Source organism: Pleurodeles waltl, chromosome 4_2 (genome assembly GCF_031143425.1).
Source record: "Pleurodeles waltl isolate 20211129_DDA chromosome 4_2, aPleWal1.hap1.20221129, whole genome shotgun sequence".
Classification (NCBI taxonomy): domain Eukaryota; kingdom Metazoa; phylum Chordata; class Amphibia; order Caudata; family Salamandridae; genus Pleurodeles; species Pleurodeles waltl.
In genome coordinates this window covers 7277245-7349333 of record NC_090443.1, presented here as the reverse complement: position 1 = coordinate 7349333, position 72089 = coordinate 7277245, and the positions used below count along the sequence as shown (strand labels likewise).

The following is a 72089-nucleotide window of genomic DNA, read 5'->3' as shown; positions in this document are numbered from 1 at the left end:
CACTATGCCTCTCTACTCTACTCTGCACTACTCTACACCATGCCAATGCACTTTATGCCTCTCTACACAACTGCGCTCTGTACCTCTGCATTCTATACCACTCCAGTCTAGGCAACACCAATCGAGTCCACACAATTCCACTCTATGCCACTCTGCAACACTGCACTGTACACCTCTGCACTCTATGCTAATACACTCAATGCTAGTGCACTTAACTCTGTAACACTCAACTCCATGCTCCTGCACTCTACATCAATTTCGCTGTACGTCACTCTAATCTACTCAGTACCACTGCACTCTATGCCACGGCACTCTACACCACTTTACTCTATGCCATCACACTCTATGCCACTTTATGGAACTCTACTCTACCCTGCCCCTCTCCATTCTACGCCACTTCACTCTACTGTGAAACAATCAACTTTACGCCACTGCACTCTGCGCCACTGCATTCTATTCCACTGCACTCTGCCTTGCACCTCTGCACTCTATGCCACTGTACTCTACTCTGAAGCAATCTATTCTACGTCACTGCACTCTACTCCACTCTGCCCCACTGCACTCTACTTCAGTGCACTCTATGCCAATGCATTCTAAACAACTGCACTATGCACCACTGCACTCTGACCTCTACTCTGCAACACTGCACTGGTATAAACTATACTCTACACCACTCTACTCTGTACTACTGCATTCTGCACCAACACACTATATTCCATTGCACTCTATACCACTCTATTCTGCATAACTCCACTCGACGCCACTGCACTTTTCAGCTTTTTACATTTTTTATAACGGTCCATTAAAATCACACACTCCGCAGCTCACCTTGGAACAGCAGTAAAGTACCTCTCTAAAAGAAAAATATATTTGTCCTCAGAAAGCTTCAAGCATCTCCTTTGATTATAGTCAATGCAGGTTTCCAAGCCACTTTCCATTTGCAGATTTACCAATTGCACATATTTGCATTTAGGGAAGGAGACACCCTGGCAAGAAGGCCTGTTTCTTATCTGTCTGTCCCTCCCTCCCTCAGATCACAGGAGACTCCCTACCTTTCAATCCAGCTGGGGAAACTGATCTGTCCTAATTACATTTTGCACCTTAGCTGAAATGCTAAAATTACGGACAAAGGCTGTTCATTAAGCCTTTCATCATGGACAATGGATAACTGGGTGAAATTACTGGAAGTCCATGAAAAGTAGGGACGGGTGAGGGCCCTAGTTGCCATTCTTGTTTTGAGGGTATTTACTTGCACCCGAGCCCCTGGCAGCAAAAATACATTGTTATTCACCTGAGCTAGAAAGCAGACTTGGCAAGTGAATGTAACTTGACAATAGCTGTGTTTAACGTAAAGGGCCATTGTTAAAGGGTGAGTGCATCTACGAAGGGGGGACAGGGAGGCATTGATTGGGCGAGGGTCATGGTCTTTTGTGCCAGCTATATTGTACAAATTGTGCCTCTGTCCCCTGTAGAATATCCCGAGAGAGAGATTGGGACTCCAGTACACTTCGCATTGCCCTGGTGTGAAAACAAACATGAACGTTTTGTCTACTCTCCTCTTCACATCCATCTCTTCCCCAACTTCCCCAACTCCCTTTCCACTTGGGGGAAATAGCCAATGCTTGTTGCCGATCAGGTGTTGAGGGTTGTCCTTGGGCGGTTTGGTCAAATCATCTTCACTCCTGCAGATCCTGGACTTCAGGCAAGTGGAGCCTTGATATCATCTTCTCAGAAAAACTTTCAGTGCCTTCAGAACATCCGATGTGGCAGCGGGTTCACTAAAGTCATGGAAATCTCCACAAGAGATGTCTAAATATGGAGGGTGGTGGTCCAGTCAGAGTAGCAGTAGTAATGGTCTCTACTACCTGAGGCCCTTAGTTGCGGTTAAGTATACCTATGACTTTTAGCTGCCAGACAGACCCTCCAGTTCATTCTGGGCCATGGTATGAGAAAGGGTGGCTGATAGTGGTCACCACGGTGGCCCCTGTAACCAGGGAATCAGCAAATTAGAGTCTGTCAATTCTTCTAGGTCTATTGACATTAGGTTTGTGAATCTGCTCTCGCCCGTCCCATTTGTCCAGGGGTTGGGCTTCCATGTGGGCTCAAGGGTACACCTTTTTGAGATGCAAGTATCAGTGATGACATAAACTTTCAAAAATTATGGAAAAATAAATCTAACCCAGTGTACCAGCTCAGCTTTAAATACTAGCAGTGACTGTGTGCCTGTGCTATAGTCACTCCCCATTAAAACTAATATTTATGTTTTGATTACTCATATGAGTCAAAGAACTTAAGTTCCTGCAAGAGTGGTCTAAGTCCTTTACTACAAGGGATTTTACACATCCACACATAACACTTATGACAATGATAAGAACTGAAATTGTCCTTTATCCCTTTCTTATCCTGATTTTCAGTCACCTAGCCACATAGTTATATTGCATCCTGATTTGCCACGGCTTCAAACATTTCCAAAATGTCCATGTAATTCAACTGATAATGGGTTCTCCTTTTTTCTTACGAATATATTTATAGTACATGGAAACCTGCAGTAACTGCATCGAAGCCCATTTCTAATTGCCTAAATACAGTTTAGTTAACTACTTACACGGAGTAAGTAAGAATTTATATCACTGCTCTAGAATCATAAGATATTACAGCCCAAGTGTGGCATGACAAATTCTGATGCAGGCAGTGGTAGGCTTTGCGAAAAGCAGGCCACAGTATAGAATTACATACAGGGCTTAATCCAACAAGCTTTCTTCCGGCCATTTTTCCCCGAAGATTCCCATGGATTAGCTGATAATGCTACTTTTATGGCAGTATGCTACTTTTTACTGTCTGAGTTCATTACAAGAATGCAGGAATGTATATACACATTACATGTTCTCAGTCACATTCGTGACAGTGGCATACAATAAACTGCTTAATGTATAGGCCCACAACAAACTACATGCTGCGTTTCGGATTATTTTCACAGTACATATTTCACATTTATTCTATATATCTGGGCCCAGACGATATATTTCATATGAAGGAGCTACACCAAGAGGTTAAAAGAGGGCTGTGGGAGGGTGATTTTGGGTCTGACAAATCATATGGTAAAATATATTGCAAATCATCTTGGAGTTCACTGTCTTTCAAAAAAACTCAAGCTAGTCAGTCACTCATTCTTCTAAATGGGCTCTATAAATCGCTTGAAATTTCCTTATTTTGCTTCCATTAATTTAATTCGACGGACACACATGAAGTCAATGAATTGTAGGTGAAAAGTTCAGGATTGGATACAGTGTCTGCAGTGGCCGGCAGTAAGGTGACAAACTATACCATGCACCTCTTACTCCATGCACTTTGTTGACAGTTCTTGCAGCCAATAGCGTAATAGGAAAAAAGTTTTAAAGGCACTCCTGGGCTGGGCTTCTAGGCCCCTGGCCCCTCACCATTGCACTCTCCACCACTGCACTCCACACCGATCTACTCTGTACCAATGCATTCAACGCCGCTGCATTCGATGCCACTCGACATTTGGTGGTTACCCAGGTTCACAGCACTGGTGCGGGTTCCTCGCAGTTGCTCGCAGGTTTTTCTCCTTTCTGTGTGTCTTACTTAAGCAAATGATGCAAACTGTGCAGTTTGTACTGCCTCTGTGGCATGTGAGGCCATACCACAAAGAAAATGTTTAAAGTTCAAGCTTAACAATGTGTAAATAATTAGTTCTCTACGTTGTAATGCAACACATTGGCCGTCATTACGACTTCGGCGGTCTTGTAAAAAGACCGCCGAAGCCGTGGGAGCCAATATACCACCAGTGTTGGCGGTATGCTTAGCCCTGTATTATGAAATTTCTGCTGGGTCAGCGGACGGAAACAGCGTTTCCATCCGCTGGCCCAGCGGAAAAGTCACATCAACATTGCAGCCGACTCGTAATCGAGTCGGCGGCAATGTTGATGTGCAGCAGGTGCAGCCGCACATGTCGCGCAGTTCACTGCCCGTAATTCGGGCAGTGAACTGTGCGATGGGGCTGTGCCTGGGGGCCCCTGCACTGCCCATACCAAGTGCATGGGCAGTGCAGGGGCCACCAGGGGCACCCCGAGTCCCCCTTACCACCAGCCTTTCGCCATGTACAGGCTGGCAGTTGAGGACTCATAATCCCCAGGGCAGCGCTGCCCTGGGGATTATGACCGCCCAGCTGAATATACTGGAGGGACCGGCGGTATGACTGTGGCGAATGCGCCACGGTCATAATACGCTGGTGGAACCCCGCCAGCCTGTCGGAACACCGCCAGCCTGTCGGTGTTACCGCCAGTGTTCTGCCGACCACCGGGGTCGTAATGAGGGCCATAATGTATGCTTTCTATAAAGTAGAGCATAACAGATGAGGCACAGAATAGCAGCCACATCTCTAGGTGGCGCCACTTGCTGTTACAACTGCCAAAAGTCGAATCAAGGCCCATACGTATGAGCACATTCTCTTATAGACACATAATGGGTAAAACTCTATAATACATTGGGCCCAAAATGTTGTCCTCCGCCGAACCTTTTACCCTTCTGTGAACAAGGAGGCCATACTAAATAGAAGCAGCACTCAAGGGACCACAGGGATTGCAGAGTCTAGAGACCTGGAATTGGGATAATACCATGAACATCAATTCACCAAAATGCCAGGAGTAGCGGCAGTGACATCACAGACATTCAGTTTCACATACACACATGCGTTTACACATAAACACATTCTCTCTCTCTCTCTCTCTCTCTCTCTCTATATATATATATATATATATATATATATATATATATATATCTCATGTAAACATACACTCACACCGAAGCAAGCAAGCACACAGCAGATATTTAAAACCCTATTTTTTGCTTACCTTGCTGCAACGGAAGGATATATTCCAGCTAATCGTACTCTATTTTTAAATTTCACAAATAATGAAAAATGAAACATTCACCATTGATGTAATAAAAAATGGGCGTCGGTTATGGCTCCACTCTCGTTGTTTTCTCTCATTTTTTTAAATTCACTGAAAGTGAATAAATAAACATTATTCACTGTTAGCGTAAAGTCTAACCGAGGGACGAGCAGTCACTGTGCTGCTGGCACTGATTTTGCTACCTCTAAGGCCAGGGGTCGCAAAGACAGTTCGGGGATCGCAAGGGGCAAATCCCTTAGGATCGGCGCTGGGGGTCACCTTCCTGTGACTGGAATGTTCTAGAAGCGCAGCAGTCACTCAGGCATAAGCTTCTCCTCTCATGATGCTTGCCTCATCTCCACCACAGCTGACGTCGGAGCCGGTACAGTCAACCCTATCAAGGTCTAGGGGTGATGTGCTGCTCCAGTCCCGGGTTTTGCTTTGAATTGCGGAACTGGTAGTCTTGTTTAGTCCATTGTAAAACAGGACTACAAGTCCCAGAATTCAAAGAAAAACACCTGGATTGAGCAGCACATAATACATGGACCTGGAAAATTTGGCAGCTCTGCACAGCCAGCCTCCTAACGTCTCAACCACCGTTTAATGAGTGAACATTCGTGAGAGAAGAAACCAGTACGAGGGAATGAAGGGAAATAGACTGTGTTTGTGTGTGCATGTGACAGTCTCACAACTGCCCGTGCAACACTTGTTTTGCATCTGAAGATGGTTGCTCCTGTTCTGCCTGTGATGTGCTTACTGTGTATACGGCTGTCACCGGGACTGCATGTGCCGTTCTGCTGCTGTCTTTGCTGTGTGCTTGGTAGATGCTCGCGCCAGTTCTGTCCGTGCACCAGATTCACTGTTGTTGTGAACTTGTGATGCTGTACCTGCTCAATCTGTTACGACTTCCCTCCTGTTTCCCTTATGTACCTCCTTTGTGTATGCTAGTGAAGCTTACACTGTTGTTGTCTGTGCTGCGTTCGATTTATGTCTGAGAAGCTTGCAGTGCTTTTGTAATTGCTAAACTGTATTTCCAATTGCCTGTTAGGTTTATGTTGAGCAACGCCAGTCACTCAATCCCTCAAAAGCCTTCGTAGTGCTCGTTCATAGTACTGTATAACGTTGTCGTGTGTGCTGCTTTAATCACTGTAAAATGACCAAAATACCTGAACATGCGCTTCCTTCAAAGATCGACCCCAAAGGGTCTTTAAATGAAAACTAGAACGAGGTCCCGCTCGCTGTCTGTGGCCTGGGCCAAACAGAAGCCCATTTCCTTGCTCTTCTCTCTTGACGATGGGGGTCTCCCATCTCCCCCTACTATATTTCAATATTTGCTTTGGCGCTGGAAGTAGGGGTGCGTGGTGCTCCACCACACACAACACAACCTAACACAAAATAACCATTGTGGCGTTCTGAAGGTGAATGGGCATTAACGATGACTTTGGTTATTTTTTTAATTTCGTCACATATCCTGTGCATGAAAAATCACAGGTCACATGTCAGTCTGGACTGCTGACAAAGTGCTTCCTATTTTAAAATGGTGTGAAGATTTCGCGAAGTGGACTATGTGACAATCTTGCTGGCGTGAAAAAAAAAGCTGTTGGATGTCGTTTTCTTTTAAGAACAAAATGTAAATACATATAAAGGAACTGTACAAATGTTTAAAAATATATAGATAGGAAACCACAGATGTAGTGTTGTTTATTTCTAATTCTGAAGTGTAATGGAAACAAAGATTTTGATAGGATCAAAATAAATAGATATTTTGGTGATGTGCAAATGACACATATTATTGTTTGTATAACTGAGGGACAGATTTACAAGGCCCTGGTATCTCCTTGTGCCACAGTAGTGTCAGTTTTCTTATGCAAATGTGGCTCAAGGAGGCAATTTTTGCCACACCATATTTACAAAGTGGCGCAATGCATGCGTTGCGCCACTTTGCGACCCCTTGCGCCACATTATGCCTGTGTTAGGCATAATGTATGCAAGGGGCGGCGTTCTGGGGTTAGGAGGCCTGCAAAAATGGCGCAGTGAAATATACACGATTTCACTGTGCCATTTTTTGCGTAATTTTTAACGCCTGCTCAAAGCAGGCATTAAAGTGACATTTTAATCAGTGGGCCTCCTTGCACTTTGATGCACTAGCGTCAACATTTTTGATGCTAGTGCATCAAAGTGCCACAATAGCATTAACAATTTTTATGCTATTGACCTAACGTGTGACATGGTGCGCCATATTGTAAATATGGCGCACCCATGGTGTTGTGAGGTGGGGCAGGGGCAATGCAAGAAAACTGGCGCATCAGTATTGACGAGCCAGTTTCTTGCACATATGCCCCTGAGTGTCTACGCAAATTTAGTGTTGTTTCAATAGAAAATGTGCTGTCTGTAAATAAGTGTACTACACCACCAGTCTTTAATAATACATTTGTCACAGTGTGCCCCTAAATGCAACACCAACTACATACTTACCATCACCCTGCTCATTGGGCAAGGCTCATTTGTGACACTTGTTCTTTGTGTGATGCTTGGTTTTTTCAGCAACCCTCAGTGTTCAGTTATGTAAAGTTGATAGCAGCACCCCCGTCTGAAAATTTTTCCAGCACTCCTGAGTACTTGATGTATTTAAATATCTCTGTTGTCTCCGTTTTATTCGCTACAATATTTACTGTATTATGACCCTGGTGTTTTAAAATGTCTCTCTCAACTCCCATCTATTCCTTCACTTCTGTATTTATTCCACTGATGTATTCTATTGCCTCTCCCATAATACTGTAATCACTTTTATTTGCTATCTCTCTTGTGTCTCCCTCTCTCCCTGCTGTATTTGTAACTCTATTGCCTATCTCATACTGCATCACTCCCTCCTCTACACTAGATATCCACAGAGTTATTTAACGTGTCTTCCATCTCATGTCCTGGGCAACATTTAAATTATGCTGAAATAATTTGGGTAATTTCACACAATTCAGACTACAAATTTACCAGAAACACACAGGTACAACTAAAGGTGAGGGACTGTTCTTCATGGTGCTTTTTTATCTTTTAGTGTGAAGTGCAGGCGCACACAAATTGACACAACATTTCACGCTAAAATATAGCCCCAAATGACAGTTTACATTTTGCATAATTTTGCTAAATCTGCATAACCACGTGAAAGCAAAGTACGCACACCCCTAGAGGAAATGCTTCTTCGTTGATTTACATTTGTGTGTTTAAATTGGGAAATTGGTGCGTATCTGAATGAGTACACAAGAGAAGTGATTAATTGCTTGAAAAATAAATAGGTGATTCCAGGGACGGATGGTTGAATCAAGGAGAATAGGGAATTTGGCTAGATGCATGAGTAAGTGTATGGTTGAATGCTGACACCAATCAGAGGACAAGGCCTTAGCAAAAGTGATAATACTATGAAAATTCTAACAATTAATATTTGTATGCCAGTGCAAGCATAACACCATGTCTAGACACTATTGTGTCAACAGTGCTCACAATATATAAAGATCTGTTACTATTATACCAATACCAGCACTATGCAGAAGTGAGCAGCATCGTGCTATAGTCACCAAAAGTATGTCCAGAATTGCTACCATTATGTCATGGCAAGCATTGTTTTAAGGTGGGCATGAACATGTCATGGATAGCCACATTTGGTCAAGAATTTATATCATTATGACTAGAATTACCCTCATAATGTCAAGGGCAGCGGTAAGCCTGAAAATTGATAATATCATGGTTAATATAATGGGTAATGTCATAGGTCTCCACAATACACACAGAACAGCCACAGTTGTGGCAGGGCTTAATTTAATCTCTGGATTACCATCGTCATACAACAGATGACCACACAAAACCTCAAATGATTAGCTCATTCTACGTTTACCCGCCAAATGCAACTGCACATACATGCAAATAATTATTGGTAGCTCATCAAAAACACACACTGATCACAATTTTGACGCCTCGTCAGGGGTAGTAAGCACCATATAAGTACTAATACTAATACAATTCACTATAATATTTACTTTCTACAGCAAATACATGCGTATATATTTCTAATTCTCTTCCTTCCTGAACACCCGCAAATAGTTGCAAATTCATGGTAGTTCTTTACAAAAATAAAGGGCTCCATTTATCATGACTTTTTAAAATGTCTAAGAACTGCCAGCAAACGCAACAACTCAATAACTCGCTAACAAAATACAACACAGCAACCCAAAGGAGCCTCAATATATCATCACATCACATCAAAACTATCATACAACCACACCATAATAAAAATAAAAGTCAACATACCACAAAACACAAACCAATTGAACACAACAGGAGCACAAAACACAAATGCATGTTGTTTGTTGGCATGCTGGGACGCTGTTATGGTGCTGTGTTGTATTAGTGTTATTGTGTTGTGTTGCTGTGTTGCTGTGTTGTTGTGGTGCTATTGTGTTGTGTGGCTTGTGTTATTGTTAGATTGTGATTGTGATGTTCTTTTTAATACTTATTGTATTGTGTTTCATTGTTTGTTGACATCTTTGTAGTGTTTTGTTTTAATGTGGTTGTGTTGTTGTTGCCTTGTGATGTGTTGTGTTATGTGATTTAATGTTATTGTATTATCCATTTGTGTAGTTCTTGAGTTGCTATTTGTGTGATTAATGTTTACGTATTGTTCTGGTCTGTGTGTAGTTATGTTGTGTGTGTTGTTTTGTTTTGTGGTGCTGTTTTTCTGCTTGTGTATGTGCTTTGCCTTGTGTGATTGTGTGTTGGTTTATCTTTGCTGTTTTGAGTGTTGCTGTTCTATTTTGGTTGTTGTATTTGTGTTATTGTATTTTATTGTGCTATTATTGTGGTGTTATTTTATGTTGTCTGTTTTATGTGTAGTTTTGTTTTGTACTGTTTATGCAGTTGTGCTGCACCGGGTATTGCATTTTGTTATATGCTGTTGTGTTATTTTGATTATGCAACATGATGGTGCTGTGTTTTGTCGTTGCTGTAGCTCAAACTCTTTCTACATGAAGGGGGTATAGTACAGTTTAGTGTTTATGGCAGGGTTTAAGGCATAGTAGAGCAGTTTTTGGATGATTTGGTGCTATGGCTTGGTAAATGAATGGTAAAGTATGGCAGTGTGGTGAGTGCAGTTTGTTGAACGTATTTGATAATGTTGTGCTGTTAGGTGATAGTTTTTTGATAGGAGTGGTAGTGTTGTGGTGAAAGATAGTAACATAGTTGCAATATTTGACAGCACGATGATAGTAGGTGGTACAGTGGTTCGCTTGGGTGGTAGTACAACGATGGAGTCCGGTGCCGTGATGGATTCAGATACTATGGAGGCAATTTGAATGGTAAGTGTGTGCTTCTGTGGGTTGTGTGGTGCTGTAGATTGGAGGGGTACCTGGGACAGTGGTTTTGTTTGGATGTTGTATGGTGCTGTGAGTAGTACTAACATTGTATGTTTGCTAGTTTGGTTGTGTACAGTGGTTGTTCGGTGATGTGAGGTGATAGTTCACTGCTGTGAGGAGGATGTGGTGCTGGGTGGATGCTGATACTATGAGGAGTTTTGTGGTTGCTGGGGTGTGGTAGTTTGATGGTTGTGGGTGGTAGTGAGATAATTGTAGGTGGTAGTGTAAGCATTGATGTAGTGGTAGTGTCTGCTGTGAGTATTTTTTTAGTGGATTGGAGATATAGCTGTGCTGCGTGGAGGAGAAGCACACCACGACCACTATATGTATATTGTAGAAGACTACTGACAACAGTTATGCCAGACAGCTGCACTGACAAGTTAGATCTAAAAAACAAGCTTGTTATTTTTATAAGCCCTCTCTTCACCATCTACCCTCATATATTTGGTGAATTTAAATGGATCTCACCTTCCCCCCTTCCCTAAATCGACAGTAGTTTTGCCTTTAATTTTATCTCTCCTTCATAGTCCCCTCTTCTGCTTTCGACTGTGTTTAGAAACCTAGCTATTCAACCATCTCATTCACTTCTCTGTCCTCCTTTTTATTCATGCTCTTCATTTATTTCCAAACTTTCTCAAATGCTTGCTCCTCTCGATGAATTTATAACCCTGGCGTGTTAGAACGTATCGTTTTATGCGCGATCTCCATCTTTTACTGTGGAAGTGAAAAGCTTCTTCCATGTAGGAACTCTCTAGTGTATTTACACTGAAGGATGTTACACATTTCTCGTGGTTCCCCTATCTTTCCATGACTGTTTTCATACTTTTGCTATATTAAAATATGTGACCACAAGCACCGTCTGCATATTATACTGTTTTTATCCCTTGGTGCATTTAACTGCCTCACTGCTGATTACTATTTCACTTCTTTATTATATTTATATATTTACATGTATCAATCATTTCCCTCATACGTTTTTATCCTGCTTTATTTTCTCACGCGCATCTCTTCTCTAATCCATTTTGTATATTTACTTAGCACAAAATAAGCCAACTCACTCGAACATAACAGCAGAGCACAGCATGTCACATCACAACACAACTACACATAGCATAGCATGGCAACATAACACAACCTAACATAATGTAGCATGGTACAGCGTGCAAAATATAAGACAAAACACCACAACATAACAGAGCAAACCACAGCAAAGCACAACATGACAACACTTAATAAAATAACACAGAATGCCACTGCATGACACACATTATAGCCAGCATGGTGCAACATAACACACTCTAACATAGTAGAACACAAATCACATGCTCTTAGGTAAAACAGTATAGAAGAGTAAGATAGACCATAACACAAAACACCATAACACATACAACATAGCACAACGCCCCATTGCACAGCATGATATAACATAACACATCCAAATATAGCACACCATAGTGCTCCACAACAGAATATTACACAACCCATCATAATACAGCACTGCAAAGCAGAACACTCCACACTAATAACATCACATAGCATGGAACAACATAACACACTCTTACATAACATAGCATGCCAGAGCATGACACAGTTTAACACAACACACCACAACATAACAAAGCATAGCCCAGCTTTGAAACACACCATAAAACAACATAGTATGAAACAACAATACACCGTACCATAGCACAACATAACACACCCGGACGTAGTACACCATGACACAAAATAACACACCCTAACATAAAAAGTATAGCAGACTATGCAAGACCATAATGCAACGCATCATAGTATCATACATCATAGTGCAGCATAACAAAATATAACACACCACAATATAACATACACAGCATAGCACAGTTTGCCACACCATTACACGGTCTAAAATAACTCAGTATGATGCATGGCACAACATAACACATTACAGTGTGACAGCATTGCCCAGCACAACAAATTATAATACACCCTAATATACATAGCATTCCACAACAATATATATAGTACGAAATACCATAACATAGTATAGCACTACACAACAAAATGCAACATACGCTGATATTGCACACCAAAGCACAGAACAACGTAATAAGCTCTAACACCACAACATAGCGCAGCATGATACAACATAACGAAGCACAGCATGACAAAACATGGCACACCCTAACATAACAAATCATAGCACAACATGACACGGTATAAACTAGTACACCATACAAACACAGCATAGCACAGCATGACACAACACAACATGCACTAACATTGTAAAATATTAACTCTAAGTAACACACATTAACCTAACACAGTATGGATGAGCATAGCAAAATATAACCCAATAACATAACAAAAGCATAGTGCTACACAATCAAATAAAACACTTCACACCATAACATAAACAGCACACCACGACCTCAGCAAAGCATTGTCATAACACAGCATAGTCCAGCATGGCACAACATAACACAGTGCACGCGGCAACAAGGGACATCATGACATAATGTAATACACCCTAACATAATGCAGCATTGAATACCACAACAATATATACTACAAAACACCATAACCTAACATATCATGGCACAACAAAGCACAAAATTCTCTACCATTGACACCAAAGGACGGTATATCACAACATAACACACCCTAACATAATACAGCACAGCATAGCATGAAACAGCATAAAACAATATGCTACACAAACACGGCCTCATAAAACATAACACAACATAAAAGAAAGAAAACATAACAGTGCATGACACAGCCAGTCATAACATAACACAGCATAGCTGAACATAGCACACAAAAGACATCGTAACATAAGCATAGCAATACATGACACACGATAGTACACCTTGATATGCACAACTTGACACGACGCAACACAACTCTAACACAACACAGCACGCACAGCATGACAGAATATAACAGAATACACAATAGGATGCCTTAGCAAAGTGCTCTATGACAAAACGTAAAACGCTGGACATAATAGTTAGCCATAAATGCTGAAAATCCAGCATCATCTATTCCCGAAATACAGGTTCTGTCTTTATGCTAATTCCAATATATTGTATACTATATAAAACTATGAAACAATATTTGTATCTTTCACCAACTTTATATTCGGTTCGAACATTTAGTACAAGCAGTATTAATCACAAGCCAGGCCTACTGAGTTTGACAAGGCGTGTTATATCTTGCGTTCACAAGGACAAAGATACAACAGTGGAACAAACACATTCTTTATTAAAAATACTGAAAGCAGGTAAGCATTCCCCGCCCCCCAAAAACCAGAGAGTTCCAATGCTGGGTGAGCCCACCGCAGGAGGAGAGGCCACAAAGAAATGTAGAGAGCGATAGCAATGGGTTCTCCAATGACAGATTGCAAGAGAGGAAGGCGCTGGTGCACCCCGAATGTGCTCTGCCTACAGAGGCATGAAACGTCCACCAATCTTCTTTAACTCTGAGGGAAAGACAAAAAGGGAACATAGTTAGGGGCAACTTCTTTTAGAAAGTTCGAACGAGTACCTTCATTGCTCTCTGAATTATTGTCTCCATGAAAACCTGAACTCTGATGTCACTGGTCTCATATAGATAGGTACAGTTAGGGAAAATTATAGACAAAGAAGGCTGAGGGGTTATTGCACTGTAGCAGCAGTAAAAAGCCATTCTCATAATTAAATCCTTTAATAACAAAGATTTTCTGGGCCCAGTGCCTTCCCCACAACATAATGCCAATTTAATCCAGGGACCATGCAATGACATTACCTTTAGCTTCTAGAGTTTACAGACAGAGCCACTGGAATTATGCAGTAAAGGAGGAGCAAATTATGCAGCAGGGCTGATTGAACTATGTGGCAAGACAAGGGAAATTATGTGGTGTAAGACGTCACATTTTGTAAAAGTATTACTTCAATATTTTGTCATTTTTACACGAGACCAGAGTCTGGGCACAGATTTCACCTCATTAGTATCAATTTTGCAACCAAATACAGAAATGAGAAACTGAAACATGACTAGCCCTTGCTAAGGGCTTCTCACTGCACTGAGATACTTGTTGCTGCGTTTTTACTAACGTTTCAAATCTTTGAGTTAGAAGCAAAATGTTACTGTTTAAATCTGTAAATTATGCAGTAGGTGATGGATTATTTGACAAATACGGCAAATCCATAATTATAAAGAAAATGCTGGATCCCCAGAATCGCATTATTCCAGTGTCTCCGGTTACGGGCCTTGCAGACTTACTTATATAATAGATAAAAACAACAAACTAAGCACATCTTTGCAAGGTGAGCTTTCATAACTAAAAGTTTGCCCTTCTAAATTTATGATGTGACCATCAATTGGTTTTGACAATATCCAGCAGAGGAAGCCCCCTTGGAGCAAAATCAGCCTTTCATCGGCCCAAGTATTTTACATGAGTGGCATTCATAATACCCGTTGTTAAGAACCCAAAGGCAATCTAGTTTTTGACTACTATAAAAGAGGCCAATTTCAACATTATTATTAGCAGTATAATGCATAGGATTCTGCAATCCCAGCATAAAAGCCCTTATCTATTTTCTTTATAATAGGCAACTTGTGATGCACCCAGTCGCCTATTATAAAAAAATGAGGTCGATACTCATCTGTAATACGTTATTATATTGAGTTCTCACATCACAATGCCTTGTGCCAGAACCAGCTGCTGGGGAGAAGGGCGGGTCAGGTCATGGATCATAAACCTGGCTTTTAGTCCGCTGTGTTTTTTCACGTGTACAGTGACAAAGAGAAATATAGGGCAACATGTTTATTTTTTCAACTTGTTAGATAATTGTATAAAAGTATAATTTTTCTGCATGTTTGTACCAATGTTCCCTCTAATTCTTTTCCACCTATTGCGGCAGTGTGCGGTCTCTGTGCACTGCAGCCAAGGATACGTGCGCCAAGAAATTGACCATTCACGCGCGCGCAGCGCATAACTAGCCAAGATCTTTGGCATTAGCCTCTCCATACCACTAAAGCAAAAAAGGGATATCATTGCTCCATGCAATAGGGCATCAAGGCAGTTTTGTGACCTGGTTGCACACCCCAAGGACATGACCTGTTAGGTGAGCACATATATTGCTCTAAAAGGCTTATTTAGTCTTAGAAAGTGATAACGCATATAAACTACCACAAAGTATAGGAATGGTGGAACATTTGATAACAGCACATTTTCTACTGTTCTGAAGCATTTCCTAGCTCATGAACCATTGATTTTCAAGACAAATATCACTTGCCCGCTTGTATACTAAAGCACGCCAAATGATGTTTAAAACACTCCCCGTGGTATTTAAAAGCTGTTTTCATTGACTTTAATCCAGATTCAAATATGAGCATTATCTGCCTTAGGGGAGCACGTATATCGCTCTTAAAGGCTTATTTAAGCTTAGAAAGTGATAACGCATATAAACTACCACAAAGTATAGGAATGGTGGAACATTTGATAACAGCACATTTTCTACTGTTCTGAAGCATTTCCTAGCTCATTAACCATAAATTTCCAAGACAAATATCACTTGCTCGCTTGTATGCTAAAGTACGCCAAATGATGTTTAAAACACTCCCTGTGGCTTTTAAACGCTGTTTTCATTGACTTCCATCCAGATTCAAATATGAGCATTATCTGTCTTAGGGGAGCATGTATATCGCTCTAAAAGGCTTATTTAGGCTTAGAAAGTGATAACGCATATAAACTACCACAAAGTATAGGAATGGTGGAACATTTGATAACAGCACATTTTCTACTGTTCTGAAGCATTTCCTAGCTCATTAACCATTAATTTCCAAGACAAATATCACTTGCTCGCTTGTATGCTAAAGTACGCCAAATGATGTTTAAAACACTCCCGCGGTATTTAAAAACTGTTTTCATTTACTTTAATCCAGATTCGAATATGAGCATTATCTGCCTTAGGGGAGCACGTATATCGCTCTAAAAGGCTTATTTAGGCATAGAAAGTGATAACGCATATAAACTACCACAAAGTATAGGAATGGTGGAATATTTGATAACAGCACATTTTCTACTGTTCTGAAGCATTTCCTAGCTCATTAACCATTAATTTCCAAGACAAATATCACTTGCTCGCTTGTATGCTAAAGTACGCCAAATGATGTTTAAAACACTCCCCGCGGCATTTAAACGTTGTTTTCATTGACTTCAATCCAGATTCAAATATGAGCATTATCTGCCTTAGGGGAGCACGTATATCGCTCTAAAAGGCTTATTTAGGCTTAGAAAGTGATAACGCATAAACTACCACAAAGTATAGGAATGGTGGAACATTTGATAACAGCACAACGTGCGCGCTTGCCAAAGGGGCCTGCGCGATGGGGGAAGGAAAGGTGCGCGCAGGCCCCTTTGTACACATTCTGAGCTACTGCACCTGTTTTTTTTAAAGAAGTGACTTGTATTAAACGGATTCGAATATCATTTTGTAACAAATATCTAACAGGTTTTTTGATCGGTTAAATCTTGCACTAAAGATTATATTTATATTCTTCATGTTTGCAAGCATGCGCTCTCTTTTTTATGGCAGAGCTACATGCTAAGGGTTTAAGAGGTTTGTGGGAGAGGTGATGGTCTGACCCTGCATTATAAGGAATAAACTCCTCCCTGCTGTACATATTATAGATATTTCAAGCCACCTGGGAGTTCCATAACCTAATAAAGGAACTCTGCCTTTGGCCTCATTCCTATATATAGTGATCGAACTCCTCAGTGACTTGCAATATCTTTATAATGTACGGCTGTAGGAATTTATTCTATATATTATTGTTCTTATGAATAACTATAAATACTGGTACATCCTATAGATACACCTTTACTGTTACGGCTGGTGCTACTACTACTAATAATAATGATATGTATATAAACAAGGTAATGAGGGTTAACTTAATCCTAAAACTCTCCGTTTTTAAGTTTGAAATGCATCATCCTGCATGCAGAAATAGTATAAAATGCAGACACATCCTTTCAATAGAATCTGGCCTGCCCCACCAGGAGAGGAATAAAGAAGAACAATTTAGACAAATCAATTTTCCTCCTAGTAAAATCCAAATTAAGTTTTACGCTTTCCTTAATATAACAAGTAAACCATAGACCTAAATATTTGTCTTTTTCCCCGTTCTAAATAAAACCTTCAACCTCTCCTTCGAGTGACTGGAGCGTCTGAATTCGGTGTTTATTTCTTCTTGGTAATCCTTGTTGAAGGAACACTGACTGATTTTTAAAGAGAGCGTCCAGTCACTGTATCGTGACACGTGCGCCATGCACTGACTGGGTTACCTGCAGATGTCCTGTGTTCAAAGTCCACACCACACTTTGTTCTTCTTTTAAGAGAAGGAACGCGTGTAGAGAAGAGGAAGCCCTGCACAGCTTGTTGTCACCTGCCAGAGAGAGCCTACATGAACCCTCAGAGTCACTGTTGTCTAGTCCCATACTCACCAGTAAGTCCTGGTCTGTGATATCTGTAAGAAAAAGGCATACAAATTAAATCTAAAAACCATCGTATTGTGACACATTCACAGATTCACAGCTGGGATAGCCTAGTTACATGTGCCAAGAAATGCAATACATTTTTTTCAAATCCATTGTGTTATTGTTATCACTGGAATTGCATGCAAAACAAGCAAATCTGTAAATGTATGATGTACCAACACATGTGCCCCTCAGTGCTGTGACATTTCCCTTTCTAAAATGCCAGTGCTACAGGTAGAGGTAATTTCGGGGATGCATGAATGTTACGGTATTCTGAGTTGGTCCTAACAAGCCCCTAAGAAATGTGGGAACTGGAGTTACTGCACCAGAGTTTCACAATGTGAATAAATCAGTTTATTACATGGTGTGGTTGTGCAGCCTCACCATGTAACATACTCACAAACCTGACTTGGGTCCGTACAGGGTCATTTCAAAAACCTTAGCCCAACCCTGGGTAGCTGTGGCTTCAAACAGTCAGGCTTTGTCAAAGGAGCAAGTGCAAATGATTTAGGAGGACCAAAACAGTTGAACCAGAAAACAACATGACAGAAAGAAAAACCACCATCAATTTATAAAAACACCTATTACTTTATGGATTCCTAGGCATCAAAATAAAAGATCTACTAGAGGTTTCCGGAAATGTAAAGTATGAAGCAGATAATAAATCAGTGCTTTTCATTCCAATCACAAACAAGCGTTGGCAACTACAGCAGTTAGCAGTTACTTGGAAAACGTTTGAACACTTTTGTGAAGTTGTTTATGACTACTCTGGTCCACTCTGGGTGACCATCTCCAGCAAGGAGTGAGTCACAGGGGCCAATGAGGCTTTGCAGGACAGTTACCATGAATCAAAGCAGTCTCCAGTCCATGTCCAAGCTCCATGGGTGGACCGCCATAGACATTAATGAAGCAGTCCTGATGCAAGGGATGAAGAATGCTGAAGATGCTGATCTTGTTATGAGGGGCTTCCTGGGGCCACCACTCAGTTCACAAACACGGTGGAATGACTTTGGCCATAAGGCTCGATGACCCTCTAAGTCCATTTAAAGTTCAGGCAAAAAAGTTACCACTGGGGTTTTGTACTCTGGTTACAATGAAACCAGCGGTTCCCTTTAACAGAGACGAGTGTCCGGCTTGGGCAATCAAACTACACCCACATGAGTCTTTCGTGTCAAACAGAATTAGGTGCAACTTTTGAGTGTCAGGTCTCGATCTCCCAGGCTGCACTTTGGCTGTCAATGGCAGACAGACAATCTTAGCTATCAGCTCGCCAAGACAGGTTTCTTCAGCTTTTGTGGCCTTGTATCTGCAACAGGAAGTCAGCCAAATGACTGTAGGAGTAACTACTTCTGTCTGGGGCTCAGGGACGTTGTTTCCTCAAGCAGTGCCCCATAGGCACAGTTCTCTCTTTTCTAGCTCATGGATAAGCCAGAGAAATTGAGTATTTGTTGCAGCCTCTCTTTGACGGGTCCAGGGAGTGAGCGCAGTCTTTCTTCGGTCCTCTCTCCTGTGAAGACATGACCTGAAATCTTGATGCCAGAGGTACCAATTTTATGCCCAGAAGTTGCCATCAGGGGGTGCAGTCAATGCTAGCCAATGAGCTATCAGGTCTCTTCCTACCTGATGACAACTTCCTGTCGTGTGGGGTGCAAGCCTGCCTTCCTCCAAGGTCGACCCTATTGCCCCGTAGCCCAGGAGTGCTGGAGCTCCCCTCTGGAGGCTGGCAAAAAAGAGAGAAGGCACGGTCCATTCATGTGGACCTGCCAAATATGGTAAGCAAGTAGTATAGCGGCCCTGTTCATGTGAAGCCCAAGTTTTGTTTAAGCCCTCCCCTGCCACTGAGGATGCAAGGCTGCCCACCCTTCCTCCCTCCCGACGCTTGCTGCTGCCAGCTGACCAACTTACAGACTGCACTGCCTTGATGGGGATCAAGGGGGGCCAGACTCTTTGCTGACACTGTTCTGCTGTAGTCCTGCTGCCACCACCCACTGCCTGTTGGTCAGATCCCTACATTTTTTACCATCATTGTCAACGGGCAGCAGGGGGCGTGGGCTGCTGAGCGAGTGGCCTGACTCAGCACGGTTGACGTTAGGGCTGAAGTATCCAGGGTGTGTGGCAGAAGCGGCCGCATTCGGTTGCAGTGCGGCTTGCTGCCTTGCTTCTCCTGGCTGAGGCCATGCCCCCTTTCTTGCCCGAGGCACCAGTTTCAGTGATCCCACAACACCATTTCAGCAGCACCACCACTGTCCCTCAGGTATCTGCATAACCACAACTTTAAGTCAGCGCATCCCAGTGTGTGGCAACACTTGCCAGGGAAGCTGTGACCCCGGGGAGCATAAGCGCCCCAAGGGCGCCAGAGCATCAGGGGTATTATGAGCACCAGGCCCTGCATTTTTATGCTGCAAGAAGCAGCATTACACAGTGCAGCCAATTCAGGCACCTCCAGCTACAGGGTGAAATCTAAGCCGTGAAGAGTAAATGTTCATCTGTGCTCCTCTCACAGCGGAGTCAATTTTCATCTAACAGAGGAAGTGTGGTTGAAGTACTTAAAGGATCACTTCAATAGTAACTCAGAGGCAACTGCAGGAGAAGAAACAAAGGCGCTCCTCACCTTGAACCGCACTCGGACTTTCAAGCAAACCTACTCACAGGGACCGTGGATCTAGTCAAGTCTCAGATAACTAAGGGCAAGTGGGAGGAAGCAACTGGGCCCAATGGTATTCCCCTTGCTCTTTTCAAGATGGATCCTTCCTTCTGGGCTGACAGTTTGGCTCCAGTCTTTCAACCTATTGTAAATGAGGGGGAAATCCCGGCATCTTGGAGGGCAATTATGGCAATAAGAACAACCCCAAAAAAATGCAGTCTTCTGGATCTTATCAATAATGAAGCCAAGTACTTTGCATGGACTGTTTTAGGGGAGCTTACCCGATGGGAAAACCATAACGCCGTGATCCCTTTAAACTAGACTGGTTTCTGCAAGCTGACAGGTACTTCCACTAATATCCTTGCCCTCTCCTTATTGATGGATGCCACAAAGTGGACAAAGACAGCGCTGTTCCTCTGTTTTATAGATCACATAGCAGCCTTTGACCACATAGAGGCAAATTGTGGAAGAAATGGCATAAATGGAAGATCCCACAGACCCTCTTGAAACTATTGATTCAGTTACACACCAACACCTGGGCGCAAGTTAAGCTGGGGTCTGGGACTAAAGCAAAGCTGTGTTTTAGCCCCCACTATATGAAATCTATTAATGGCTGAGCTAACGTTGATACTCAACTCCTACAACTCCCACGCACCACAACTGGGTGGTATGGTTCTCTCAAACTTATTACATGAAGATGACTTGGTTACCATAAGTCGGACTCCAGGTGGCCTACAACATCTACTAGACACCACTCAACTATACTCAGATGAAAATGGCATAACCATTAATCTGGACAAATCGAAGATCATGGTTGTGAACTCAAATCAGCGCAGGAGGCCACATAGCTGGTTTCTAGTCAAACAGCGGCTGGAGAGAGTCAACAAGTATAAATACTTGGGAGTGAAACTAAACAGCAAAGGCTCTTTCATACAACAAAAGGAGGCACTGAGAAGGAGAAGGACCACATTAGCATTAATGTTTAAAAACTTAAATAACACAATAGCCAGCTCCAATTTCACCCCACTTCGTCAGGTTATTCAGGGTAACCTGGTTCCAACAGTCTCCTACAGGAGCGAATCAATGAGAGGCAGAGATGCATCCACCCTAAATAGCATTGTAGTGGGAGTTTAAAGAATGATTTTCAGCCTCCCCATGTTCACATCACCTGCACAAATTAGACTGGAGTTTGGTCTACAGAAGCAGGAACTGGCGAGAAGAGCAACATATTCCAAGTACTGGCATAAGGTAAAAGGAGTTCAGCTGGGTTCTTTGAATGCCGAATTATGGGCTGAACTAAACACCAAGAAAGCCTGCCCCACAATAAATTAGCTTCCGGCTTTATTCAAGATCTTGGGCGCTGAAACCTGTAGGATGTTGCGCTTCCCATCAATGCTACAAACGGCTAATTAATAAAATGATGAAAAAATGCCTCCTAAATAGCAGATAAGGCAACACTTGCAAACAGATCTCACGGCTGGTTTCTAATCCATAGCTACACTAGGGCAGTACCACAATCCAACTTGCAGACAGGATTCATCAAGTCGCTGAAAGAAAAATACCTACGCTATTGTCTGGGCGTACTACTTTTGCTCTTACATCTTCCAACCTGGAAATGAAGCCCAGTCCCAACAACATGCAGGCTGTGCGGCCAAGGCAGAGAAGACCTGCTGCATTTGATCTGCATGTGCAAAGCACTCCTGTCTGAACGTAAGATCATTCTCTGCCCCCCCTTCAATGTGAGAGACATTTGTAGCTGCAGATGGGTGGTCAAGGCATGTTTTTCTGCAGAGTGTGAATCACCAGGTTGCCAACACATTGGCACAACATGGCCTCTCAGTGACTTGTACTAAATCAACATTATTGTTTAGACCAGTATCTACACTAAGATTTGCACACTCAAATACAGACTGACCCATCCTTGGATGCAATTTTGCACAACTAAAGAACTTGTATTAAAGCAACAACGTTGTCCATATTAAGTTCTACATCAAGGCCTGCCTAGCCTAATACAGACTGTCCTACTTTAGGATGACAATCTGCATATATAACGCACTTCTGCCATGTCAGTTGATTGTTTTTAGTGCATTCCATGGAATACGATACTTACACTTTTTATATTTTATAAGACAACAAGGCTTGCACAAAGCCACTGGCTCGCTTTGGGTCTTACATAACATCGACAATAATTTGCATCACCTTCTGCATGTTTTAACATGGTCACTTAATTCCTATGATGCATTTTTATATTGAGCTATACTTTAAACTTTGTTGGTTTTATTGTATGATGTTGCTCCTTGCAACAGTTTTAATTAACCAAGCAAGAAACTAATAAACTAAACTAAACTAAAAATAAGTATGGCACAGTCACTGTGGGTGTCGCGGTAAGGTGGTGGAGCAGGGGGCTGGGAGGTTTTCAAAACTAAAACACACAAAACACGACAAAAAAAAACAAAAAAAAAACACCTGCTTGCACGCCACATCACCGTTCTTCTGGCTCCACTGCAGGCACAGGCTCCCAGACTACCTTGCGACCAATTCTAATGCTGGCAGGATGAGAGCAGCATCAGGATTGGCCTGACCCCCCTCGATTTGCGCTCCCAGACAGACTAGGAGCCTCTGTCTACTTAGCCCAACCCAGTATCCCAACTCGGGTTGGAGACAGCTCAGTGCGCATGTCGGTTTGGCCGTACTGAGACGGCTGGTCAAACCCACGTGGGCACTGACAACAGTGCACACCACTCCCCCCGTGCCTGTCATCTCCCATGACCCCGCCGCCTAGAAAATTAAAATGATAATAAGCATAGTTTATTATCGTTTTATTTTTCAAGTTTTGCAGCTGCTGCTGGTGGGGGGTGACTCTCCTCTGCCATAGCAGTGTTGCTGCCGCCGGTGTGGCATCTAGGTGTCACAGAATGCAATAGTCTGACCATCCTCAACATGGTAGAAGCCTTCTCTTGGTGTGTGGAGCTCCCTAGCTCATCCCAGAGATTTGGCTACTTAGGGGCTTCACTACCCTTGAAAAAACGGGTTGGGATAGCATCCTTTCCAGCCCAGGTACTCATACACCTCAAATGGAGCTATGCCTTACATGTCTTTATTCCTCTGCATGTAACTGCAAACTCAATATTCTAAACTTGAAATCTATTCACCACACCTGAACACTTACGTCACAGTTCTACTGAGTCCACCAGGAACCTAAAGGGTTCTGTCATTGCTAACTCACAAGACACAACATCTCCCCGCTTGTTCAATAAAAAAGATTAAAAAAATTATTTTGACATGTACACATTATAAGGCCTCTCTGGGTCTTCGTGGAGCTTTAATTAAACACCCAGATCGTGTCTTTTGAGGCTGTGGGGACCTAAGAGTAGCGTCAATGACTGACCTTGTTGATGTGGGGGCAGAAACAGTCAAAGGGCTTTCTATAGTTTCACTTAAACTAGCCTCATCTTTGATGACAGGAACTAGTGATTTACAAGGCAGGCCCTTGGAAAGGCAAGCACCTAGCATAATGGACTTTCCAGGACGGTAGGCAGTCACCATATTTTATTACTATGAATATCCCTTAGGTGATAGAACCCTTAGATATTATATGGACAAGGTCCTGTTTTCATTTTTTTTTCTTTATCATTGTCATATTCTAGAATAAGTAATCGACTGACTCGCAGTCCTCTTATTCTAGGGACTGCACAAGGTGACTACAACTCCCGGCATCCCTTGTAGAAAGCACTTGCAACAATAGTATCTACAACAGCGTAGCTTGGTCAGTAAGACTGAAGGGGTGTGAGCTTCAAATTTGCAGACAATCACGCTGGCATATCTTGTTAACCATTATATGGGAAGCAGCGCACAAGGGGGGCTTAAGGGCCAGTGGAATGGGAAAGGAGTGTGGATTTTGAAGGGTACTTAAAACACAGTATAATGTAAAATAACCATGTTTTAAGACCTTCAAAACAAAGATGAGTGTGTATGTGTGTATGTTTTGTCTGAGTGAGTACTTTAAAAACCCAGGTGAAATCCTCCAGGCACCGTACCATACCCAACTGAAAGCTCCTGTACCTAACTATTTATCAAATATGACATTTATTAGGGGATGTAACACCCCACACAGCCCCCTGGAGCTACGCCCCTGAGGATATGTGGACCACCCCTTCTCTATATAGCAGTATTCCTTGCTTGAGGCAGCAGCCAAGCTACCAAGCACAGACCTCCCTGTCTCATTATACCTGCTCTCTCTGCCCTGCTGGGCAGTTGTGCTCAAACACATCTCATCACCCTTTAACCCAGTATCCAAGTGTTGTAGGCATGCAGCAAGGCATTCACACTATACAAGAAGGGCTACAATCTCCAGTATCCCCACATTGGCAAAACGGCCGCACCAGAGTACGTGGGCCACTACTTCTCCTTAAAGCAGTGTTTCTGATGCACAGCAGCTGAGTATCCATAATACAGCACTATTATGGCACAGGTCTTGTGTATAAGTAACATGTATTGGGTTTAACCTTTATCACATGGGATTACAGCTTTCGGCCCCACATGACTGCAGGTCCTGGCATTCCTCAGTGTGCGACGGTCCCACTTGCGTAGGCGTGCCACCACTATATTTTAAACGGAAGCTACCACTGAACACGGCAGCACTGGTAGGAGATCCCAAATAGGTGGGCCTACGGGGGAGACCTTTGACGAAGGAAGTGATACCGCTGCAACTACCTGACCGGATCAAAAGTAGAGGGTCCCTGAGGCCTCTTTACTCATCTGCCCGGTTTTTATTGCAGTGTGTGACTACAAGGCTCCTCTCCCTCTGCTCCTCCATATGGTATTAAGGTCCCAAAGTTAGGGTGAGAGCTAGTCAGATAAAGTTGAGAGATGTGTGTGCATTTTCCACCTCTGCACTGCGTTTTTCACCTGATGCATGCTTTTGGAATGGGGGCACTCACATGCATGATAAAAGCGATGTATCTTGCTGTGACATCAGAAATTGGGCATAGCTTGATTTCACAGAGCTGGCACTAGCTGGCCCACCAATGATTACCAGTTTAGTATTCCAGCCACCAACTACAATGTTTATATCCTTATACTCTTTTGCTTTTAATTTGAGTTATTTTCAGTAATGTCTGTATGTATATGTAAATATATTTTTTCTTTGTTTTTTAGGACCTTGCCAAATAAGAGAAAATAATAGTTGTGGAGCAACCAGAAATGAGTGTCTAGTACCGAATGTATGCGTGTGCACCAAGTGTGAGTGTATGTACATTGGACTAGGGATTGAAATCAGGATTAATAGGGTTCAGGTCCTGAGGAAAGCCACAGACCCCGAATGTGGCGTTTCAGGGCTAAAACATGACAACCATGGATATGAGCTGCCTAATATAGCCTTGTATATATATCCCTTGCATTCTTTTTTATCCATCCCTTCACCGCCATTCCAATAAAGACCAATCTTACAGTTTAGGGAGGTGGTCGGGATTTTTAACTGGATCCCTCACCCTTTCGGTTTTTCCTTGATAAGTCACTCACACTTATGGTGGAGGCCGTTTGCCAATAGAGGAGGCTTTGGCAAACGTGGGATGGCTTGTAATGAAGCATGACACCCAGGGGGTGGGTGAGGACATCCCATTCTTTTTAGGTAAATGCCCTCGAGGTCCTATTTCCAGTGGCTGGTCAGTTGAGGAGTCGCTCTACGTTATAGGTGATCGTCTCTCGAGTAGGAGAAAAAATGTGGGTACGTTTGTTTTTCTGTAGATGATTTATGATTGGGAGAGCGCAAACACATATACCACCTGAATAACTCTCTCCTTCCGCTGGCCCTCTAGTTTTTGAGGGCTTTTGTGTTGTAACGTCCCTTTCTCATCACAATTTCATACGGTTCTGCATCAAAACGAGTATCAGAGTTCCATTTCATCTATTGTCGTAATAATACTCAATCTCCTTTGTTGAACACAATATTTTTGGCTTGTTGACGCTTGTCAGCATATATCTTCATCTATAGTTTGCGGCACAAAACTTTTTAATGAATTTCATTAGAGATTGCCCGTAGGTCAGCTGGGGTATCTTCGTCACCATGGCTCTCCCGAATATCAAGGTGGCAGAACTTTCACCTGTTGTTGAATGAGATGTCGATCAGCAAACTTGAAGAGAACTGATTGTAGGCTGAGTTTCTCCAACTTAGCACGCTGGACAGTGTTTTTGAGTGTGTTCATAAAACGTTTGACAAAGCTATTTGCTTGTGGCCAAAGAGGTGTGCTCTTCTGAAGCTTCACTTTGAGATGATGAAGAAAATCTTGAAATTATCAATGTTGAAAGGTTGGCCATTGTCAGACTTTAAAATTGATAAAACTCCCCACACTGTAAAAACACCTTCTAACCTCGCAATGACTTTTTCCTGAGTATTTGATGAGAGATCTTGTACTAAACGAAAACAGGAGTATTAATCAATAATTACTATAAGGTGGTGTCCATTGTCAAGTTGACCAAATAAATTAACAATTATTATTTCCCAGACAAATTTTGGTAATTTGGACATATTCAAGGTATGTTGAGTGGTTTTAGAAGACAAGCAATTTCAACTCTTTCGTCAAGATGAGGAAACCAAACCCGATCTCAAAGAGCTCGTTTATTGGCAGGATGTCCTTCATGAGCTATTTCAATTATTTGTTGTTGCAAACACTCTGGTATGACAGTTCTCGAACCTTGTAAGACAGTACTTTCTTGAGTCACATACAGTTCATCTATCACATGTTTACATTTCTAGTACTCATTGTCATGTGTGAAAGGTCATGTGGGCTGTTTCCAGGATTGAGGTGTAGATCACAGGTCTTTGCTTGTAGCAGTAATAATTTGTTCCAAAGAAATAGTGGCAGTAGTATTAGACTTTACAATAAAATTAATGTAGGCTTTGGCCACTTTGGAAGGGGTACCTTGATACTGTAGTGGTGTTTGTGAAAAGTAGTCAGCAGGGTTTTTTAAAGCAAATTTTATTGCGTTTTCGAGATGATTTTAACACGGTGTCCACAGTGAAATAGCATAATGATAGAATTGTGATATCCATAGCATACATAGGCCTTCATTATGTCAATGGTAGTAATGACCGCCTACCGCCCCGGCGATGGCCGACAAAACACCGTCGCTGGAATTCCCCCAGAAGGCTGGCGGAATTCCGACTGCGGCCATGGCAGCAGACAGCGGTAAGGTGGCGCTGGTGCCAGCAGCAGCACCACGCCAGTAGACTGCCGCAGACCGTATCATGACCCATGATACGGCCTGGCGGTGTTTTGCTGGCGGATGCTGCTGCTGGCAGCAGCGCCACGTCCCGTCTCCTGCCGGAGGACCCCCAGAGGGGGGTGGAGGGTGTTGTGTGTCGAGGTGTAGGTGTATGTTTCTGTGTGCGTGCATGCGGGTGTGTGGCGTGTGGAATGCATGTGTGCATGAATGGGTGTGAGTGTGCGTGTATGTTGTGTTGTGTGAATGTTTGTGTGCTTGTAAGTATGTCAGTGGATGTGGATGTGTGTGTGAATGGATGTATGCATACTTGGGTGAATGTGGGTGTGAGTGTGTGTATGCGTGTGTATGTTGGTGCATGAATGTGCGTGTATGTTGTGGGGGGTCTGGAGTGGGAGGATGAGGGAGGTCTCTGGGGGCGGGGAGACCCCTTTCAGTGACAGGGAAGGATTTCCTTGGTACTGATAGTGCCTACTGCCATGGTTTTCGTGGCGGTCAGGAAGTCACGAAAACCATGGCATTTGGCGGGGTCATAATCCCTCGGGTGGGACAGTGATGGCCGCCTGGCTGGAGACTGAAGTCTCCAGCCTGGCGGTTGTTACTGCCCTGTCGGACGGAATGGTACATTGGCAGTTTGGCTTGAGTCAAACCGCCAATGTCATATTTTGGGGAAGAGTACCTCCAGCCTGTTGGCAGTTCTTTTCTCCAAAATACCGCCATCCGCCAGGGTCATAATGAGGGCCACAGTCTGTAAGGATTACACGTCAGTATCTCTAGGCAGCTATATCATTTGGATTAGCATGCCACTGTGATATTGCACTATTTAGCAATCATAATCATTGTGTGGCAACCCATTCCAAATCTGCATTTAATGTGTTCCGTGAGCCCCCCTCTCCCTCCCACCCCGTGGTGCATCAAGTGTTTTCGGTGTAGTGTGACGGGGCAGTCCTGCTAGTACCCTCTATGTGTGAGCTATGGCTTCAAACCAATGTGCTTGGGTTATAGTTGTCAATAGTATCTTTAGGTCCGCCACCCTTATTATAATCAGCAGCCTGCCTGATGGCGGGGCTCGGCCTTCATCTAGCGTCAATCCTCTGGTTCCCTCAAGGAATCCACCAATAACCCCCAAGCCTGCGCTGCCTCCATGGATCCCTTCCCCCTCCTTGCATCCTGGAGTCTCACCTATGCCTCATAATCTGCCCACTTTCGAAGGTCTCATTTCCATGCATGCAAGCTAGGGCCTCTCAGACTCTTCCAGTGCCTAGCGATCTCCCTCTTAGGAAGGACAAACGCCAGGTCTTAAAAGCAACTGGTAACTTCGTTCTTAGTGTGCTGGAACCACCCCAGAAGACAATATTGGGCTATGCAACGGACCTTGTGCTCAACACTAGTGGATAGTGTCTTTGTGATGTCCCCCAATAAGCTATTAGTTCTTGGCAGCTCCATAACATGTGATAGAATTCCTTTCCTATCTTTCCGCAGTGTGGGGAAGCAATTTCTATCCGAGCAAAATACCTATTGAGTTTCCCCGGGGTGATGTATGCCCTGTGTAATACAAAAAAGTTGACACGTTGTTCTCTCAGTCATTTTTGCCCATGGCTAGTCCAAAGCCTGAATCCCACTTGCCCTTCAGTACAGTTAGTAGAGCCAGGAGATCCCTCTGGTAGCCTGTATACAGACAAGTGCCCACTCAGTATGTCCCTGATGCTGTCAGAATGTATTGACAGGAAGGTGCTCCTGGCGGTTCTGCTATACCAGATCCCCAAAGCTTGCGGATGGCCGCTGTGATCACGCTGTGTAATAAGAAGTGTCCCTGTGACAGGTCGTATCTTAGCTGCAGGAAAGAAGCACCCCCTTCTCAAAGAGCACCCCTATTGCATATATCAGGCGAATAAGGAACCCGGATTCTTGCCTTACGGAGACTGCGAATCGAGCATCAGCATGCCACTTGAAAGTCCATGGTGTCCCTGGCTCCGCGCAATGAAAGGCCAAGCAGAGCTTGGGTCAGCTGAAACACCCCCGGGGCCAATGGTGAAACCTCTCTGCCCGATGTCTGCCTGCTAGCCACCCACTGTGTAAGCCACTGCAGATGTGCAACCAAGTAGTAGGCCTCAAAATCCGGCACCGCCAGTCCTCCCTCTGTCACAGGGCATTGGAGGGTGGCCAGAGCCACCCTGTGTCAGCCCGAGTCCCAGACGAACCCGGTGATAATCTTATTAATGTCATGAATGTAGGAGTCCAGAATCCAAATTGGGAGTGTTGTAAAGAAGCAAAGCAGACAGGATAATTCAACCAACTTCAGTAGGGCCATCCGGCCCCCAACCGAGAGTGCCAGCTTTACCCAGAAAGCTGTTCTGATTGCTCTTCTGATATTTACCTCCAGCAAGTCGTCTGAATTGTGGTAGATGCAGACTCCAAGATATTGAAAGGAATCAGGTTCCCGCATCAGGGGACCCAAGTCCTCCGGGGGCTCTCCCAAATCATGAATTGGGAACAGGCAAAACTTGCGCCAGTTAACCCTTAGGTCTGACAGAGATCCATAGTGATCCAGCATATCACGGGCTCCCCTCAAGGCATCCAGATCATCCCGAAGGAACAAGAGCAAGTCATCCACGTACAGCGCTATGTGATGGTTATGGCCTCCAGCTTCCAGGCCCCAGAAGATTGTTCCGATGCAGGCCCAACATGCTAGGGGCTCCATCGCCAGAGCATAGAGCAGGGGGGAGAGATGGCAAACCTGTCTGGTCCCTCTCTCTACCAACCAGCCCTCCGAAATCGACCATCCAGTATGGACTCTAGCCACTGGGCCATCACAGAGCAGACGCATCCATGCTATGAAACTCCCTCATAGGCCCATCTGCTCCATAATGCCATAAAGGAAGTGCCACTCCAGGCTATCAAAGGCTTTATCAATATCTATTGCTAATATGGATGCTGTCCTGCAACTCGAGTTTTAGGTGCCAGGATGGTGCACAACCATCTGATGCTATGGGCTGCATTGCGCCCCAGGATAAAGCCAGCCTGGTCCCATGTTGACATATTTAGCAAGAGACACATAGCTAAGATTCTGCTCAATATCTTGTAGTCTGTATTAACCATGGAGAGTGGTCGGTAGTCCCTCTTATCATGAGGCTGCTTCCCAGGTTTCAACAGAGGGACTATTAGGGCTTCCCGAGTGGACCGTGAGAGGACACCCCTAGTTTTGGTAGCATTATAAATGTCTAATATATAAGTGGTCAATGTGTCCAAATATGCAGCATAATATTCTATAGGTAGTCCATCCACATGTTTTGTTCCAGGACATGGGTTTTATGGCCCCTCTGACCTCCCTGGGGGTGATTGCCTCCTCAAGTGCATCTACACTTCGCAGGTGAGAATCAGCGGGCAGGCATTAAAAATGAAGTGAAAAATGGTGCAATGAAATCTTGTAGATTTCATTGAGCCATTTTGTGGGCCTCCTAACTCCAGAACGCCCCCCTTGCATACATTATACCTGGTGCAGGCATAATGTGGTGCAAGGGGTCGCAAAGGGGCGCAGTGCACGCATTGTATCATTTTGTAACATTGAGCCACATTAGTGTAAAAACAAAAAAGACATTAATGTGGTGCACGGAGGTGCTAGGACCTTGTAAATCTGGCCCGAAATCTATTCCTCACACCCAATCACTTACATCACAGTTCTACGGAGTCCATCAGGAACCAAACGGATTTCATCATTGCTAACTCACAAGACACAACAGTTGGCAACAGCTTTTCCCTCTTTGCCCAAAGTTCCAGCCTCTCTGCAAAAACAAAAGAACAGCTCCTCCTCTGTGTGATCACCATTTACCCCTAAAAGGCAGCTTCCCTTCTGAAGCTTGCCTTTGGAGCTCACACATTGTTTGGCTTTACTAAAGCGGGAGGTCACACCTTTTGCCTTGGTAGATATTTTGCGTTCCTTCCTAAAAGTCGTCCACACCTCTCCACAGAAAGGGAGAAATTTAGCTTGAGCAACCGGTCAAGTTTAATGTAAGAATTATTTTGATATCTTGAAGTGCCAACTTTATTAGTCCTATTTAGAAGTTAGCACAGCTGAACTGTCACCAGGTAATCCTGTAATCATCACTGGGGCTACCAGCATTTCTACAGCAAAAACAACAATGTGGGGGTAGAACATGTAAAAACACTCATCCTACTTTTTAATAGAATGCACCCTGCCTTAGAGATCATTGTCTGCCTTAGAGGATGCTTATTCATATGAAAAAGGAAGGTTTGGACTTTGCCATTTCTTTAAATGTAAAAGTTGAGTTAGCACTTTAAAACTGCTCTACCAGTCTGCAGTGGCAGGCTGGGAGACATGCTATACCTTGTCACAATTGTGGGGGCACAGTAAGTGCTATAGTCCACGAGGTCCCTGAGTACCCCTGGTACCGTATACTGGGGATTATAAGTAGGTTAACTTGTACCAATTGGGTATGAGGCAACTAAACATACACTTTTGAGGGTCAGAGCACATGCACTGAGGCCTTGTCAGCAGGACCCAGTGCATCTCAGAGTTATTACACCAGTACCTTATTGTCAGAAAGTGGGACAAAAAGTGAGGGTGAACCTTCAAAAAGCCATTCCTTACACACAGTAATTTCAGATATTTAATCTATGCCCCACGCTTAAATTCCACTACCTTTAAGCTGCTGAAATGTGTGAGAACAATGGGATTACTGGAAATACATTACTACTGCATCCATTCTAGTTTCCGATTCGGCCCAAAACCCTGCATTGCATTTTCAAAAATGCAATATGTTTACCACGTTTACCATGCTTCATGCCAAGGGTGCGTGCCTTATATCACTATGAATTTAGATACTGTTTAATGCATAAAATGTATCCTATCACCTCCCAGCCGCAAGTCTATCACCAAAGAGAAGAATCTTGACAAAAATTCTAAGTTACGAAAAGGTAACATAGCAAAGAGTGTGGTTGGTAGGTTTTGCTTTCACACTAACAGGTAAATTCAGCCATGGCTCAATGTTCATACCCCCAAAAAATAAAAAAATAACAAAATATGAATTTCTTACCTCCCTCATTTTTCACTGGTGGGGAAGGGGAATTATCCCCTTTTAAACTAGAGGTGAAGAAAAAGTACATATTATAAACTGAGAATAGAGTCCATGTTTGGTTTTCTCCTATACATAAAGTCTTAAATCTGACAAATATATACCATGCATACGTGTCTAGAGTTCTGTAGTCCTCAGGCGAGGAGGATATGGGGCTGACACTATCCAGCCCAGCCACCCTTTTCCCAATTCCCTCTTGGGCGGAGCTGTATGAGCTGAAACTGAGCACTGCGGGTACTTACCCAATGTCATTGGCCTCCAGTAGCTGTCTGTAGGTGGCAATCTCGGCCTCCAGCTTCACTTTGATGTTGAAAAGGTTCTGGTAGTCCTGGGATTGCTTCGTGAGGTCTCCTCGCAGACCAGCAAGTTCTGCCTCCATCTGGGCAGCCAGCACCACAATTCTGTGCACCTTCTCCTGGTATCTGGCATCAGTAGCACTAACGGCTGCTTCCAGGGAGGCTTTCTTACATTGTGAAAGAACAGGATACAGAAATATTTATTTACGTGATTTCTACTGTGAAAATGTAAGAAAATTACCAATAAATATAAAACTCTGACCAAAAAATTCAAAGAGAAGGGAAATAGAATGCAAACGCGATTACCGCGAGAGAGAAAATAATACGTATCAAAACAGAATGACTCAAACTCGTGTACGAGGTGTAAACAAATTAAAGACAGTGAGTCACATTAAATCTCAACTAGGTCTATAAAAAATGTAATTTACTCTTACGTAATCTCTGTATTTCACACAGTTTGCCTGCGCAAATTACACACATTTTTGGAAATTAAGCAATGTCTTGTGAAATAGTTTTTCGAGCAGAAAATGTGTTCCGGGAGATATTTTCTCCTCAAACCAACCCCTTGCACGTATCTCACGTGACTTTTCAATACGAGGTGGTCCCTTGTGCTCACTTTACATTCGAGGTACCCAAAGTGTATTTCACGAAATGTCTTAGTAGTTTTGCATTTTATAAAAAAAAGATAGGCTTTTTCCTACACCTTTATTTTCAACCACAACCTCTAATAGGGACGAGGCCGGCAGCTTTACCATTACATAATACCAAAATGCTTATGTCGAGTGCCATGCCATTGATCCAAAGGCCAAGGCCAAGTGGTTACAGATGACAAGTCAGTCCATTAACAGAAGATGAAAGGAGACAGAAAATATAGCCCCTCGAAGAGCCGGTCAGAAAATCCCGTAGGAAACTACCAAAAGGCAACAAGCCACAAACTGCATCCTCATCCCTCACCACCCAAGTTACCACATATGGAGATCAGAACGGGCAGTTACAAAGCACTATCTCCACAGGGAAAGTGGTAACCAACTCCCCACTGAAAATAACATTTCTCCAGGGAAAAGGACAACAACCTTTTAAAAACAGTGACATCAGCACCCGCACATTTGCACACTGTGGCAACAAGACCTATATATAGTAACAAAAAAAACACACGTGGTCATCAACAACCTATGGAGAAATTGGCAACACGAGCTCTGCTCCACAGAGGTTTTTACACCATAACATAGGAAATATGCACCCAGACAAACGTACACAAGCAACAGCAATAGCCAGAATACACCAATGCCACGCCAGATAATGTTTCATCCACCCATCAAGCCTGAAATGCAGCGGAATATTTCACAGTTTCAACGTTCTTACACACACTCCTGTCAGTTGTTTTAATTCCCCAGCTCTCGAAGGGCCTCTCTGCCTCTGAGCAGTCTACTATTGATCCGGCCGTTGTCACATATACCTATTGTTGGACACCACTGCATCCTGCATGTCCTTACCACAGAATGCAAGGCATTTAGCTCTGAGTGTAGAGATTGGCACTTTTGTTGAAGCTCTCTGGTTTCTGACTTTGAAGTCTGCACAGTGTGCGTAGTCTGTGTAACCTCAACATTGTGTGCTTCCACCTACAGGGGGACCAGAAAAGAGAATACATCAGATAAAGCATGTAATAATCAAACAGTAGCAGCTTCTTCTACCAGCATAGCTGCTTGGAACCAAGCCAATTATGGAATAAATTACCATTCCGTGATAAAGAGTATGTCTGGAAGACGTTTCTGGAGTACAGGGTGACTGTTGAGTGAATGTAATGAAGTAAATATTCAATCTGAAGAAAGCAGCAATTCTGCAGAGCAAGCTCTGAATCTTGAATATACCATGAATCTGAAGCAATTGTTGTGCCCGATTTAGAGTTTGGTGGATAGAGTAATCCATCACAAACGGGATGGAGTACCTTGTCCGACAACTCCTAGGGGTCCACTTGCCTCATTCAGAGATGGGCAGATGTTAAGCACCATTGGGTCTGTTGTGGAAAAAACGTCCTTCAATGGCCTGATGAAGTAAGGGCTATCAGAAGAAAGTCATGACACAATCATCCTTATTTAGGATGAACAATGTAATGTATTTATTTCTGTCTGTCATTGCCAGGGAAAATCCGGTGATGAGGGACAGAAAGAAAAATAAAAATGAGCCCAACACTCTAAGAGAAAACTACCAGGGAGTGGGGGGATGGGGATATTTTTTTTTTTCTGTGAAACAAACTCCCACGTTGGAAGCTTGTTGCTGAAAAAAAAAGTTTTTATAACTTTGGTGATGGCCGTCAACTAAATCTACTGCTCTGATGGTAATTTCTAAATTTGACAGACGGTTGCCCGTTAGGATGGTGTAGGCAATATCCCACACCACTCTGTTGAATGTAGCACTGTCCATCAATCTGTCAGTGAGGACCTCTATCTTAAATCCTACCAAAATTAATTGCCCTTGGGAAAATTATTATTAGTTGAATGTGTTGCTTGTTTATTTTTGTCGCTTTAATTGGGTCAGGGAATAAAATACTGCAACCAGAGTAAAGCAATCCTGCCTGACATCACTATCAAAACTTTCCCACGTGTTTCAATGATTGTGGGGAGAAACATGTTTTGTTTTATTAGATGATCTGTGGTGATCAAATCAAATGTGAACTTCTAAATGGCCTCCCAAACTGCATAAATACCATTAAATCGGAGTTCGATAGCATACATGACTGAAGGTGCATACAACACTGTCCATCAATCTGTAAGTGAGGACCTCTATCTTAAATCCTAATAACATTAATTGCCCTGCTGAGAATTATTATTACTTGAATGTGTTGCTTGTTTATCTTTGCTGTGCAGTGTCAGTGTGTTCCAGTAGAGTAACCTGATGGTCTCACTGCCCTTCAAAGAGGAAAACATCATTGAAGTCATCTTTAATTTTTTCATGTTGTTGTGTGAGATCTCATTTGGGAGGGACTTTTCAGTTTCTAGCTATTTCTTTAAAAATGTAAAGGTTATATCAAGTAAACTGTGATTTTCAAATAGAGGTTTAATTTGCTTTTTGTTGGGAGGGCATACCAACATTTCATGCTGAGATGATTTTGAACCATTAGTTCTTTTTGGCAGGCTGAGTAATTCTATGCCTAACATTCTTTGAGTAGGTGCCATCAATTAAAGAATGTTAACCATGTGTTTTCCGAATTGCAAAGCACAACCCCTGACTGTTACACATTGATGCAATGGGTAGTTCATGTCGCAGATTGTGTGCCTACTCACTAGCCGAAAAGAATATAACAAAAGGCTAACCAAGAAATAACTATAGCTTAAAAAATAGACTCCCTGTCCTGGTTGTGGCCTCCGTTTACCTGATTTTGGTGCCAGGCTTCTGTCTCCTGCTGGTTCCGCTTCATGATCTGCTCATAGTCAAAGCGCATGTTTGCAATAATCCGGTTCAGATCCACAGAAGGAGCTGAGTCAACCTCCACTGCCACAGTGCCAGCCATCTGGTTCCGCATTTCTGCCAACTCCTATGAGGGTATGGAAGAGAATAACCCAAAGAAGGTTAGCATGGTAACTTGGTTAAGAGCAGAAAGAAGTTTAAAAACCTGAAATAAAAAATACAGGCCAGAGTGTGGGGCGATGTAAGGTAGGAAAGTGTAATGAGAAAGAAAAATCTTAGCAGTGACACAAGAGGGTGAACCTTATTTTTGCTATTTAATTTAAACCTCTATTAGAATATTAGTGGGTAGTTGGCAGTTCGTGCCAGTGATTAAATCAATAACAGATAAACATAAACAATAAATACCAGACAATAATGAGGAATGTGTTTGCAAAATTGTCATTAAAACAGTAGTGATTAACAATGTGGCTGCTGACTATTAGTGGACAATTACTAAAAGAAGTCTTTGAAATGACAATAAAAAGGACACATTTAACATCAATTGCTTCATTTACCTAGCTATTTTCAAAGAGAGTATCAACAATAGGACCAAGGCATGGAAACAGTCCTTTATCGTGTGAAACATTCCTTTGTTGTGAGGACAATTGTAATGATCACGGGCATAAACTATGTCCTGAAGAGTGGGAAGTTAAGCTTCACATGATGCAATGTAGAAGTAATATATTAAGAAATGGTAGCAAATTATACAGTTGTGTCAACACTAAATTTTAAGAATTAAGGAAATTTGGCTGAAAGTTCTTTAGTCCACTGATGCACTCTAACTGAAAAATTTCATACAATAAATGATTACAACATAAAGTATCTACAATAAAGATTTGAAGATTCATTAGATCAGAAAATGAGGAGCTCATAGAAAGAAGCTCCTTCTCAATATTAAGAGTTATATAATTTAATGGAAATACAAATGTCCCTTCATTACTGCGTAAGACCCAATCCAAAGGAAACTTTGGATGGCCGAATGATCATGGTGACTTCTTTTAATTTACTGCACCTTTCAAACATAGGAACATACAGTGTATTTTATACTTATCACAATTGTTCTATCTGTGAAATATTATGTATGAGGGCCTGCTCTGAAGGCAGGAATGATGCATGTATTTAGTGAAGACCTTCACCCTCCATCTCTTACTTCCTCATGATTCTTCTTCAGATCAGCCATCTCCTCATCTAGGTTTTTCACATCATGTTCCAGCATTTCACGGTCGAGCTCTGCCTGGCGCTTCAGCTCTTTGAGCCCGTAGATGTCATTCTCAACTGTTTTCCTTAGGGAGAGTTCCATTTCATACCTGATTGAAAGGTAGCGAGAGGTACTGAATAAATTGGCTGGGATTAAGCTGAGTTAGCATGCATCCAGTCTGAAATATAATTCTGCAGTTTATACATTCAGGATAAGTAATAGTAATAGTTTTTACAATTTGTTTCCTCAAGGTAGTTTTAATCGTATGTAAGGATTCTACATTTTATAATAGAGAAGTCCCTTAATCTTAAAAATTATTCTTTCAGTTTTATAACTAAGCAGTTCCATAATGTTATACAAGGATTCTCTCATTCTTAAAATAGAAAGTGGACAATCTCAATCTTATAACATGAGAGCCACATGAATTTATACTGGGAGACACGTGAGCTTATAATCATGGGCTCCGTTATTTCTATACAGAGATTCTCTGCATATTAAGATACACAATCTCTTAATTGTATACATTCGTTCTGTTAATGTTATTATGCATTGGCTCCTTCATTTTCTATAGGCATGCTCTATATGACCAGATAGAATACCTGGACACTGTTAAAATGATACTATATCATATCCCTCTTTAATTTTTTCAGGTATTGTGTTGGTTCCAGACAACAAACCCACAATTTCACGATGCAACCAGGTGTCACACAGTATCAGGATCCTTCACACAGTCAGCCTGTGAAGAGCTGCTATCACACAGCGAGCATAGGATGAGTTGGAGTAGGTTTCATCTCAAATGTGAAGCCTCTGCATATTCCAAATCAATTATGAATCTTTCAATTAGGAATGAAAGAAGGATAAATGAAATGCAATGTTGTATAAGGAACAATCTATCACTCTCCTCCTTAATAGTGGGGAGGAACATTCTGGGTGAACCCTCTTAAACAGCACCACACATTTGACGTGGACTTAGATGCTAATTCTGTAGAAGACAAAGCAAGTCACTGTAAGATTTGATTTGTGATGGTTCCGGAGCTGACCGAATAGATCAATGAGGTAGAATAATTAGCAACTGAACTGTTTCTAGACATACCAAAAAATGCCACAATCTGCATCCCTTACATGAAAGGCCTGATAGTCACAGGCATTATCTCCCACAGTCAGCCCTCCCCATCATGCTCAGCCCTCCCCACCATGCTCACCCTACTTCCACCCCAGCCCAGTCCATCATGGACCACATATTTTCCTCCAGATTTAAACAACACGATCACCCCATCTCCTCCATAGCTCTGTCTGCTGTGGTCACACATATGCATCGTATTCTCTCTGAATCACTCTCGGATTTCTAAGCTCTTACTTGGTCTTGAAATCGTCAACCGTTAGACGGCTGTTGTCCAGCTCCACTGTCTTTTGAGCATTGCTAATCACCATATCCTTGATCTGAGAAAGAGAGACAAAAAGAGGGGAGGATATTGTTAATTGGGGAAAATGTCTTCTTTGTTGGTCCATAAGGAAATTGCATAGTAGATTTTCTGGATGACCAATGAATATATTAATAGTTCAAAATAAGATTAACTCTATTCGCATTCATTTCATGTTGATATTCTAAAGATATAGCCTATAGACAGCTATCATGAATCAGGCTTAGATACCCATTTCCTAGCAGGAAGTGGTTACGGATTAAGAATATAACACACACCAAACTACCAACCCGATGGACTATTTAGAAAGTGCTGTCTAGGATTAGTGATGGGAGTCTCTGGGATATCTTGGCAGCATACACAACGCAGTCACAAAGCTGCTTGAACAACTTGACACTCTGTGCCAGCTTCAATCAATGCGTACTCAGAAGAGGCTGGAGGAAGAAGTGGGCACCTTGTGCTAGCTGGTCACAGAATTATTGCAGTCGCGAACTTAGGGCTATTCCCATCCGTATATGTGACACATACACATTTGAGGATGACAGGACACCCAAACTTCAGTGGAGTAATACATTAGATATGTAGTGCACCTGCTGCCATGGGCTTGTTTGGAGAATAGTGAAACATGCTAAGTGTTTGCACAGTGTTTGTGCAGTTGTGATCACCTTGCATTCAGAAAAGATACAAAGACTTGGCTCCTCCCTACAATATTAAACAACATACTCTACCTTCCATAAGAACCGAGATCTGTGTGGTGTTGCTGCTTGCATGCAGTGGAATTTAGGAGGTGGTTTTACGAGGTAGTATAGAGTGTGAGAGATCTGAAGGTTCTGCAGAGTGGTGGTTGGGAGTTGAGGCTGAGATGAGGAACAAGCTGCATTCCTGTCTTTGCCTGCTGTAACAGATTTGAGAGTAGGATATCTTTATACACTACTCCATGTGGGAATCTTCTCTGCAAACTGGTGACGAGGATGGGATCCGTGAGTCGGGGAGTTGTGAGTATATGTGAATTATTGTTTCGGAATACAATGGGTGCCAGTCATGAGAAGAGCAACAGAAGCCTCATGCGCAGTCATGAGAGTGTAGGCATGAGTGAGAGCATGCTGGACCGTGAGCTTCTACTCATCCCATTGTGCTGTGTTGGACAAGAGTGTCCGGTGGTGCCACATAGAAGGAGAGAACATGGGAACCTTGGAGTCAGAGGTTCAATGATGTGTGAGTATGGAATGGAATGTAGGAGGTGAGTTTATGAGGTAATATAGAGTGAGACAGGTGAAGGTTCTCCAGAGTGGTGCTTGAGAGTTGCGGCTGAGTTGATGAAAAATTGGCATTCCCGTCTTTCCCTTCTGTAACAGAGTTGAGAATAAATTATCTTTATATACTACTCTGTGTGGGAATCTTCTCTACAATCTGGTGGACTATACACCCCTGGGGTGACTATAGACAGTGATCCCTGGTGGTGTGGTGGTGCCTCTAGTAAATAGAATAAAGTCACTGCAGGGTTCATAGCACTTTTAGTGCCCCCAGTGTGCCAGGAACTCTGTTGATTCCAAATGGATTGCACACAGTGGAGGGCCTACGGTCCACTATTATGCAGTCTCCACCTTATGAACCCTTAGATACTCACCAAGAGCAGTGTTTGCCTGTGAGAGAGTGCATCTAAAGATGGTAAGCACATTCATGCACAGGTCATCTATACGCTCAGCCCTTCATGGCTATGCGCAGGGACACTATTACTCATCATGCTTATTTCAAGCCTTTAACCTCATGGATGTAGCCCAACTAAAAAACTCAAAGAGAGTTGGGGTAGGTTTCTGCTTCAACAAATCTCCTTTTGTAACTCTTCCAACTCACCTGAAAGCAGCGTAATTCCCTTTGCAGACTTCTGAAGACCCCCCTTCTGCCAAGCGTTTGACCTCTACTGAACTACGACCCTTAATATCATCCCTGTTCCATCAGCACACTCAAGCCACCTTTGATCACAAGAACGCTTTATAAAAACAATAAATTAAAAAAATAAAAAGTTCACAAATATATCATACTACGTCCGGTAGTCCTTTCAGCAATAAACTGAAAGGGCACCCAGGAACGTTATGCAAATTGGAGTGTTTCACAACCTTGACAGTAGAAAGTGCTATATATATTATACAATTAGAGTGGCTACATACTCAACAACCCATGACGTGTTTTGGGCCTTGCATGGGGCAAAAGACCGCTATTCAAGTACCAATGTAATTCAATAAAGTACAGTTCAGCAGCAGTCTAGAAACGTGAGGACTCAGAATCTTAAGCTCCTGGGTTGTTCCATGTCTTCCATTGCTGCATTGATTCACAGCAAATGTATGACTCAAAAATCAGTGACAAAAAGAGACACTGATATTAAGATGCAGATGCTGTGAACAGACTCTGTGCCTGCCTTTCTTGCAGTCCTTTAATTTCATTCTTACTAGCTGTTTCATATAAGAGGTCATTTTAATTGAAAATTGTTAGAAATGGCATCTTTAGTTGGCAGTGGATTTCACCCTGTCCAATTAGGGACCCTCACTCTAGTCAGGGTAAAGGAGTCACACTGCTACGATAACCCCTGCTCACCCCCTTGGAAGTTTGGCATGAGCAATCTGGCATATCTCAGAGGCAATGTGTAAAGTATTTGTACATGCACACATAGTAACATAGTGAAAACATTACAAAGGGACTCCACACCAGTTTAGAAAAATAGCCAATATGTATCTGAGTAAAATAAGACCAAAATGACAAAAATCCAACACACAAATCAAAATATCTCTTTTTTGAAGTTTAAGCAATTCTCAATCCATGGGAATCAATGGATATATCTCTTTCGTACCTTTGATGCGTCAAAAACAAAGATGTTGCGAGTCACAGGGGAGGTGAAGAGCTGGAAAAGCAAAGTGGTGCGTTGGTTCCTTGCAGGGGAGGTGATGCATGGATTCTTTCCTCATAGGAAAGGTGATGCATTGATTTCCAGACACACAATTTTGGTTCCTTACTGCCATGTAGGATCAATGAGAAATTGGAACCCAGGACAATGTGTGGAAAATCCAGATGTGATGTGTTAATGGGACTATGGTGAAACAGATGCTGTGTTGATTCTGTAGCTACGTGACAGGAGCTGGATCGATTCTTCAGCTGCGAGACAGGCGCCGCATCGATTCGTGTGGCTCGTTGATGTGTGGATTTTCTCCTTCAGATCACTAGCTTGCACTTTCAAGGGCCCAGGGCTGGAGTAGGCACCTCTTTGCAAGTCAAGACTATCAGCAGAAGAGCCCAGGCACTGGCTGATGAAGTCTTTGATGTCCCTGAGACTTTTTAACAGGAGGCAAGCTCAATCCAAGTCCATTGAGAAACTGTGGAAGCAGGATATAAAAAGCCAGCTTGCACTTTCAAGGGCCCAGGGCTGGAGTAGGCACCTCTTTGCAAGTCAAGACTATCAGCAGAAGAGCCCAGGCACTGGCTGATGACGTTTTTGATGTCCCTGAGACTTTTTAACAGAAGGCAAGCTCAATCCAAGTCCATTGAGAAACTGTGGAAGCAGGATATAGAAAGCCAAGCCCAGTCCTTTCAGTACCAGGTCAGAAACAGCAAGCAGCAGGCCAGAAAAACAAAGCAACAGGAAGAATGCAGTCCGTTCTACAGCATCCTGTTCTTTTTCATGGCAGAATTTCTTCAGTCCAGAAGGACTCTAATTATGTGGTGTCAGAGGTCCATTACTTATACCCATTCCTATTTTTGATGTAGGCAAACTTCAAAGAGAAGTCTTTGTAGTGCACAAGATCCTTCCTTTCCCAGCTTAGCACAGGCACACTCCAGGGGGTTGGAGACTGCTTTGCTTTGTGTGAGGACAAGCACAGCCCTATTCAGGTACAAGTGTCAGCTCCTCCTGCCACTCTACCTCAGGAAGACACATCAGCCTGGTGATTGGCCATCAGGATATGCAGGGCACACCTCAGCTCCCTTTGTGTGACTGTCTAGAGTGAATGCACAGACAGCCCAACTGTCATCCTGACCCAGACATGTATTCAGCAGATGGCAGAGGAACATAATGGTTAAGTAAGAAAATGCCCACTTTCTAAAAGTGCTATTTTCAGACTTACAATTCAAAAACCAACTTCACCAAAATATGTATTTTTAAATTGTGAGTTCAGAGACCCCAAACTTCACATCTCCATCTACTCCCAACAATCCCCATTTTACTCTGTGGGAGATATGGGCCTTATAATAGTGAAAACCGAAATTAGATTTATTTCACTACCAGGACATGTAAAACACACCATTTCATGTCCTACCTTTTAAATACCATGTGCCCTGCCATGGGCTACCTTGGGCCTACCTTAGCGGTAAGCAAGAGTTAATAAAAGGGAAGGTTTTATTTATTAAAGCCAAAAAAAGCAGGTCAGAAATAAGACGAGGAAAAAGGCAAACATTTTGGGAATAATACTTCAAAAAGGGCCAGGTCCAACAAAAATGCCATGTTTAAAGTAAGAAAATACTTAGAACATCAATTTGAAATGCCCGTTGGAATCAGTAAAATATACCTTCATGTTGTCTTCTCTCTTGCTTTTCCATTGAATGCCCATGTCAGACAACTGAGGACAGAACTACAGGGTGGGGTTTACTGGAGGTCGTATGGATTTTTTTATTTTCATCTCGACATTTCTTGCAATTTTTTCTTTTTATAGCGCAAACCTAGTTAAAAGCCATTGGGGTGCTTTACAGAGCCAGGCTACGTTAAAAATGTGCCGTCTTTTGTTACACACAGAGAGATAAGAGATTGAAGTGAAGGGTTTATTCCTCAATTAAATCGCTCCACATCAATGATGTTTTTTGAATCTCCACCCCTTCATCCATGCTTTTTCCCTTAATTTAGCCATCCGCGTTCTCTCTCCCCTACTTCATACCTACGTTTCAGTCTCAGAGTCTAAAGAGTGCTTCTTGACCACGTTTTTAGCGACAGCACTGTGCGAGGGCGCGTTCACTGTCTGTCAGGGTGCCAGGCTCTGGTTGACCTGTTCTTTGTTCTGTTTCCTTGCAGTGTTTACCGAGTGTTTTGCATTGCTTGCTCGTTGGTTTAAATAAAACATACAATCCCTGACAGTGTACTAGGGTTACCTGAGGTGGTCTCCTAAGGAAACATCTCGAGTTTTAAGATGTCTCCTAAATCCCTCACCGGCTCCGATGAAGGAGAACATTCCAACCAGTTCTGGCTTTCTCCAGGAGCTAATGCGCTCAAACATGTTTATATATTTCTGCTGTGAGGGCCGGGGAGGTATGCTGGGACGCTCCCTGGGAGGCAATGGCGCATTTACATGCAGACTCATTACATATCAAGAAAATCTCCGAATGGGCTAACACAGGAATCTGCTACCGTATTTATTGTAGGAAAGCAGAAACACTGACAGGGAGGTGGCAAACAATAGTGCAGCAGGTGTAGCGGCACCGGTGCCTCGGAATGTCAGGGGTCCGTTCGCCCCAATTGTTTGCTGTTTTTCACTAGTCAAACCAAGAGATGGATTGCAGTTTCTTTGCTTGCCATAGGACCCAAGTTGTCATTTCTACACTACTGAGTACTGATTTTCAACTGGGAAATCGCGTCTTCAGCACACCCAATGGAACCAACTGGAAAGGAGGCGGCTACCGCCAAGGAATTCCCGAAGGCAGTGTCCTAGGGTCCCTTCCTGTCTACCTGATTGCTTCTCCGCACGTGCAAACACCTAGGCCTCCCTGGCGATACCAGAGGATGACTCAGATCCTACAGTCAGCATCACAACTCGGGATGAAGGATCAGGTGAGGAAAAACAGCTGCTGGGCTGATTGTGGTGTCCCCACCCCACCACTGGTACAACCCGGTGACTCCGTTGGCTTTGATACAAACACACAGTGCTCCACTGATTGTTTGCCTTACACCAATTGATGCCAACCCTCCTGCCTGACCTAATCTTGAGACCCATCTCTTGCTCTGAGATATCAGAAACAGAGCCAGGATCTTGTTTGCAATATGACGGTACTGACAGACACCATGGGATAGTGTCACCATTTTCAGGGGGAACATCTCCCTACAAATAATGGAATCTCCCTTGCCACTATGGTGATGTGCTCCGAGAGTGGTGCGTATTTTACCCCCACAAAAAGCAGCATTTGTTTAGGGCACATAAAGTGCTTAGCGTAAGGCACACAAGTCAGTGAAGTCTCTGGCTGGAAAGTGCTTGTGGTGGGAGCTCTGACATTCAAAAGTGCGTAAAACTGGATTGTACTCAGTGCAGAGTCCTGCTGGAGGATTGAGGTCACTGCACCACGTGGTGGCCGCAGTCAGGGACTGAATGCACTGTTCGTCCCCGAAGGGCCACTCAAAAGCCAGACTTCATTAGACAAACTCTAGAGAAAGACAGTTTAGAGCTGCCATAATGAGCATTGTGCTTTGCCTGTATGTCGTCACCGAGAGAGGGTGCCCAGTACTCATACTGGGGCAGGCATTCTGACATAGTACAGGGAGTGGTGCAGGGAGAGCTCTGCTATAGGGTGATGCTATGATACATGTACTCCGGGAAGCAGGGAGAGATCACCTGTAGAGTGCTGATATGATACATATATTCTAGGGTGCATGGAAAGCTCATCTGCAGAGTGCTTGTATGATACATATATTCTGGATGCAGGGAGAGCTGAGCTGCAGCGTGATGGTATGATACATGTACTCCGGGAAGCAGGGAGAGCTCTGCTGTACAGTGCATGTACGATACATATATTCTGGGTGCAGGGAGAGCTCTGCTGAAGGGTGATGGTATGATACATGTACTCCGAGAAGCATGGGAGAGCTCTCATGTAGAGTGCTGATATGATACATATATTCTAGGGTGCATGGAAAGCTCATCTGCAGAGTGCTTGTATGATACATATATTCTGGGTGCAGGGAGAGCTGAGCTGTAGGGTGATGCTATGATACATGTGCTCAGGGAAGCAGGGAGAGCTCTGCTGTACAGTGCTTGTATGATACATATATTCTGGGTGCAGGGAGAGCTCTGCTGAAGGGTGATGCTATGATACATGTACTCATGGAAGTAGGGAGAGCTCTCCTGTACAGTGCTTGTATGATACATATATTCTGGGTGCAGGGAGAGCTCTGCTGAAGGGTGATGGTATGATACATGTACTCCGGGAAGCATGGGAGAGCTCTCATGTAGAGTGCTGATATGATACATATATTCTAGGGTGCATGGAAAGCTCATCTGCAGAGTGCTTGTATGATACATATATTCTGGGTGCAGGGAGAGCTCTGCTGAAGGGTGATGGGATGATACATGTATTCAGGGAAGCAGGGAGAGCTCTGCTGTACAGTGCTTGTATGATACATATATTCTGGGTGCAGGGAGAGCTCTGCCTTAGGGTGATGCTATGATTCATGTACTCTGGGAAGCAGGGAGAGCTCTCCTGTAGAGTGCTGATATGATACATATATTCTGGGTGCCAGGAGAGCTCTGCTATAGGGTGATGCTATGATACATGTACTCCGGGAAGCAGGGAGAGCTCACCTGTAGAGTGCTGATGTGATACATATATTCTAGGGTGCATTGAAAGCTCATCTGCAGAGTGCTTGTATGATACATATATTCTGGGTGCAGGGAGAGCGCTGCTGAAGGGTAATGGTATGATACATGTGCTCTGGAAAGCAGGGAGAGCTCTGCTGTACAGTGCTTGTATGATACATATATTCTGGGTACCAGGAGAGATCTTCTGTAGGGTGATGCTATGATACATGTGCTCCGGGAAGCAGGGAGAGCTCTCCTGTAGTGCGTTGATATGATACATATATTCTAGGGTGCATGGAGAGCTGAGCTGTAGGATGATGGTATGATACAAGTGCTCAGGGAAGCAGAGAGAGCTCTGCTGTACGGTGCTTGTATGATACATATATTCTGGGTGCAGGGAGAGCTCTGCCTTAGGGTGATGCTATGATACATGTACTCATGGAAGTAGGGAGAGCTCTGCTGTACAGTGCTTGTATGATACATATATTCTGGGTGCAGGGAGAGCTCTGCTGAAGGGTGATGGTATGATACATGTACTCCGGGAAGCATGGGAGAGCTCTCATGTAGAGTGCTGATATGATACATATATTCTAGGGTGCATGGAAAGCTCATCTGCAGAGTACTTGTATGATAAATATATTCTGGGTGCAGGGAGAGCTCTGCTGAAGGGTGATGGTATGATACATGTACTCAGGGAAGCAGAGAGAGCTCTGCTGTACAGTGCTTGTATGATACATATATTCTGGGTGCAGGGAAAGCTCTGCTGTAGGTTGATGGTATGATACATGTACTCAGGGAAGCAGGGAGAGCTCACTTGTAGAGTGCTTGTATGATACATATATTCTGGGAGCAGGGAGAGCTCTGCTGTATGGTGAGACTATGATACATGTAGTCCGGGATGCAGGGACAGCTGTGCTGTAGTGTGTTTATATAATGCATGTATTCTGGGAGGAGGGACAGCTCTGCTGTACAGTGCTTGTATGATGGTATACGATGGTTGGTATAATTCTGATACAGTACACGGATATGGATTTGTAGGGAGAGCTGTTTACAGAGCTTATCACGCGCATGGTTGATCGGATGTCGGGGGAGACTACATGCATGAGTCCTGGATTTATGCATGCATGGGTGTATATGGAAAGGTCTAAGATGTAAGAGAAGGCCAAATTGACATGTATGGAGGAACGCACTCAGAGCTCAGCTGTCCAGTGTTGTTATGAAATATGTGTCGGCAGTTTTGGATAAGGACAGTTTAGCAGCAGAATGCTGAAATATGCATTGAATGAGGGGCGCATGAGAAGCACAGATGTGCGTGTATTTATCTGTATAGGGAGAGTTAAGATCAGGACCAGTGGAATTATGCGGCAGGGAAAGACCAAAATATGTGGCAGGGTTGTGCAAATTATGGCGCACAAAATAGCTAATGATGAGTCAAAATGTGCCACATTTTGTGATACTATTACTTAATTATTTTGACATTTTTACACTGGTTAACCCTGTATGGGCATTGGTTGCATCTCATTAGTACCAATAAAACACCCAAGTATAGCAATAAGCACCAGAAAGGTCGACAGTCAACCACCCCAAAGGGCCTTCCACTGCTTGGCAACACTTGTTGCTGCATTTTTAATAACTTTTGAACCGTTTGATCCAGAATTTTGTTGTTGTTAAAATCCACAGATAATGCAGAGGTTGATCGATTATGTGGCAAATGCAACAACATATAATTATGCAAAACACACTGCAGCCGCAAAACTGCATAATTCCATTGGCCCTGGTTAAGATGCATAATTCTAATATGAGGCAGATTTAAAGTTCTAGAGAACATGGAGGGCATTGGTTATCCTCATTTATCATACCTTCTCTCTCAGGGGTTCGATGATGTCCTCATAGGTCTTCCAGTTGCGTTCAGTCACCGTGCCTGGCCCCCCATGGTATTCGAGGATCTTCACCTCAAGGGCCCGGTTGGTCTCCTCCAGCGTCTTCACCTTGTTCAGGTATGAGGCCAGGCGGTCATTCAGGTCCTGCATGGTCAGCTTCTCATTGACCACCAGACTGGATCCCCCAGACCTGCTCCCAAGGTCCCCATAGTGGGATTCACCACCATAGGGGAACCCTCCTCCATAGCCGGCTCCGACGCCATTTGAGATTCCCCCTCTGAACCCAGAGCCTGCCCCCGCTTGACGGTGGTGGTCCCGACCCAAGGTGCTATCTCTCCCCTGGATACCCTGGGACCCACTACCAACTCCTGCTGAACTATAGCTGGTAAAAGCCATGGTGCGTTTGATGGACATCTTAAGTCTAGGTCAGTAAACAGAGTGTAACCTAGAACCGTTCTTGGACTTCAACCAGCAGGAAGAAGCTTTAGCAGGTAATAGGAGTGTACTCAGCTTTTTTGACAGCCTCTATTTATCCGCAGCAGGCCCCTCCTCGTCCACTACCCCATTGGCTGGTCACGGTCATGGGCGGGGTCAGTAACGCAAGCTACAGTACAGATGAAAACCTTTGTGTGCCAGCTCCTTGGAATGCGTGGGTGCAGCCTGAGCCTCTCGCAGAAGTGAGAAGGAGGTGAAGACAGGGTCAAGGGGTCAGGGAAGATACCATAAGAGAGGAGACGCAGAGAGGGAGCAGAGAAAGAAAAGGGGAGGCGGGGTGGAGTGAAAGAAGGCATGTGAGGAATCAGGAAGAAAGGAAAACACGTGTATAAATAAAGTTACCAGGTATAGGACACAGGCGGAGATGAAAGAAGGAAGGGGGAATTTGGAGGGAGGGATGGGAGGAAGTAGATCGGCGAAGAAGGAAAGGAATAGAAGAGAAGGTCAGGGGTAGGGAAGAAGAGATGGACAGGAAAGAGAAGGTGGTCGTTATAGAAAGGCGAGAGGATGTGGCGTGACGGCCAGAGCTGCCGACTTCGTAACTGGGGAACCAGGTTAGAGTCACGGCTTCAACTCAACTTCCTCTGATCCTGGGCAAATCGTGTCATCCCCACGTGCCTTTAACAATTAAAATATGGCCTTGTGTAATGTAACGCGCGCTCGTTTAAACCTCCCCAATACCTTCAGGTCGAGTTCGCAAGGAGATGACGCCAAACTGAGGGAATAGGAAGGCAGCAGGGCTCCGAGTGGGGAGATGGGAGGGTGGAAGATTTGTAAAAGGGAACTTTGGAACTCAGTGCCTGATTGGGTGGGGAGGGAAGTCATGGAAGAGACAGCAGGGTAGGGTATGGGGAAGCGAAGCAGGGTGTGTGTGAGAGGAACAGGTGGGCATGGAATGAAGGGAGCGAGCGAATGGGTTGTTGATGAGATGGAAGTATGGAGGAGGTAGAGTCTGGCTCTGATGGCACTGGGGATGCTTCTGGCTAAGGGAATAGTCAGAAAATTATAATATTCCACACTGTGAATGATACGTCTAATGACATCATGTTAGCAAAGCCCGACCCGAACTTGAAAAGTTCGTTTCTCTCTTCCCTCCTTCTATGCATCCATATATTCATCCATCCTTTCATTATCCAGTTACTTTTCCATCCATCAATTAATTCACCCATTTGTTCATTCACCCCTATAGCCATCCTTTGACCATTCCATCTACTGATGCATAGACAAAACAAAGGCCCCGGCAGCCTCCGCGTGGCGGGGGACCCGAGCTTCAGGGGAGCTCCGCAACAAAGCACCTGGCCTGGGTGAGTCCGAAGAGGGACCCCCTCCATGTTTTTTGCAGGGGGGGGCTCCAGTTTCTATACACCACTGCACTGGCGGTCACCACAGGGGAGCAAAAGAAGCACCTGCTGCACCTGTTTATTTGGGGCACATGACAGTGGTGTTGCAGGTGCTCCACATAAATCCGACCAACCCATAGGACAAATATGGGCTCAGGAAGTGGGGAGCGAAAACATTGTTTTTCCTTTCTCTGTTTCTTTTCAGACATGTGCAGCACCTGCATAGTTATGGATTTGCCACATAATCCATTTTCTGCCACATAACCTGCAGATTTTAACAGAAAGCAAAATGTTTCTAGCTCAAACAGATCAAAAGTTGCAAAAAATGTGGAGACTCAGGTTCCTGCACACTGGAAGGCGTTTCGCAAAAGTTGACTAGCCATCTTTCAGTTGCTGACCGCTGTGAGTTTAAATTGGTACTAATTAAGGTGAACTCTTTTCTCAGACACAGTTACCATGTATAAAAATGACAAAAAGATGAAGTAATATTATCACAAAAGGTGCCGCATTATGCAACATAATTTGCCTCCTCTTGCTGCATAATTCAGTCAACCATGCCGCATAATTTGGTCCTCCTCAGCCACATAATTCCAGTGGCCCTAAGTATATGATCTCTTTTTAGGCACTGATTTGTTTTCCAATGAGTGTCAATGTCATCCTTTCAGCACTGAGATGCTCACATTTGTGTTTCAAGCTTTCTTGGTTCTCTCAATCAGTGGGCTGGGCTGTTTACAAGAAAAAGGGGCAGAAAGTGAGGAACACAATTTTATTTTCATTTCTCAAGTCTGCCAAGTGGCACAATGAGATGTGATACCATCACCAGGGCTTGTAGTTTTGCTTTGATCTATGTAATTATGGACTTAAAAAAAACAACATGCAAAGTGCTGCTCATTAAAATTCCAGAGGGGCGTGGCCAAGATGGCGGCGTGAGTGGACGCGTTCGTCCGAGCTCCGCTGCCCGGGCCTCAGAACATTGCCGTGCGGCCCCGGGGGTCGGTGTCCCGGGGCGCCCAGACCCAGAGATAGGCGCCACTGAGCGGAGGGCACTCAGAGAAGGCCGGTGGGGCCGCGCTGAGGAGAAACAAGGACGCAGAGAAGCGCAGCCTTGACTCGCGCTTCTGACCGGTATGCGAGGCCGCGGAGAAGGGAGCCGCATGGCCGGATGCGGCACCCCCTCGGCTGCGGGAAGAATAGCGGGAGGAGCCCCGGAGGTGGACGGCAGGGCCCAGTGGCGCAGCGGGGACCGCGCCGGGGGCCCGGTGCCGAGAATAACATCGGCGGCCCCGGGAGGCAGACTCGCTCACATAGCTCGACCCCCCCCTCCCAGACACGCTCCCTGGAGGTGGCGATTGAGGAGTGGGGGTACAGCTGGACGCCCCGTCTTGGAGGAACAGCATAAAGAGGCGAGACGGGGCAGGGCAGCTAATCGGCGGTGCAGTCGGCCTGCGGCGGCTCCACCTGGCAGCGCATTAAACTACAGGTGGACGGCTGGACAGAGGGAGCACAGGAGCGGAAAGCAAGCAGCGGTTGGAGGAACTCAGGGCCGGGAGTGATCTGGTCTCTGCGAGATTCTGTGAAAGGGCTCTGGCCTGGTGATAGAACGAGCGCAGCAGCAAGCAGGAGTGATGGCTGCTTCCAAGTCCAAGTGGGAGCGATCAGTCAGAGAAATGGGCGGAGGCAAATCGGATTTTGCGCTAGGAAGGTGTTAGCCAGGACCCGGGTGCCAACGGGGGCTTGTCCGACTGGGATCGCCCGCGATGGCAGCAGAAGGAAAGAAGAAGAAAGCATCAGTGCCCTACGGCTTTGGAACAAATGTCGGAGAGGGAGTAAGTATTGAGCAGTGTGGCTGCCGGGATTAATGCCCGAGGGAGCGGTGCCTGGAGAGAGCTGAACTACTGCGGGTCGCGTCGTTCCAGGCCTTTGAGGCCGCTCAAGAGGGGCTCGGGTGGCGGGGTCGTCGGACCTGGCCTGACGAACTTGAGAGGTTCTACAGCCCTGTTGAGACTTTACCTCGATGGAGATGCGTGTGCGAGGACTTTGTTGTGAGCACCTGTTGTGCGTGTTGGTTGTATGTTACTTGGCTTCCCTGAGACACTGCTTACTGGAGCGAGTAGTGGTTTGCCCTGTTATCCGAAGTGGCTGATGGCCTGTTCTAGGATTTGGGTCCCCCATGGGTCCCCTCCCCTCCTTTCTGCTTTTCTCCTTCTGATGCATGACTATTAAATGTATATGTTTGAATGTTCGTGGGCTCAACAGTCCGACTAAGAGGCTGGCGATCTTATCGGCCCTTGAGAAATCTGGGAGTCATATCTGTATGTTGCAGGAGACGCAGAAGGATACATACTGCATGCGCTCCAAGTGGTTCCCTAGGCAATTCTCGTCTTCGGTATCCACGAAACACGCTGGTGTGGTGAGATTACTCTCAAGGTCCTTCCCTGGGGAAGTAGTGGCAAAAATACATGAAGTGCAAGGAAGGCTTCTGGCCATTCGAATGAGGGTGGGGGAGCGCTCAATAGAGCGCTAATAGATAGGCCGCTGATGTCGTTTGAGAAATGGCTTCTGCTGAAGAAGGATGATAAACGAGTAATTTCAGAGCTTTATAGGCTATTGCAGGGGGAGCGGGGCCTGCATAAATCTAAGGGACAGTTGCGATGGGAGAGTGAGCTGGAAAGGGAGCTCTCGGACGAAGAGTGGGATAATATTTTCTATAGGATACACCATACTGCCTATAACGCGGCAGGCACGGAGACAGCATATAAGGTGGCCTCCTATTGGTACTACACCCCAGCAAGGATACACACATGGGACCCCACTAAGTCTAGTCTATGTTGGAGAGGGTGTGGAGGTAGGGGTACACTTGTGCACCTACTCTGGCATTGCCCCAAGCTCCATAGATATTGGGAGAGTATTATAGATGCTACGGATGCTGCGTTTGATACCAAGATCCCTAGGTTTCCATTGTATATCTTATTGGGTATGCCCAATCCGCTCACCTTTCCTCTGAGATCATTAAAAGGCCGGCAAATGGACCTGGCCCTCAATGCGGCGGTGCAGCTGATTTTAGCGTTATGGGGCTCGGACAGGATTCCGACATACGTGTCATGGCTGTAGAAGCTGTGGTTTATCTTGGCAATGGAGAAGCTCACGCTGGCCTCTCAGCAACAGGTGGGGGACCTGAAGGACTTATGGGGACCGTTCTTGCAGATCTTAGCCACAGAGTTCACTGAATTGACATGCCCGGCTTATCTGAGAGTGCTGGGGCTGACCTGAGCCTCCGGAGTGTGTCCGTCGGAGAGATTTTTAGGAGAACTAGGGCTACGCGGGGAGTGGGGTGGCGGGACGAAGAGACTGATGGATGATGGGGCATATCAAAGGAAGCAGTGTTGATGTCTTATGTTTTGTTTTACTATGTTTGAAGTTCACTTACCAAGGCAGCAGACTTTTGCGAGTGATCCATTTGTACATGGGATTGCAAGGAGGAACTGAGGGGGTGGTCCCCTCTGATATAGCTACACAGGAGATGATCCCCATGGACAGCTTACATGTTTCTGGACTAGATACGCTGCATTGTGTTTGTTTCACTACGATGTCTTATACTTTTTATGTTGGTATTTTGAAACAATAAACTGATTTGAGCCATAAAATTCCAGAACTGGCCAAAGATGTTGTACGTGACAGGGAACCACTTGCCTCATGTGTTCTAGAAATCGCTCAGTCTGTTTAACAATGACTGCTTTTCTCACACTTAAAACCAAATATAAGCTCTGCTCACATATTTTGAGAGAGTTCAACCTTTCATTCATATCATGCATTAAAACAAACTTTATCAATGAAACTCATTTTGTCTTGTACAGTGGACCTTTTTATACCAAGCTTCACAGCATAAGAAACAGCAGCAGCACAACCTTCCCTATCACAAAGAATAAGTAAAGGACAGGTAGTCAGGTCCGGCTTTAGGGCGGTGTGAGTGGTGGGGCCGCACAAGATGCTGACCTGGTTTGGGGGGCGCTGACCTTAGGGGGCGCTGTGTTTAGCAGTGACGTACGAGACTTGCGATTTAAAAGCACCTGCAGAAAAGTTCCTTCTGTGTCCAGCCTTCAGGAAACAATTTAAATGTCAAACTACCTCTTGTGATTAATGTTCCTGCTGGGGAGAGAGATGGAAGTTTTGTTTAATCGCAGCTTTGACTCACTATAAAGTAGAGCAGAGGGTTAATATGCTGCTGAAAAAACAGAACTATATTTTATGTGGATAGCTGAGTGGATAAGTAAAGCCAGCCTTTATAAGCACTTTAAAACAAATGAATGTTTGTAAAAGGGGTGCTATGGAGAGATGAGGGGCACATTTGCCAGGTGGTAGTAAGTGAATCCGAGGACGTGACCATGAGGTGAGGGTGCCAAAAAAGACTATCTCACAGGGTGACAGGGTGCCACCAGCTCTAAAGCCGGCCCTGCAGGTAGATGTCAGTAGCAGGAGAAACAACATAAGATTTCCTTAAATGTACAAGAAGCTAAAACACTGAAGACTGAGCAAGAGGAATTAAAAGCCTATTAGACGAATTCCATAACATATATAAATATAAATACAAGTATATCATTTCTGAATGAAACTGCCAAACCTCTAATGAATTTACCATATATCCATGTACTCTCATAGGATGATGAGGTATACTTTGCCACCAAATTTCACATCTAGCACTGAGCCATCTGAGAGTAGTACTACTGAGTGTGTGTGTAAATTGTCCTGGTTATATTTTCCCTAGTTAGGATGGTGTTACATCCCCTATGCCAACATTTTTGTTCTCCCAGTGATAAACTCTCAGTCATATATTAAAATTGTCTGCACATGAGCTAGATGTATTTTAGTGGTGTCTACCTTCAACAAGATTAAAAAACATAGGGTTGTAGCACTTACCCTGCTCCTCTGTTTCATCCACATTTTCAGCATTTGAATAACCCCCATACAGGTCAGACACCCTTTTAAGTACTGAAAGACTTGGTATTTCACCTCCAGTATTCGAAAATATTCCAGTGTTTATAGAGTGTGTTATGTAAATGCATTCTATATATCCTTGGTGTTTTCATAAGCTGAGGCTATAGCAGTGGAAATTACCCTTTTACATAGAACACGTATATCATGGGTAGAAACAGTTCAAGCTTGTCTCGTTCAGAGAACAGGTACAGCTAGGGTAACAGCAGCACAGAATTCTCCAGAATACGATTCATACAGATCTAGCTTGCAGCAGCAAAGCAAATTTTACTTCCTCAAAGAATAAGTGCAGCATTTTAGTGGGAGGGCAAGCTTCCCTCTTTTACATTAGGCAGAAAATGCAAGCTTCCGTTCCTGGACAGTTTCAGCAGGGTAGAGTAGTACAAGCTTTCATCGCCTACAGAAAATGTATGAGTAAGACTTAAGTGACAATTAGCATGTGCTAAATTTCTTAATCCACTGGGAGTACTGTATAGGTGGATGAGTTAATGAATATGTGAGATCTGACATCATTATCACATAGGTGCTATTCCACATCAGCATCTAGAATGTTCTGCTGTTGTCACTCGAAATTCTGTAGTTTGTAAAATGTATTTTTAGGTTTTGCACATATTGAGAAAAAAGTTGTGAATTAGTAGGCCATGGTTATTTGGAGCAACCTAGCCATAGCTGGTGCTCTAGGTAAGCACTCATGTGCCAACAAACCTTTCAAAGCGTTTGAATGTGCGTACCAGGTGTTGTGCAAGCCCAGCCCCAGAGTTGAACTTGTTCAAAACGTTGAGGGCCACAACTGATTTCTTTCACACTTCCATTCATTCACTATTCCATATTTTTATCCTTTCTTTCTTCCACCATTCTATCTTTACTTTCACCATTTGTTCTTTCTTCCTTCCCTTGTTTCTTCACTAGAAATTTCCTTCCACCCTTCATTTGTACCCTTCATTTCATATTGTCACTTTTAATTGCTTCACTCTTCCACTTTCTTTTCCCCTTTTTTCTTTCTTTTTTCATCCCTCCATGTTATTTTACCTTTCTTACCTTCCCTCTTTCTTAGGGGCGGCTCCTCCGTAAGAGGGGGAAGGAGCGTTACCCCCTGCCAGCAGCGGCAGCTGCAAAACCTTTAGAAGAAAACTGTAATAAACTGCTTACATTATTGCTTTCTTGTAAAGGGGGGCCACTGGGTGATGAGCAGTATCAGAGTGCATGTGTGTTTGGCCGGCTGTCTCGGGCCGACCAAACACACATGCGCAGTAGACTCTCTCCAGCCCAACAACACGGTTGCCGAGCTGGAGAGAGCATGCACAGGCTCCCGGTCTGCCTGGGATCGCCCTGGCTGGGCGCTCACAGCCAATCATGACGCTGCTCTGAGCAGCATCAGGATTGGCCACAGGGCAGGCTGGGAGCCTGTGCCTGCAGCAGAGGAGATGGAGGCGCAGAGCGGAGCAGCGACGTACAGGTAATTGTTTTTTTTAAAATTAATTTAATGTTTATTCTACCCTCACCCCCTCCATGTGCCACCCCGCCCTTTCTGCGCCTGCGACTGCTCTTTCTATATTCCACTCTGTTAGAAATGGTGTCTCTAGTTGGCAGAGGTATACACCCTTGTCCAAATAGGGACTACAATCCTAGTCAGGGTAAGTCACACACAATCCAAATTATCCTGTCTTCACCCTCTGGTAGTTTGGCACTGACCAGTCAGGCTTAACTTAGAAGGCAATGTGTAAAGTAATTTTGAAATAAATCATACAGTAACACAGTGAAAACACCACAAAAATACACCACACAGGTTTAGAAAAATATAAGATATTTATCTGATTAAATTAAGGTCAAAACAATAAAGCTTCAATAAGCACAAGTTGAGATATCACTTTTGCAAGTTTAAAAAAAGTCTTAAATCTTAGAAATCAACAGTTGTCGCTTGGTTTCACAAAGTACCTGGTTTGCATAAAAAATAACACGCACTGAGACCGCAGAGGAGGAGATGTGTGGACAAATATGGTGTGTGTCGGAATGTCTGGCGCAGCACAGACGTTGCATTGTTTCTTTCCACGCTGCAAGGGGCTTTGCTTCGATTTACAGCGCCCAGTCCTGTTTCCTCACTGCGATGCAGGGATCTTTTTGATCACAGGCGTTGCGTCGAACCGGTAGGCGATGTGTCAAATTTTCTGTCGCACGGCAGGCGCTGTGTCGATTCTTCACTCGGGAAGTCAGGCTGTGTCATTCAGGTTCAGCTGTGCGTCGAATTTCCGGCCGCAAGGCAGGCGCTGCATTGATTCTTCACTCGGGAAGTCGGGCTGCATCATTCCGGTTCGGCTGTGCGGCGTTTTTCTCGTCGCAAGGCAGGCTGTGCATCATTTCCGGCAGGCTGTGCGCTGATTTTCAGTGCAGAAGGAGATCCTTGTGGAGGTGAAGTCTTTTTGGCCCTGAGACCACAGAAAACAGGAGGCAAGCTCAATCCAAGCCCTTGGAGAGCACCTCTCAGCAAAGTCAGAGGGCAGCAGGGCAACAGCAGGGTAGCAGTCCTTCTCAGCAAAGCAGTCCAGATGAGTCCTTTGGGCAGTTCCTCTTGACAGGTTGCAGGTTCAGGTCCGGAAGTGTCTTATTTGGTGGGGTCAGGGACCCAGTTTATATACCCAAAAATGCCTTTGAAGTGGGGAGGACTTCAAAGAGTGGTTTTGAAGTGCACAAGGTCCCCTTTCAGTACAGGTCTGTCTGCCAGGGTCCCAGTAGGGGGTTTGGTAGTCCATTGTATGAGGGCAGGATACTAGCCTTTGAAATGTAAGTGTCAGGCCCTCCACCCTCCCAGCCCAGGAAGACCCACCCATTCAGTATGCAGATGAGTGCATGTGTGAATGATTATTCTGTGTTTGTGGTTGTCTGGGTGAAATACACAAGGGAGCTGTCAACCAGCCCAGCCCAGATGTGGATTAGAGACAGGCTGTAAGGCACATATGAATTTTAAGTGCAGAGAAATGCTCACTTTCTAAAAGTGGCATTTCTAAAATAGTAATATAAAGTCCAACCTCACTAATAAGCAGGATTTTCTATTACCATTCTGTCCATACTAAATATGTCCTGGATACCCCTTTCTGATTGGAATCTACCCTTAAAACAGTATGTGAGGGTAGCCCTAATGCTAGCCTATGAAAGGAGTAGGCCTCATAGTAGTGGAAAACGAATTTAGGAGTGTTCCACTACCAGGACATATAAAACACACATGTACATGTCCTGCCTTTTACCTACATAGCACCCTGCTCTCTGGGTTACCTACGGCCTACCTTAGGGGTGGCTTATATATATAAAAAGGGAAGTTTTAATGCTTGCAAGTACTTTTAAATGCCAAGTTGAAGTGGAAGTGAAACTGCACACACAGGCCTTGCAATGGCAGGCCTGAGACATGGTTAAGGGGATACTTATGTGGGTACACCAGTGCTACAGGCCCACTACTAGTATTCAAATTACAGGACCTGGGCACATGTAGTGCACTTTACTAGGGGTTTACAAGTAAATCAAATATGCCAATTGGGAATGAACCAATGTTACCTTAAGGGAGAGAGCATATGCACTTTAGCACTAGTTAGCAGTGGTAAAGTGCACAGAGGCCTAAAACCAGCAAAAACAGTGTCAGAAAAGTGGAGGGAGGCAGGCAAAAAGTTGGGTGATGACCACCCTAAGGTTGTCAGGTCTAAAACACTTGCTGTTTGGCTGGTATTTTTTGTCCTTACTCCTCAACACCGCTGTGCTATTCCTGTTGAGGATTTTTTATTACCTTTTGTCTACGGACATGAAGACCAAAGAAGGACCACAAAATATTTAATCATCTGCTTTAGGTTCACAGCAATACTGCAACTGACTGAGAACTAAGAGTTAACGTCTAGGGGTGTGGTGTGAGGCCACATTTAAAGACAATTATTGCCACTGCTCCTTTCCCCAAATGCATACCTACAACTACGGGGCTATTCACAAAGGCAAAATTACATATGACACCTGTACACATATAAATATGCTCTTACATTTTGGGGAAAATTTGCTACCTCTGGATATTCAAAATTCTATGTGTCACACTTAGGCGGAGATCTCCATAGTCAGGCAGACATTGCCCTATGGAAACTATGGGGAAAAGTAAAAAAGAAGTTAATTAAACTGTACAAATAGTTAGTAAAAATGATTTTATGGTAAATATCAATTTTAAATGTACAACAACATTTTAAAAATTGCTGCAGCACTACTTAAAACTAATTAATTATTTCACATCAATTAAATTAAAATATTTTTTTAACATTTAGGCAAACAAATCCCACTTAAAGTATATTTTTTATTTACTATGTCATAGGAACTGATTAACGTTATTTACTTATAGTTTAATTAACTATTTTTAATAAACCTAGTTACATTTATTTTTACATTTAAAAAGGTACTAAAATATTTTAAAATAAATACAAATATTTTAACATCAATCAATCGAAAACTTTGTTTGGCTATTACTTAGGGGGTCATTCTGAATGACCGCGGGAGCACCGCCAACAGGCTGGCGGTGCTCCCATGGGCATTCTCACCGCAGCGGTACAGCCGCGGTCAGATACGGGAAACCGGCGGTGTCCCGCCGGTTTCCCACTGCCCAAGGGAATCCTCCATGGCGGCGCTGCAAGCAGCGCCACCATGGGGATTCCGACCCCCTTACCGCCAGCCTGGTTCTGGCGGTTTTGACCGCCAGAACCTGGCTGGCGGTAACGGGTGTCGTGGGGCCCCCTAACAGGGCCCCACCAAGATTTTCAGTGTCTGCCAAGCAGACACTGAAAATCACGACGGGTGCAACTGCACCCGTCGCACCCCTTCCACTCCGCCGGCTCCATTCGGAGCCGGCATCCTCATGGAAGGGGGTTTCCCGCTGGGCTGGCGGGCGGCCTTCTGGCGGTCACCCGCCAGCCCATCGGGAAACTCAGAATTACCGTGGCGGTCTTTTGACCCCGCAGCGGTATTCTGCCGGCGGGACTTTGGCGGGCGGCCTCCGCCGCCCGTCAAAGTCAGAATGACCCCCTTAATCTTAAAAGTACATAAAAACATAAAAGATTAAATAATATCGAAAGTTAAGGCTATAGAAGATATAATTAATAAAACTCATGATTAAAAATGGTAAGATGTATAAAAACTGGGCCAGCCAATTAGACAATGGTTGATTACAACATTTACGACTTGCAAACCAGATTACACACGGCCTGTCAAGAGAGCATGTGAAGAAGGATTTAGGCAGGTTTACATCTTCTAATGCCCAATTCGTTTAAATTCGAACTTGAAAACATTTTCTATACAATCCATAAACCTCAGAAAAAATATGAAATTAATCAAACTTTGTGGCACAATTTCAATGCATAGGCATACATTTGTTCAGTTGGAAGGTTACTTGCCAGCGGACAGTGCCCATTCTAAACCTGGTAAGGATCAATCATTCCCAAGAGTTGGGTACCAGGTCAAAATACAGTTCCATTGCAAGGGTTGTCTTGGTTGCTTCATATTCCGGGTTGGATTGCTTTTAAGCTCCTGCATGCTTCTACTCAGTGGTGTAACGAAAATTGAGGAGGCCTTCCTGCAAACTGCATGGAGGGGCACCCCTCTGGACTCACTCAGTAGCTCTCAGACCACAGTTGTGTGCTGAGAAGGGCCCTGGAGATCAGTGGCTTTGTTATGCCACTGCTTCTGCCCCTAAACTTCACACCTATATAGGTCTGTTTTACCCATGACTTATCTGAACTGACTGCCCAGTGATTCAGGCCAACCCTAATGTAAGAGCTTGTCTGGATTTTCAGACCTTGATCACATGCTCAACAATCCTGTTCTATGTACTTTCAGTGAAGCATGTGGGTTAAGCAAAATAGAAGACCACAATACCAAAAGGGTAAGCCTAGTAAATGTACTACAAAATGCAGTTTGTGAGTAGGTCATCTAGTATGCAGAAAAACTCCGAAGGAAAGTATTTATGAAATGAATGCAGCATCCAGAGTCAGTCTTCATCGCCATAATTAGATTTCTGTAGCTCAGAAGACCCCCAGCCCCTTTTAAAGGCTTCAGGAACAGAGCTCTCAAGTTTCTCCCTGGTGATGGTATGAGGTTTCTCCCTGGTGATGTCCACCGGCCTCGCTCTGCGCAGAAGCCCCCCAGGACCCTGAGCAGGGGTACGCTTTCTCAGAGCGCTGCACATAGGCCACAGGGCACGTTGTGGTAGAAAGCTCAGGTTTTTTATAAAGGGGAATATTTGAAATGTATGGCACCAAGACAACTCAGTCATGTAAATGTTAACAACGCAAGGAGTGCAGCGACCAACAGCCATACGGAGCGTATAAAATGTTAAGAGGACGTTTTAATCCCTTTCGTAGGGATGCGTAGGGATGAATTTGCCAACCTAAATTTTTATACTACTAAAACCTTACCCTTGACGTTGCATGTCCTGCTCATGTACGATGCTGCTCCTCCTGTTCTGAAATTGGCCAATCTCTAATACTAGGAGAGAAAACAGAAATGTATAGTCCTCGTCTAATCAAGGGAGTTGGGCCTTGCCATGGGTCGGTACTGATGCAAGTCCTTGTAATGTCCTTGACACCCACGTGCTCGTGCCTCTCACACTGATGCTGCCACAGCTATCTTAAGGTGGGCACCTAGAAGGATTGTCTACCTCATCCAGTCCAGGCTTAATCTTTTGAATTCTAATTGCGGTCATCTTGTTTATCCGAGTCCTTACACAGGAAGTCGATAAACAGCATCAGTCTTTAAAGGAGAGGCCTGCTCCAGGGACATTGGCCTGGATTCTTGAGCACCTTATCTTAAAATGCACACTTAAAAGGGGCTTGGCACTCCCGGACTGCACACAAGGCACAGAGCAGGCCCTTGCCTCAGATGCAATGTTTATCGAGTCTGTTACACATACTCCACAGCAGGGCGGGTTCTACAAAACAGTAAGGCCGTTGTTGTAGTGTTGAACTTCACAAGCTTTGTAGGGTTTATGCACACACTGATTGATGGAAATTTAGATTTACTTTGAGAGTCGTTTCTCCTACGGACCTGATTATGGCTGGCCACTTCATTATTCTAAGGAAAAAGGCCAGGAATTGTGAAAAACATATAGACATTTGGGTGCTTAGCCCGGGTACTTCCTCTTATTCTCCATCTCTCTGTGCGTGGTAAATGTGAGAAGAAAAAGGCTTATTACCCCAGTGGAATTAGGATCGACACGTGAACTCTGTCCCAGTAAAACTGGGTCTTATTCCGAGATCCAGACAGAATAAATCATAATCGCTGGATTTAGGGGACGGAATATGGCTGGAAACATTAGTTGAGGCCACCTGGTATCGCAGCACCAGAATCCAGCTAATTTTTGATCCAAGTGTTGAAAAATCAGATATATAAAATGTTATTATGTGGAACATGCCATTAAATAGGTCCCATCGGATCATCAATGGGACATCAACCTTTGCATTTGTTATTGTGGCAATTTACTTATCTTTCTCTCTACACTAGGTGAACATCGACCTGGTTGTTGACTCTACTCCAGGTACCAGCAACTCAATCAGAACACATCTACAGCCAAGCACACACCTGGAAGCGTACTTTCATTATGCATTATGGCTTTTGAAGGGGTGATTTCGATGAATTCACTGCACAGCTGATGCCTTGACATAACCAAGAGATAATATTTTGTAACACCACACTTCTTTAGTGCATGATGTATAATATCGCAATTAGGTGATGCATACCTATGCCAGTGAGGGTGATGAGGCCAATGAGTAGTCAACTGATGATGTGGACGAGGTACAAGTAGTTAGAAGAAACCCATTCATTAGCTGTCCTCTCCTACCTTGCACCTGAATGCCAACAGTCGCTCTACCCTGGAAATACTGTCCTATCGTCACCCACCCCCAACTAATCCAACACCAACCAACAATCTATGCATTCAAAGTATGCCTAACTGTGCCCCCCCACCTTCAACCCCTGCCTTCAGTTTCTAAGTTCCAATTCAAAGTATAAGTGTCACTCACTAGTATTTTTGACAGGAGCCTGACCTCCCTCCTAAGTGTACCTCCTGCATGACCTGGTAGGTGAGACCTGCTGAGAGATGTGGGAATGGAAGGAAGTAGAGTTGGCATGGTGATTCTGTTTTGGTCCCAGTCATTACCAGGCGGTTGGTTCCCAGGAACCACCTACAGCTCCAGTCTCTTTGGAATAGATCTCTGTGGCTGGTAAGAAGATATTATGGCCAGCGGCCTTTGGGCATGTTATTGTATGAGGCACCACATGGGCATTTGTCCATGTGCCACTGGCTGGCTTGCTTGGCAAATGGCTTCTGTCATACACATCACGTCTGTTGGTTATGTCAACTTCAATTTTGGACATGTCAACTTCAATTTTGGACACATGCTGCGGTTTGCCCTAGAGCCCACCTCTGCTGTATCCTAGGGTGGAGGACAGACCAAGCCACCTGGTTCCCAGATGGAATTTTGGGTCTTGTAGGACACAGTCCACTGCCTGAGGAACTCCCAACCTTCCCTCTCCCCAAAATACTTTCAAGTCCCTGGCCGGGCTTCCCAGAGGCTGTACATCTTCAGCAGTAGGCAGAGGTCCCTACTCTTAATGAGGCTCGAAGCCCATGCCCCAAACTTCATATTCAGCCTGTGGCCCCAGGAGAATGGACATTGAGGCCTACATGCACATCTCCTGGATAGCCGTCCAAATCCGTCCCAGCTGCCTCAGCGGAATGGCCAGTTGGAATGGCTAAGGCACTTAAATCCACAAAGGTTGTGATAGTGCAAGAGGCCATCAGGTTTGGGGAATGCTGACAATGGGAAAACTCGGGTGTGGCTGGAGGTGGTGGTCCATGCAGCAGATGTGGGTGTGCTGGAGGTGAAGGTCACTGCAACAATGGGAGGGGTGATTGAGGAAGGGGGCACTGAAAAAGCCCACGGAGTGTTTGAGAAGATGGTTCAAGCATCATGCACCATCCTCCAGCTTGCTCAATCAGGAGGAAAGACATGTCTGGTGGGAGGCTGCTGGTCATGGCCACTTTTGAGTGCTGTATTCTGAGACTGGAGGTGTTAATCAGTGTCCAGCAGCACTATGGGGCAAATACAATATTGACATTGGTGTGCATGCACATAGGCCTCACTGTGGTTAGAGGCAATATGTTGTATTATTAGTGGGTACACATAAAATAATACACAAGGTCTTCGAAATACCAAAGTGGCCTACAGTTCTTACCGGCTGCTTTTCACAAGGGATTGGTAATACATCAGCTACCTTGGTTGTCAATTCTCTTTTCAGCGATTGCCCTCACACCTACAGGCCACAAATGATTCAATCTGCTTCCTGTACTCAGCTTTGGAATTCATCATTTAGCTCATACCCTGTGTATAATGCCAAGCACTATCACTGATACTTGAACAAAAGGTCATTTTTTTTACAGTCTCAAACATCCCAGGGTTTTAAGGAGACCACTTTCACCTAGTCAGTGATAGTTTGCCACATTCCGGTGTGTTCTTTTTTCTTGGTTTTAACAATTCAGTGAATTATACCTCCTTCATTACCTCCTCAGAAATGGCATGCAGCTTACACTAAAAAAATGTCACCTTATACTCCCCTGCCGTGATGTGGATTTTTACTCAGGTGTACTCGCTGCCACTTACAGGGGAGGATGGATTCAAAGCATTGCTTTTCAAAAATGATCAGAAGCACTAAAATGCCTGGTCAAATTATTCTCCAAGTTTCATCTGTAGGAAATGGTCTCATGGGGCAAAAGGGCGTTAAATGGGTGGTACATGGGCATTCCTGTACTACCAACCATGCAAAATCATATATACTGACAAAGTAAACAGCGTTTTGCGCCAAACAATGCCACTTTGAAGCAGGTGTTAAAAGGAGAAATGCTTTTATTTCTCCTTTCTTTTCTCACTTTGCATGTGTGCTGCACTGTACAGTGCACATACAAAGTAGGAAACGTTTTACAGTCTGTCTATGCGTAGTCTTTTGTATTGAAAGAGACCCCTTCCAGTACAAAACCTATGCTAGACTCACACAGACACCCTTGCACTATGGTGCAAAGGGTGTACGTAGAAATCAGCTGCCTGATTGTGTACAGGCGCAAAGGGAAGTGCCATATCTATGTAGATACAGTGCGTTCCTCCTCTCTCCCTGTCACGCTGCGAAGTGCTGCACCTTTGGGTGCTGTGGTGCATTGTGTGACTAGGTTGTAAATCTGTCCGGAAGTGTTTTAATAGTTTGCTCAGTTTTCAATAGGCACTTCCTGTTCTGTGATCATTTCCGGCGTGCTTGTTAAGGCTGCATACAAGAATCATGTATGCAGAATTAGCGGCTGACACATATGTTGTATCTTTTATAATTATTAATAAAATTTCATCATGTTGTGTGTACTTGACATTTTTAATGGCAATGTTGGGCAAACTGCTTTGAGTAGCTACTTTAGGAATTAGCTACCAGTTTTCCTACAAACGATTACTGTATTGTGTAGTTTAAAGAGCAAGTCAAGAAGATTTAATCTGAACGCATCCTTTTAATGACTCATTTGCACAGTGGAAGTACACTCTTATGATGACCTGTCATATAACCCTTGGTCAGCATCAGGTCAAGTAGACACCTCTTTTCTTGACTCTCTGGGGCGTCCTGAGAGTTGCATGCACCAATGGCCGAAAATGGAAGAAACTAAACCAAAGGTGTCCAATGCCGAGTTGTGGTTACTTGGCTGTCGTTGGCATAGAAGTCATTGAGATGAAGTAACATAAGTAAAATATAAGGCCAAGGAATTTAAAATAATGAATGTATATCCAGTCCCAACCCCTACTACCTTAACTAATTAGAAATGCCAGAGAGGAAACTAGCAAGAAGAACAAATACAACTCTAGAGAGGAGAACTTGAACGATTGGTGCACTAACCAACCTACAAATAGGTACTGAACACCGTACCTAAGTGCCCTAAAAAGCTAAGCCTCAGTCACAATACTGTTCAAGATACAACTTACTAAATCTAACTTATAATGCCAGAAAATAGTTCAGGTCGTTACGTCAGTACCCAAAACCAGCAAAGAAAAGCAGGTGCAAATAATAGGAAAAAATAGCTGCAGCAGAATTTCCTGGTAGAAACAACAGGGGATCAGCAAGGCAGGCATTGGACATAGAAGAAGTCAGATAAGTAGCAAGGATAAGGGCTGAACACAATGTTTCACCAAGGAGGGCAGAACCGTTGTGGGGCAAGGTACCATGTAATCCCTTTAATATTGAGGTTGATGTGCTTGTGGGTGTTATCCAAGGCAGGCAACTTTAATATTCCCATGCTGGAGACATGCAGTGAAGAAGGAACCTGATTTGTGTGGAAAGCAAGAGGTGACGTGGTTTGCTTAGGGCCCAGTGATGAAACACCACAGGCAAAGACATGATGCTGCATGGTCATGCAGAAAACGGTTAGGCGGAGCAATGATGATGCACTGCATGGAGACGATAAGCACTGCTAGAACGAGCTAGCCCAAGCATGAGGTTGAGATGTACCACCACTTGAAGAGGAGCAACACTATGAATCAGGGTAGATCTGAGCATTGAGTGGGTGTCTGGCACTGCTTGATGAGAGTTGGCACCATACTCCGGGGGCGCATGACAAAAGTGCCTGAACCATTATTGGATTTGACCTGGTTGGTGCAGAAACAGATGGGCTTTGATTTCTTGCTTCAGTTTATGAGGCCAGGCACTCCTCAGTGGTAGAAGTCCACTCATCAATGTATGTACGACATGATGGTGAATGGCTCAGCAGCTGAATACTAAACATAACTTCATTCAGCTTAGCTGACCATTGCCACCAGCATGCCTGATGTCTTTACGGAGGGCCATGAAGGCTGCTTGATCTAAATTGGTAGTGGTTGGAGAAGGTGAAGGTGAGAATCTGGGTGTCTTCTAGAATGTGACTCTAAGATTTTACTTGAAATTGAAGAACAGCTTCCAGATGATTTTAGAAAATGTGCATAAAGTCCATCATTAAGATTTTGGATGCAATTGTGGTTTTGGAGAAAGCCGAAAAAGTACTGCTTTGACAATTTTACGAGAAAATATGAAAATCCACTTCAGCACCAATGTGGAGAATACGGAAGGATAAAGAAATTCATTATTTTCTTTATGTTAAGAGGCAACATAATTCTCACCTGCTTACCATGTATGTACTGTAACTGATTCTGATACACATGACCCATGGGCCTCAAAAGCTCCTCAGAGAGAGTCCTCTATGCAACAAATAATGTTTCCAATAGTATAATGTATGTAATAACACACCCCTAGCACGTATTAAAATGATATCAAACTATGAGGACCAATTAATAATCCCAAATCGGAAATGTTCATTGTTTGTTGCATATTCATCAATTAAAGACAACGGAGTGAGTGTCTCCAATGATTAATAGTACCTTGACCAAAAGATGTAACGCATAGGAGGTCTACCAAAATGTATGAAAGTGCTCCATGTAGGATAAAGGCCAAACACCTTAATGCAGACTTCCAAAGATTCTCTGCAGTAGGACTGTCAATTTCAGTGCCCCTCATGATATAGTAAAACATAAGAACAATAACTACCTGCCCTATAGATTTACAGGTTGCACTAGTCAAGGCTTGAATACTTCTAAATATATATGTGTTGAGCCAAATCTTTAATATTAATACGCACCATATCAAACCATATCATCTTCATATTCAAAATATTTTCCTTTTTATACATAAACATAATTAGACACACCCCTTTCTTGAAAACATTGTTCATATTTCACTCACATTGCTACTCCTGCCCTAATCACCAATTGCCCAACATAGATCCACTAAAATAGTAGAATTATAATTCATTCACTCATATCACACAACATTCATCCATCATATCACTTCCACATCATATGTCAGACCAAATTTAAAACCATAGGAAAACGCAGCGAGAGATCTGCACATCATGACTCAAGTGTTTTCTTAGACAAAATTCATGTATACATACACATGGTGTTGATTTAATATATTCTGTCACACAGTATCTCCTATATTCATTTAACACTTTGAATTGTCACTTCTTACTATTTACAATATTCAATAAATATAACTTTTAAACCAAAGTAACAATGATCTTTTCATCTCGTTGTGTATATCTCAATCTTCAGATCCCCAAAATGTTGACGCCCCTCATGGTGCCAGTAGAGTTGACAGGTGCATCCACGTATGATTCAGGGCCAAGGCCAGCGTTGTGGTTATCAAAAAGGTCTCCACAATACAGGTAGAATCATTAAGGTTGTCAAGCAGACTAAGGACGTTCAAAAGAATATGAGGATACGCCCATCCCTCAAAACCATGAGTAAGACCATGAGCACAAGCGCCCATGGAGATAATATGAGTAAAGTGCAGAGGCCGCCGGGAAAAGACTGTTATACATACCGCCGCTCTCACAAGTACCACACACTTGAGGAACACCTTTCACTCATGCGAGGCTCTGCGCAGACATTCTACCTCAGGCGATTCTTAAGTCCAGCTGTGAAACATCATCAGCACAACTTAGTTGAACTGTACAAGGGAGTGACCATTGAATTGTGCTTTGCTACAGTCACAGAGGAAAGGAGTAAGCATACGTGTACAGATTGAGAGTTAACCCCAAGAATAGGTAGACCATTTCAATCTGAATTTGAACAACAAGGTTTAGGGAAGATTGAAGGCCTAACTCCTCAAGAGTGTTATTACTCAGATGTCCCATCTTGACTACTCCCATGTGTGAGTGGGTCCTAGAGCCCCAGAAACTTGTCCTTATTAAGGGATATCATCCACTACAAAAGGATCCCCATATTAGGATGGCCACAGACATTTTGGAGCTGGAGTAGACATTCAAACGTTTGTCCCTTGAGTTCTGGGCTGGGACACGAGGATGTAGGAATGGTAAACTTCTGTGCTCAATGATTGTATAGTGACATGATCAGCTATGCCTTGTGAACAGACCCCTCTCTGTTGGTCGGTAAGAAAAGCTTGCCCTCTCTCACCACCTCGTGTCTGTTATAGCACATGGGGGAATCAATGTGCCCCAGCACAACCTTAATAATTTTTCAAAACCAGTTTCTTGAGTGTTTTTCCTTGAACTCGAGTATCTCAATGGGAAAGAACAGCATCTCACACACTTAGCTTCAAAGTTTATGACTGGAAAACTATATAGCTAATCTGTAACAGTGGTATAATATAAGGAGTCTTACTTACATAAAAATAATGTTTACTTTTCATGCTTTCCTTCCTTGCAGGAGGCGTGTTTTTTTGGTATTATGAATGGTATCATTATTGACATTTTGAATTCCCTTTATTTTGCCTATGTGTGCACTGTCCCAGATTTGCGGAAAATGCCCATAATGCCAGTTCTCCAGTGGGTATCCTTATCCAGTGGGTAGATGCGGATGATGCTGGTGGGTGTTTCCATTACTGGCCCCTGATAGTTAAACTGTCCTCACCCATGCCCCAGGCCAGAAGCACATGACTTGTTTTCCATCTTACATTATCAATCTTTTTGGTTTTCACTTCTTTTAAAATTTAGATTGTTAGTTTTATGCTTACTTGGCAAATCACTACACTGAATGCACTTTATAAAATATATATGCAGGGACATTGGAATTATGCGGCGGGTGGACGAAATTATGTGGCAGGGTTGACTATCATAATGCAGCAAATAATGCTGCAGATTGCAGCACATTTGGGATAGTATTTTTTCATTATTTTATTTTTACTCATGTTAATACAGTATGGGCACCCTGTGGACTAAGGTTTCATCTCATTGGTACCAGTTTAACTCTCAAACACATCAATAAACAACTGAAAGGTGCTTTTTATGAAAGGTCTTCCACTCGGCTACAACACGCGTTGCTGCATTTTTAGCAACTTTTGATCCGTTTGAGCTAGAAGTAACTTTTTTTGTTAATGTTAAAGTCTGCAAATTATGTGGCAGATGATGAACTATGGGACTAATGAGGCAAATCCATAATTATGCAGAAACCGCCGCAGCCGCATAATGACATGATTCCAGTGACCCTGTATATACGTAAATAAATAGATGATCCTTGTTAAAGAGGGGAGATTCTGTAACAAGAAATTCCTCTGTAATTATGGGAGATAATGAATAACGTTCTCTGTCTTTAGAGAATACTCTGGAATATTACAATTTGTATCCTCCCTCAAAAAAGTGGTATGGGGGGACTATGCCACAGACTAGCACCTACCAATTGATGGCGATTCGATGTATCAGAACAGCCTCTTGCCATTTAAAGGGGGAGCCATTCATTCAAGCAAGAACCTCGCATCAGAATAGAAACTCCCAAATGAAGAGGAAATGTGTGTATTGGAACTAAATGGTGAGCAGAACTGCATTATAATAAGCCCTGAAAGGGGAGGTTAAAATAAAGTAAGCCTAATTTCTTGGGCTGGTTTAAAAACTATGGCCGCCGCATTTGCGTAATTTTTTGGCGCAAAAGCGGCGAAAATTTACAAAACTTACAAAATACAATTGAATATTGTAAGTTTGCGCCGCTTTTGCGTCAAAAGATGAAGTAAATGCGGGGCTAAAAAAGTATAAATATGGGCCTATGTGCCAAGTGAGATTCTATTTCAGAATAACCTCTCTCTGCAGCCCAAGTCTGAGAGAAAGCTCCGGGGGAGACTTCATACCAGAGGAGGGTTTAACTCATGACAGGAGCGTGAAGGTGAGCTTCACCCCTCCTCTCTCGGGGCATCGCATGGCTTTACCTGCACCCCTAGGGATGTTTGCACAGCTCTGTCCTTAAAGCCTCTCAGTTTCTGTTTATCCACGACTTAGGCCGTGCCTGTCACCCCGAGGGAGCGACTTAGGTGAGGTGGGTAGGGCCAGGGGGGCGCGGCACTGAGAGGAATGAGCCAGCTGATGAGATGCCACCGGGCCGTTTCTGCTTATCATCTTTACTGTCAGCTGTGATAGAGGGTAAAGCATGTTTGGAGCACTCCCAGTGATGCTTCGTTGACAGTGTTTGTGTTGTGAAGTGCCTGGTTACAGCAGGGGAATGGGCCAGGCTTCCAGCAAAGACACAGGCGCAGACACTTAAACACTTGGGGTGCTCTCTTTCACCTCATTAAGTTGCATTCCTCTCCAGACACGAATAAGACACTTACCCTGCATGATCCTTGCAATCATTGGCCTCTCAGTAGAGGAATCACCTTAATGGAATAAGCGAGGAACTCAGTGTAAATGCTATGCTCTTGGGACATATGGGGTTTCAGGCCAGTCTGCACATCTCTTCAATGCATAATTTCTTTGGAGATGCCATGTGGATGATGTTCCTGAATATGAAGTGCAGGAAATTTGTGACTCTCGTCTTTTTCATAAACGACTTCAGTATCTGATTCATTGGAAGGGTTATCCTCTCAGTGAATGTTCATGGGAAGATGCCTCTTCCGTTCACGCTCCTCTCCTGATTCAACGCTTTCACTGTTTATTCCCTCTTAAACCTGGGCCTTCGGGAGGGGGACCTACTGTCGCGCCGCACCGCGCGGCGCGAGCCGAGAGCTCGACTTCTGCCGGGCGTTCGGCTCGGGCCGCGCACCGCGTTATTAAGACGCGGCGCGCCCCCAGCCTCTCTTGCGCGTTTCGAGGCCCCAGATTTGCTTGGGGCCTCGTTCTTCCTTCTGCCTTTCACTGTCCCAGGGGTCT

At 43.9% G+C, this 72089-nt stretch overlaps 1 protein-coding gene across 1 annotated transcript; it reads right to left on the bottom strand.

Moving 5' to 3' along the window:
* Positions 1 to 13407: 13407 nt before the first annotated feature.
* On the bottom strand, positions 13408 to 49037 carry LOC138292038 (keratin, type I cytoskeletal 15-like). The gene is made up of 9 exons (XM_069230370.1): positions 48528 to 49037; positions 39067 to 39149; positions 37662 to 37818; positions 36438 to 36599; positions 34561 to 34686; positions 33014 to 33234; positions 32733 to 32779; positions 17781 to 17803; positions 13408 to 13772 (listed from the first exon to the last, which is right to left on the bottom strand). Exons 1-9 carry the CDS (start codon positions 48960 to 48962, stop codon positions 13767 to 13769), a joined length of 1260 nt encoding a protein of 419 aa, XP_069086471.1. The 5' UTR covers positions 48963 to 49037; the 3' UTR covers positions 13408 to 13766.
* Between the last annotated feature and the right edge of the window lie 23052 nt (positions 49038 to 72089).

Bases quoted from the DNA above. Each gene is read 5' to 3' on its own strand.
- LOC138292038 (XM_069230370.1), bottom strand. From the start codon at position 48,962: ATGTCCATCAAACGCACCATGGCTTTTACCAGCTATAGTTCAGCAGGA. The intron at 36,600-37,661 runs GTAAGAGATGGA...ATACCCTCATAG, and splicing joins TGAAGAAGAATCATGAGGAA to GAGTTGGCAGAAATGCGGAA. The intron at 17,804-32,732 runs GTAAGAAATTCA...TTTTTCTTACAG, and splicing joins ACCAGTGAAAAATGAGGGAG to ATATCACAGACCAGGACTTA.